Source organism: Panulirus ornatus, chromosome 68, assembly GCF_036320965.1.
Source record: "Panulirus ornatus isolate Po-2019 chromosome 68, ASM3632096v1, whole genome shotgun sequence".
Classification (NCBI taxonomy): Eukaryota; Metazoa; Arthropoda; class Malacostraca; order Decapoda; family Palinuridae; genus Panulirus; species Panulirus ornatus.
Genome location: NC_092291.1, coordinates 9,497,828 through 9,569,916, shown reverse-complemented (window position 1 = coordinate 9,569,916; position 72,089 = coordinate 9,497,828). Strand labels below are relative to the sequence as shown.

At 41.1% G+C, this 72,089-nt stretch overlaps 3 protein-coding genes across 4 annotated transcripts in view; 1 reads left to right on the top strand and 2 right to left on the bottom strand.

The window, feature by feature from the left end:
• The first annotated feature begins 19,532 nt into the window (after positions 1-19,532).
• Positions 19,533-29,129, top strand: LOC139747330 (oligoribonuclease, mitochondrial). The gene is made up of 5 exons (XM_071659516.1): positions 19,533-19,691; positions 24,443-24,604; positions 26,116-26,209; positions 27,111-27,237; positions 28,201-29,129. The coding sequence occupies exons 1-5, from the start codon at positions 19,545-19,547 to the stop codon at positions 28,319-28,321; spliced, it is 651 nt and encodes a 216-aa protein (XP_071515617.1). The 5' UTR covers positions 19,533-19,544; the 3' UTR covers positions 28,322-29,129.
• Positions 29,130-30,122: 993 nt separating this feature from the next.
• LOC139747329 (calcium-activated chloride channel regulator 2-like) lies at positions 30,123-65,508 on the bottom strand. Of its 2 annotated transcripts, none has more exons than XM_071659513.1 (14): positions 61,921-62,220; positions 58,715-59,003; positions 55,689-55,845; positions 55,324-55,435; positions 54,717-54,832; positions 52,070-52,175; positions 48,619-48,852; positions 46,695-47,006; positions 45,344-45,544; positions 41,487-41,657; positions 41,222-41,324; positions 39,258-39,410; positions 37,452-37,670; positions 30,123-34,198 (listed from the first exon to the last, which is right to left on the bottom strand). In XM_071659513.1, exons 1-14 carry the CDS (start codon positions 62,098-62,100, stop codon positions 33,351-33,353), a joined length of 3,201 nt encoding a protein of 1,066 aa, XP_071515614.1. In that variant the 5' UTR covers positions 62,101-62,220; the 3' UTR covers positions 30,123-33,350. The 2 variants fall into 2 exon arrangements, with proteins under 2 accessions (XP_071515614.1, XP_071515615.1); XM_071659514.1 differs by lacking the exon at positions 61,921-62,220 and adding an exon at positions 65,394-65,508 and having other exon boundaries at positions 32,100-34,198.
• A 2,056-nt stretch (positions 65,509-67,564) lies between these two features.
• The window catches only part of Scsalpha1 (Succinyl-coenzyme A synthetase alpha subunit 1), a 21,657-nt gene continuing 17,132 nt past the window's right edge, over positions 67,565-72,089 (bottom strand). Inside the window, exons 6-7 of the mRNA XM_071659787.1 lie at positions 70,486-70,620; positions 67,565-68,311 (exon numbers count right to left, since the gene is read on the bottom strand). Of these exons, the coding sequence (XP_071515888.1) occupies positions 68,225-68,311; positions 70,486-70,620 (222 nt within the window). The 3' untranslated portion in view covers positions 67,565-68,224. The remainder of the gene's footprint in view (positions 68,312-70,485; positions 70,621-72,089) is intronic.

Below are 72,089 nucleotides of genomic sequence, written 5' to 3'. Positions count from 1 at the left end.
TGGGGAAGACAGTGTTATGTGAGGATGGTACCATATGTATGATAACAGGGCAAGATGAGTACGATGTTAAGGGAAATGATGATAATGACCCAGGATGATACGCATTAGGTCCCTTGACGTCAAAATGATAAAGATATGATTACTTTAAGATAAGGATGATAAATGGGAAATAAAGGGTTTTGATAGGGGAAGGAAAAACCGAAATATGAATAAATCCCCTTAATGAATAAAATCCCTTAAAAGGAAGAAAATGCATTTGTGAAGTCCCGAAATTGAATAAATCCCGCAAAAAGGAAAACGAAATGAAATCTTCAAAAATTAAAAACCCGGGAAGGGGTAAAGAAGCCCAAATTTTAATAAATATTATTTTAAAAAGAACCAAATTTTAAGGGATTATAAAAAAGCCCAAAAGGGGGTAAAAAAGAACCAAATTTTAAGGGATATAAAAAGAACAAATAGGGATATGAAAAGAAAAACCAAATAGGTAAAAAAAAGAACGGGGATTTTAAAAAGCCCAAATAAAAAAATAAAAGCCCGGGGAATTTTAAAAAGCCCAAAATAGGGGAATTAAAACCCAAAGAAGAAATCCCTTTTAATAAAAAAAAAACCCTTAATAGAAGGGAAGAAGGAAATTTTAAAAATCCAAAAAAAAAAAAAAATAAAATCGGGTTTTTTTAAGTAAGAAGCCCAAAAAAGAAATTTCCCCGTCAAAAGGGAAAACCCGTCATAGTAAAAAATTCCCGTCATTTTTAAGTAGGTCCGCCCTTTTAAGAAAAGGTTCCTGCATAGAATGAACCCCCCTTCATTTAAAAATATTTCAAATTAATTGGAAGCCCCAAAATTTTTTAAAGAGAAGCCCCTTGAAATATTAAGTAGAAGTACCGTAATATGTAAGTAAAAAGTATCTGTCATATTTTAAGTAGAAGTACCTGTAATAGGGTAAGTAGAATACCTGTCATTTTGAAAGTAGAAGTATCTGTCATATGTAAGTAGAAGTACCTGTAATATGTAAGTAGAAGTACCTGTCATATGTAAGTAGAAGTATCTGTCATATGTAAGAAGTATCTGTCATATATAAGTAGAAATACCTGTCATATGTAAGTAGAAGTATCTGTCATGTGTAAGTAGAAGTATCTGTCATATGTAAGTAGAAGTATCTGTCATGTGTAAGTAGAAGTATCTGTCGTAAGTAGACGCCTCTGTTATAAGTAGAGGTATCTGTCCAGTAGAGATATCATATGTATGTCACTTTTTTCCTCTGTTTTTTGTAACTTTAGGAGCTGGCTACTTTTATAAGTTATATCACTTTTATAAGAAACTTTTTTGTTGGTAAGACTCCGTTACTTTCGTAATCCCACGTTACTTTGGTGAGGCTCCGTTAGTCTCGTCATCCCACGTTACTTTGGTAAGGCTCCGTTACTCTCGTAATCCCGCGTTGCTCTCGTAGATACCACAGCCTGGGTCACACTGGCTTGGGGTGAGGTTATCACAGTTGATGACGTATAAGGTCACAGCTGGTCCCCGACCCAGAAAGGTCCCCATCTTTGCCTTTAAAGTTTCACCTTACCTTATCTACGTAATATTTCTAATATTCTCCTCCTCCTCCTCCTCCCTTCACCATCCCCCCACATTCTACCTGAATGGCATCGAGTCACAGATGAACCTCTTTTGTGTAACATTAAATCCTTTCTGACAACAGTACTTGGTCCACATTCGGGGGTCACGCACGCTCTGCGTTGCTCTGTGAGATACGAGACGTGAAAGTGAGGGAGTTAGTGACATGCTTATTGATGAAACATATTATTTCCCTCTATGGCCGTTTGAGGAAAAGCTATAGAGGAATTGTACTAAAGGTTGAAAGACATCGATTGATCGAATATCCTTCTGTTCTCCATCCGAGAAGTGCACGTGTTGTATATTTCTAATGTGTTTATATTTCATGATTCATATAATTCTCCTTTACGAATCCGATGACCTTCAGAAAACAAAAGAGGGGGAATGATAAGGGTTTCAGATTCCATAACTCCCGCTGTGATGATACTCAAGCTAGCCATCCAGACATTGTCAGCAGGACTCCTCCACCACCTCTCCCTTCCCCGGCCTCGTTCCCTCGTTACAAGGTCGTTAAGCCCTTTAGTGGTGATGGACGACTGGACCTAATGAGCTGGGGGAAATATTGCCAAAGTTGGTATAGTTCATGGGAAGTGTAGGGGGACGGGATGGGTCTTGGGATGGCATGGGATGGGATAGAATGGCGTCGTCCCTCTCCTTGGACAGTCTTTTTTCTTTTCCCAACCTTGACTCGTCTTGCCTTTCTTTCTCTTTTTTCTTCCCCCACGATCTCCCTCACTACTGGTCCCCTGCCTCAACCTCACGACGCTGGACCCGCCGGGTAGCTGCTGACTCTCCCTTTTCTTCTCTCTCTCTCTCTCTCTCTCTCTCTCTCTCTCTCTCTCTCTCTCTCTCTCTCTCTCTCTCTCTCTCTCTCTCTCTCTTCTCCATCAGTCATCTCCTCCTTCTCTTTCTCCTCCCTCGTCTCCTTCGATCAACCCCACACATTATCCTCAGCACGACTGCCTTTATACAGTCAGGTCGAGGTCTGTCTTCCGAGCCTTTTAAGACTTCACTGCGGAGAAGATCAGTCGACCAGACCCCCTCATTATTTGTCCTGAGCTTACATGACCGTACTGGCCCGGTAGCTAAGATGGATCAAGAGATCAGTGGACATAGATCCGTGAATAGACGAAGATGACGGGTGAAGGACATAGATCTGTGAATAGACGAAGATGACGGGTGAAGGACATAGATCCGTGAATAGAAGAAGAAGATGGGTGAAGGTAGACTATAAGGTGATGGGAATCTACAATTCTGCGTCATTGAGGAACGGATGGCTCAGGGGACGACGACACGTGTACACGAAATGACGACAGAGGGAGGGACTCACCTGGCAGACGGTGGGGTCAGGAACCAGCAGACGGAAGACGCACCTGCCGCTGCTCCCGCGGTCCGGCGCGGGGTAGGAAGGGCTGAGGAAGTTGCTGATCCTGGCACTGCCCACCATGTCACACCGGTACACTGTAAGGTACACGTAAGATACAGGTGAAACACCACCATGCTACCCTGGTACACTGTAAGGTACACCACATTCAATAGACCACAGAAAACCTGTTGAGTGGTAGGGTGACTTGAGAGAACCTATCAGCCAGCAAGACTTACGAGTCCATAGGCAAATAATTGTAAGCTCGGAGGGAGCAGGTGTGTGTGTGTGTGTGTGTGTGTGTGTGTGTGTGTGTGTGTGTGAATCTGGGAAATAATTTGACGTACAAGGAAGCTGAGAGGTAAGGGATTACTATAGTCTGTGTAGAATGGCCGCTATCACCTCCTATCTGTTAATGTAGAAGCATCATGTGAGGCGTGGTGGGGGTACTAAGATATACGTCTCACCTCCTGTGTTGGGTTGGGTGGCTCCAGCCAGACCGGGGGTGTGCGACGCGGGTGATCGAACTGGTGCCGCCGACGTCGCTGGACGCCTCTCGCCTGGCTTGTCGGACCCGGGAGCTGCTCCTGACGACGGCCTTGAGTTCTCAGAGTCCCCGAGAATTGCGCCGATGGGTGTCGTCGGATACCCGGGCCCCCAGCGCCCTGGCTGATGACTTGGGTATCGGAGTCCTGGCCTGTGAAAGCCGGTGTACTGAGGGTACATGTTGGCGGCGGGAGGCTCGCTGGAGTAACTCCTGGTTGGTAGTGATAGGGTACCTGGGTAGGCGGTGGGTGGTGCAGGATACCTGGCGGTCTGGATGTTACCCCTTGGTGGGTAGGACGTCAGCGCTGGATCGCTGAGCGGAGGAGGTTCCATCGGTACTACAGGCCTTGCAGTACCCCAGGCTGGCCGCCCTAATATATTGCTCCAGGGATAAGCTTCTCCTGGGTATGGCGGACTACTGTTACCGGGAACACGGCCTCCATTGACGGCAGAAGGAGGGTATCCTGGGTAAAATGGTCGTGAACCACCAGCAGGCACTTCAGCGGGTGCTAACACCAGGTCCTCTGATGAGTCTGAACCGACTAGTGGAGGCCGTATGTTGGAGGGAGACGGTGAGCCGCCAGGGGCGCTGGTGGCTCCGCCTGGCTTAGGATATGGCCGCAGGACATCGTAAATATTGATTGGCCCAGGTCTACGACTTGCTAGCGCCGTGGTGGTGGATACAACAGATGGTGGCCGATTCATGAAGGATGGCAGGTGTGGAGGCCGAGATGGTCCTCCAGATGAAGGCTGAGGCACAGTTACCACCGGTGTTGGGAATGGATGCTCAGTAGTCTGTTCGATAGGTGTCTGGCGAGGCTCTGACGTGGTGTTGGTGGTAAGTAGTGGTGTTGGTGTCAGAAACGTCCCAGTGGCCGACGCCACCGAGGGTGTGGTGGGGACGAGTGGCGTGGCCTCAGTTGCTGACGGGGATAAACTAGCAGTCGAGATCAGGTTTTTCATGCTAGTGACGAGGATCTGGTTTCCTGTTTCATCGTCGACACTCACAGTTTCCTCACTGTTGTTCCTCGGCAAAGTAGAGGATCCAAGCGGAACTACGGGTTGAGGGTCGGGTTCTATAAACGGTGTCAGAAGGTCTTGCATTTTTTCCACGTCTTGAAGAGGATCGATCGCCTCTTCCCCTGTCCAACCATATCTTTGTCTGAGTGTGTGAAGAGCCTCAGCCAGGAGACTCAAGGCTGCCGCCCTCACCTCCTCAAGCCTGGCTGACCCCGATCCCAAAGCCGTCGCTGTTCGATCTCTCATCCCTAGACCTTCAGTCACCTTGTGCATCTGATTCACGATGGCTGACACAATTGCCGTGTCTCCACCGCCTGGGGTCGCGAGGTCCTGCCAGCCGAGCCCAGGAACCGTGGGAGGTTGGTTAACGTGCATCACTCCCGGAGACGGTGACGTTGTCACAACATTCCAGTCAGACTCCGTGGTTGCCAGCACGGAGGCACTGATGGAGCTTGTGTTGTCCACGCTGACTTGATCTGGTGGCTCAGGGAAGGACGATGGAGCATCAGCGATTGACGACGAGGGTCCCCCTACTACAGGAGTTGTGTACAACTGTAATGTCGATCTTCCAGTGACTGGCCTCTGGCCTCGTCGAGATGCCTGCTGGTAGCTTGTCGCTCCAGGGGACTGGGTGGAATAGCCTGTTGCTGGCCCATATTTCACCTTGGTTGAAAATTTGTGCATGGTGAGGCCTGGGACATGACTGGTCTTGTCATCATGGATTGTGCTGTTCATCATCATAAAAACTAGCTTCTGCAACTGCAGGACTTGCGTTGCTAACTTACTGACGCCGCCGTGCAGCACTGGTGGGTAGGCTGGGTCTGTGGACGTGGCGGGGCTGAGGGGCGTCGCGCTCCATTTCACGTGACCCTCAATTGTGGCCTCGTGACCTCCCTCGTCCTGAGGGTGAGAAAGTGACCCATACTGTCCCTCGTCTTTTGACTGATAGACGGAATACGTCGGAGTTGTCGCGAGTGCTGTCTGCTTGTAGTCGCTGACAGACCCCGGCTGGATGGTAAACATAGAGAAGGTGGTCAGGTCGCCTGTACTTGGTCGAGGATCCTGGGCGTTGCTGGGAGTGCTGGAAGCCAGGTACGACTCACCAGCTCCCAGCCCAACTAGGGCCTCGTCCTGGAACCCTCCTAGATCGTCAGCATCTTCCGCTGACGAGGGAGAGTGTGGCATCTGTTCAAGGTCTGGAGAACCTGCTGGAGCATCCTCATGTGAGGCTGTGATGTTCTGATTGAACGTCGGTCGTGCCAGAGGTCGGACAGACGTAAGACGCGTGTTCGGCTCTCCAGTGGTGTAAAACGTCGGCTGCTGCGACTGCTGGAGGAGAGGCACCCTTGTGCGCTGACTGGCGAGGAGGTCCTCGGATGTCACAAGTGCCGTTGTTGTCACCGTCACTGTCGCAGTTTCCGTAGCAGTGACTACAGAGGCTCCGGTGGGGGCAGCAGGGTGCCTCGTGGGGAAGTAATTCGTCTGGAGAAACGCATCAGCCTGGAACTGGGTCGCAGACGTCATGTCGGAGGCGTCGTGCGACATATAGACCGGGTCTGGAGCACGGACGATAGCACCGGCACCCTCGTCAGTCCAGACTGGCCAGGCCAAGAGCCCGGGCCTCTCAGTTGGTCTTCGAGTCGAAAAGAATAAGGTGGGTTCAGTCTGCCGCCAGGAGAGGGCAGCACTAGTGGACCACTGATAAGGAAGGGACACAGAAGGCTGGGTTACCGAGGATTGTAAACCATCGTCCTCTTCCTCAAAGTCTCTGGTGTTGTTCTGGGCCGAGAGGAAGGCCAGGACGTGACTGAGGCTCAGGTCTCCTTGAGTCGCCCTCATGAGCTGCCGTAAGAGCATTCGAAGTTGATTGTTCCGGCTCACGAGGGACTGGTTGAATGTTGGGTGTGAGGAGGACAAACTGTCCAGGAAGGTCATCTCTGAGACTAAACTGTTGATAGAGCTTTCTATGGTGTCCATTGCGATCTCGGGAGTTTCTATCGATGTCGCTGGTGTCGGGGTAGTTGATGTATGGTCCAGCGTACCACTAGACCACTCAGGGTAAGGGTCATATGGAGCTGAGGTGGACGATGGTGTTACCGAGGTGTTGGCTGTGGCAGCGAGGTCCTCCTGGAGTTGTTCCTTGCGCCATCCCTCCGGCAGGTGTGCTGGGATGGTTGTGGTCGAGGCTGAGGGGAGAACGGGCTCTTGTAATGACGGATTTAAGGCGTTGTGGTTAAGACCGTCGACTGGTGGTGTTGTGATGGGTCCAGCAGGGGACTGTGTTGACAGTGTGTCTTCCTTACTTCCATCCTCCCGCAAGGATGGATCAGATTTACTGTGATACAGACCTGAGGACGACGGTGCGGTGTGTGAGGCCGCAGGTCTTGCTTCAACTGGTGAGCTCGTTATCAACGGGACAGAAAGCCCCACCACAGTCGTCCAAGGGGCGCTGGTAGGGTCGTGCGTCAGAGTAAATCCTACATTCCCAGCTTCCTGGAGTTCCTCCCTTCCAGGGTTGCCCTCGGGCTGGCTGCCCCAGATGGACCACAAGGGCTTGTTGGCCACGCTAGTCGTCCCTGCGGTCTGTGTCGCACTTGGCCTCCGGTGCCTGATGGTCGAGACAGTAGAGGTCGTAAGCACATAGTGGTGCGGGTAGCCGGGTGCAGCGACCACAGTCTGAACGTCGAGTTGAGGTGCGTCTGGAGGATGGACGCTCGCGGAGATTTCCTCAGGAATTGTTCTCGAGGATGTACCGTGAGCATCCGACGGATGTTTGTAGGTGTTGATGTTGCGTGAAGATAAGATGTTCACATACAGATCTGGCCTCATCTCTGGGACGTACTTTGAAGAATAAGTAGTCGAGGTGGAGGGCCCTTCCTGTGGCCACCTTAAAACAGGAGTTCCATAAGAAGGGAAAGGAATGTGGATTCCACTTTCCTGTGTCCTCATCTCGGAGTCCACGCCTTGCGGTGTCGTCCTGCTGGAGCTTGCTATGAGATTCACATCACTTGTTTCTTGAGTGTCGAGACGGTCGAGCACCGTCTTCTGTGGTGGAGACTGGTGGTGTTCGAGGCCGGGGTCTACCCGCTCGTTCTCTGGTGTGCTACCTGCGGTGCTGAGGGACAAGAGGAGGTCAGCACAGTAGCCTGACTGTGTCGGGTACGCCTTCACCCATGTGTTGGTCGGGCGAACATCGACGCCTTCGATGTTTTCCCGTGTGACCGGTGAGGGCGACGTCGCATCTGGCGGCGTATTTGCTAAAGTTTGATGTGAGAGATACGCGTCAGGTGTAGACGTTACATACATGTCGGGTCTTCTTGGTAGATGCGTAGATGCTGATGGTCTGGTGTTGACAGTACCATACACAGAATAAACCCCCACGTCAGGATCTGGGTAACTTGGGCGACCTGACGTGGTGATCTGGTTGATGTACGAGGGAGAATTGGTACCGTGGAACTCAGAATTGTGACTGCCGGATGGTCTTTGGCTTAGATTTTCGGGACCTGGCATCGAACCCATGCTCTCAAGAATGCCTACACTGCCCGAGGAGACCCGGGTGTCCAAGGTCGTGCGGACCTGAGAGGTCGGGTCTCCTGGGAGGTAGGTGATGGTGGGTTGGAGATCAGCGCCGGCCTCCTGGGGTCGGCTGCTGGGTGACGTGAGCCAGGATGTCGTATGGACTGTCGCTGGCGTCTTGTGGACCACGACCTGCGCCTCGTCAACATCCTTCGTCAGGGTGACGGCTACGAGGTTGCCGTATGCAGACGACTGGGCCTTAAGCTGTGTATGTTGGGGCTTCATGGAGAGGAACTCTTGGTCGCCTGGCAGCCAGGTGACGGTGCGTGTGACTGTAGTGACGGATGGGGTCAGGTGGGGACGTGGTTGGGAGACGACGAACTTCTGAGGGTTTACATTAGTTGGTTGGTTTGGTTGCGTTGGCTGCACCTTCACGATGTTGATCAGGTAATTCAGAATCTCGACGTCCGATGTATTCCGCTGGAGGACGTCCTGAGCGGCGGTCATGAGGAGGGACTGTAGCTCCTGCACTCGGGAGTCGACGGGGGTGGGCGATGCGCCGGCGGAGGGGCTGAGGTCCGACGTCGCCGGAGGATCTCCCGAAGGCGAGGATGTACCAGCAGACTGGAAGGTGCTCCTGTATGGTACAGACGGACTGGAAACTGAGTGCGACGTCAACGGCCAAGTGCCACTGGAGAGTGCTGTAGGACTGGTTCCGCTGGGATGTCGTTTGGAAGGAACAGGACCCTCAAGAAGGGGTCCTCTGGTTGTGTTTATGCCGCTGGCCTTAAGGTCTGAATGCCAGGGGGGAGCAGCGACGCTACTGATCGTCTGGTGTCCTTGAGGCCTGGCTGAGAAGGTGGGCGTCTGGGCTAACGGTGGTGAGGACGTGGTAGGACTGTTCGAGTTTGCGATGGACTCCCACGAGTATTGGACGCTGGATGTCGTGAAGTGCGGGTCTGCTGCAGGAGAGGACGGCGGCTTCAGGGGACCGTCATACCAGACCTGAGGCGACCACGTGTGAATAAGGCTCCACCGTGTAGCTTGTGGTGGTGGTGCTGGGGTCGTGGCTGGTGGTGCTGGGGTCGTGGCTGCTGGTGCTGGGGTCGTGGCCGGTGGTGCTGGGGTCGTAACGGGAGGTATGAGGCCGCTGAAGTCAGCGTTACCCTCTGTGATGGATAACGCTTGTGATGCGACAACCGACGTTGCCACGTCTGATATTCTGTTGTTCGTGATTTGTTCCCGATGCGGAGTCCAGTTGTCGAAGGAAGGCTCCCGTTGGTCGTGACTGTAAAGTGTAGGAGCACTGTTTTCTCCTGACGGAGTGGTGCGTGTCTTGTGTCCTACAGGCGTTGGGATGGCCTTGGTATCGAGGGCGGTTGAGGTTGACGCCCCCGCGGTGGTCTGTGCTGCAGGTGGTCTCCTGTCGAGGGCAGGCGGGGTGTCCTGCAGAAGGGTGATGACACTAGCCAAGTAGTCGTCCAGCCTAGGAGGCTGTGGAGGACGACGACGCTTGTCCTGAGTAGTGACGGGAGGCCGGACAAAAGGTCGTCGAGTCTTGGGCATGAAGTATAGAGGATCGTCATGTGTGCTGGCGTCTGCACTGGGTGTTGTCACTAGGTGCTCCGTCCTGCTCGGGGTTGTGAGGTTGTCGACCACCATCTGGGCGGGTCTTGTGGTCGCATCATGCGGGGACGGAGAATCATCGTCGTGTTGTGTTAAAGACGAGCCGCTTCCCGTCCTAGATGTCGTCGTTTGGAGGTGACCAGGAAACGGCCGTCGTGCACCAGCAGAAGCGGGCGGAACTGGAGCGTTCACGGAACCTGGCGACTGTATCTTGCTGCTAGGTGAAGCTGCTGTCGTGTGAGGCTGCACGTGTGAACCCGAGAGAGATGACGAGGGCGAACCTTCATCCATAGATTCGCTGCTGACGTGTCCTTGTATCGTCGATGGCTCGGTGGCTGCTGGTCTGATGGTGAGAGGGTAGGTGGAGCGTTTGTCTGGACTCACCAGGTTCCATCTACTTGTATAATGTGTTGGTTGTGTTATGTGGGTGAAGGGTGTGTTGACCGTAGCTGGGGTTGTCAGAGGTCGAGCTGTGACGGGTCTGCGCCCGGCTGGCGCCGCTGACGACGGAGTGAAAGGTCTTCGTGGGGTTGTCCTGATGTACAGAGGGTTGCTGGGGTCTTCCCAAGGCACGTTGGTTGTGTCACCCGAGGGCACAGAACTGGCTGCAGCTGTCAGTCGTGTGGTGGTGGTGGTGGCAGTAGCGCCTTCGGTCCTCGTGGGAGGTGTCGCTGGTTGTGTGGCGGGTGTTTCCACGTCCTGAGGAGTGTTGCCTGGTGCTGCTGGTTCAGGCGTAATGTTTGGTCCCGGCGACGGTTTGACGTCCAGGTCATCACCTGGGTCATTCCAGGGGGTATTGCCGCTAAAGAACGGCGTGATCGAGATGCCGTCAACTCTGGTAGTGTCTGGTCGTGTGGCTGTCTCGGAGGTGGAAGAGGTAGGACGTGGTCGGGAGACGGGATGCCTCGTGGTCGTCCTGGTATTTGGGAGTCTTTCTGGTCTGGGCCATAAATACGCTGCTGGGGGTCTGTCTGAGGTTGTGGTCGTGCCTGGGACGACTGGCGACGGTCTGGTGATCGTCAAGAACGGCGGATGTGTAGACGAGGAACTCCCCTGCTGAGGAGGTGGGTCGTGGCTGGGCAGGAAACCCTCCACCCCGGCCTGTGTGACACCGTAGGTCAGGTGTGAAGGCTTTGTGGACAGCAAGTGGTTGAGTATCTCCACGTCGCCTTTGGACACCGTGGGGTGAGAGGGCGAGGCAGCCGCTGTGGTAGTCATCGTTCTCTGTGTCGACGTCGCCGGTGGCACATTGCTGGAGGTGGCTGCAGATTCCGCCAACTTCAGCAGGCTGTCGAACATGTGCAGGTCCTCCCCCAGCAGTTCGGGGAAGGCGGCGTGAGGTCGGCTCGTTGGCCGCGTGGCGGCGCCCTGGCGCTCCGTGGCGGCTTCCTGGATGGTGGCCCAGGTGATGATCCCGTAGCGCGAGTACCCTGGTCCCTCGGTGTTGGGCAGGATCGGTCCCGCGGCTCTGACACTGAAGGGACTCGAGGTATGATCTTCGCCCGTCGTCAGCGATGGCTCGCTGGCTGGGGTAGTGGTGACCGGGGGCCCCACCAGCTCTGCCGTGTCAGTCTCTAAGTTTGTCGTTCTGTGTTCCGTAGCGCTCGTTTCTGTCATTGTTCCTTGTCCCGTGGCGTTTGCCAGGGTTCCTGAGACATAAGGTTTGAGAATGTCATCCCTGGCCTCCAGGGGAGTCGTGGTTATTCCTCCTGGCACTGCCGCACGGCTGTGGGCCTGACTGTCATCATCAACATCTGGGGTAAACTCGATCCTGCCATCCAGTACGGAATATTGTCCTTTCGCGTGACTGTATGTTTGTTTATGGTCTAAATCCGGCTCAACCCACGAACGCAGCTGATCTTCAGAGGCTGGAGCACTTGTTGTGTCACCCGTTCTGTATTCATCCTCATTTTCTTCATTCGCGTCTTTCACTTTTTTGAAGTTAGATTTAGAGCTGATATCTATATCATTAATATCTAGAAGTCTCGATTTTAATCTAGATATCTTGGTCACTTTCTTATCCTCCTCACTGTTTTCCCTAAGACTGTTTTCCCCCTCTCCCATAAACAACTGGGGATTAAGTTTAGAGGACTTACGGTCACTGGCTGCTTCATTTGTGTTTAGCATAGTTTCTCCTGCCTGTAATGCCATTTTCTCAAACGCCTTTACGTTTTCTTTAACACGTCTTTGCCGATGAAGAATTACTGCATCTGGAAAAGCGAGAAAAAGAAAATAAAGAAATCAAGAGATTGGAAATTCATAGATGAATCTCTTTATCTTACTCTATTTACATTACATGTAACAATACAGGGCATCAGAATGATAGATTTCAGCTGTTACACTTTGTTTGATTATCTCTTTTTGCCGGCAGCCATTAAATCCAACAACAGAATAAATCATTGGTGTCGAATTTTTATCAGCATCCTTGAGCTGTTCATAGCATTTACCCCATGATCAAATAGTTTCTTATTCATCCTTGAGCTTTCTTATAACTAGCCTGGGTATCTGGTACACCTCAAATTTAATGCTGTATACAAGTTATGAAAGATGATTTATACAGAACTCACTACGTCCTCCATACACAGGAAAACATAGTTTCTTTGAACAATTCGTTTGGCCCCTCATGATTATATTCAAGGTCACATGGTGCACCATCTCGCTCAAAAACTGATCTGTAGTCAGCATTAACAAATGCAAATGATATGGCTGGTAAAGCCAGCGAATCGACGACTCGCTTACAAACACGGTTAAACATTAATCATTTACAAATGCGTTTGCTGTCGACTGATCACATCTACATTTACATAGGAAATAACATTACGTGCCGTTTAAGGAAAAAAAAATATCAGATAACGCAAATGGCGTATATATAAGCTATCATACATGGGTATTCACCCCCATGCCAACACTTCTCCAGCCGATCTGACACGCCCTTCGTGAGAGCATTTCAGTTTCATTTGACAGTGTCGGTCGGTCGCGAGGGGTGATATTTAAATCTAAATATACGGGTCCGTTACGAACACCTGCAACCAAAATATTTTGTGTCAATAATACCCACAACTGTGAGTCTTTAATGGCGCCTCTCTGTCTTCATCACGTCTAACGGTCACCCGTTCGCTATAATTAAACTGTTTGATAACGAACACAGTCCCCCCTCCCTCTCCCCCGCAATTGCCACACAACACTATCTTTTTTTATATATATAGTTTTTGTCTATTTTTCCTGTCAGGAAAGCGATGGCTCTAAACTAACTGTTATAGCTGGGTGCTTACAAATGACACCCCCATTCCCCTGAGCTGGTACCGTTTGTTACACGTTAAATTGATCTTATAAACGAATAGTTTGAGTGCGCCAGTAACTTGGATAACCATAGAGACTGCATTAATAGCTGCAGTGACTCCGTATAGAGACACTGGGTGCGTTAGTAAAACTACGAAGGATTACAGAGGCAGTTTGGGTGCTTTAGTAGGGCTGTGAATGGGAAGTACTTGGTGCGTTACTGATAGCTGTATATATATATATATATATATATATATATATATATATATATATATATATATATATATATATATATATATGTGTGTGTGTGTGTGTGTGTGTGTGTGTGTGTGTTCAAATAAGAGGAGAGTCATGGTACATATATACGGGGCAACACGAGTATTAAACGCTTTCCCCTGTAACACACACACACACACACACACACACACACACACACACTGACCTAGCTAAGCGCCAGTGACCTGACCAACGAGCTAAATATCCCACGCTCTACAAGCTGAGCACCCTTCTAACGCTCAAACGACCACGGTAAAGTTAACTGTCAGTAACCCCGTGAGATCTCGAGCGCGTAGCGTTTCAAATAACTTCCCGTGACATCGTGAGGTGGAGTTGGAGATTATGTCACTAAGCGCTGAAATAACAGCTATGTTTTACCGATACTAAAACCCTACCATTATCACGGTCAGTTTCCAGGTTAATGGGATTTTGCTTCATTAACTCCTTGAAATAGCTGCAATAGAATTAATTGGGTTTTACATAAATGCAGCCAAATCGTATCACACAGCCTTGGTCTAGTCTACCCTGTCTCCACACACTTCTACATAACCGTAAGTTAATCTTGATAATGTCTTTTTTTTTTTTCATTTTCAATAAGCCATGTTCTTGATTTCTCCTTTGCATTTCACATATTCATATCCAGTAACTTATTTACCCTATTCTTCAAAGCCTCATATTTTTACCCTTTGCCTTCCACCCAATGTTAATTGCTTTGAAGAAGCAAATATTATTTTGTCCCGTGACTGGGCTGGGCACACATCATGCCGTGGAAAATGGTGGCTTTAAATTGATCCACGGCCATTTCCTGCTTCGGGAGGAAACCATTACCATGTCATTATTTTCAGTCGTCAGCAAAGAAGCTGCATAATAAGGGGGAGAAAAAATAGTGCATCTTCAACCTTAAAGACGCTAGTGCCAGAAAATTAATCAGTGTTGTTTATATATTGAAGATTTAGCTTAAAACAGTCTGGCATTTAGTGGTGACACATATTACGGAAAACATTATAGGAGTAAAGGAGGTGCGTCAGTGTGTGCCGTATATAGGCAGCGAGCAAACGTTCTGGTCAGCGACCAATCTCCTCTGGCGGTACCGATGCGTGAAGTAGCGGTAGAACGTCATCCGGGAACTTTAATGACCCTCCTCCTCCTCCTCCTTCTCCGTAGTACTTTACACTCATGCCACAGCATGTCGCGCAATATCTCAAAGTGAACTGTCAAAACAATACAAAAAAAAGAATAAAGTCTCCCACGCTGGAGTATTAATACTGTAATTCATTTGTCTGCCAATACCTTACTACCCGTTGGCCTATCTTGCGGTCATCACAATCAGTAGTGCAATGTGTGTAAGCTGGATCGCATTTATTAACAACATTTCCAGCGAATATCAGCAAATGTCTCAGAAACTTGGTGTGAGACTCTCTCTCTCTCTCTCTCTCTCTCTCTCTCTCTCTCTCTCTCTCTCTCTCTCTCTCTCTTGATTACAAGAAGAGTATTATGTGTAGCGTCGCATTCCGTTTGTGATCGTCACTTTGGTTTAGTGATATTAAATAATCATTTCGTATCATTAGGTCCTTGCCTAGGTCGCACTTGAGTGTCGTTTTTGTCGTCGCTTGAATGAGTTTTTATGTGTGATACTTATGAGTATCTTCTGCCGATTTTCAAGTGTTCTTAAGAGCACGACACGTCTCTCAACGTTCACCAACTGTCGAAAGTTACATAACGCTTCTAAACTCCGTTAAGAACACTTCGTCAATTAACACAAATACGCGATGGAAAGAATCAACAATCCATGAGGTTTTTATGACTACGTTTAATCCTAAAAGCATCTTGCCTGCTTCGTGCGTTCATCTGTATGTCAAACTATGTATTTACCAGCTTTGAAACGTTGTGTAAATCGCTGTGGAAAACAGTAACCCGAACTGAAGGGTGTGAGGGCTAGGCTAATAGGTTACCTCCCATCTCGCCGTGACTTAAACCACAAGATTACAAATTGTTATGATGCCAAATTAACTGTGGCTTACCCAGCCTCTGTAACGTGTGTTGACTGCGAAACTAGCTGTGAGCCAGTGTCTGTAGCCATGTGCAAGCCAGCTATTTCTGGATGAGAAAATTAGCTTGGCCGTTAATGACCTAGAATTTACAGTCGATTAAATAAATATATTTTTACGCGGTTTTTATGTTTCTAATCGTATATCGCGTTCTTTAGAATCTGTTCTTAAGTAAACAGCCATCATATTGGCTTACCAGTTTATGGGATTATACATTTTGTCACCTTGAGCACCTTTTTGTTGTATTAATAATCATCTTTCGAATTTCATAACTCAGTTTTTTCACTTTTTTAACCTCATCTTATATGCCTTCACTCCTGCAGCTAATACAGCGACCCTAACTTCATCTAACCGTTATATCTGTATGAACCATCGTTCAAAAAACTCTAGTAATTACCCTTTCTGACTCCTAGAACTCAATCATTTCACTCCTTTAACACTAACCTATCACTGGCATAATTCAATTCCATCACTAAATATAATCTCAATCCATCGTTGTCGCAAGATCAACCCGTCAGCGCCTTCTACGGGTCACTATATAGACCCTCCCCCGCCCCGCCTCGTAAACACACGCCCCGGTGGTATGTTGCCAGTTGGCCGCAATCTCCCGTGGTTCTGAAGCTTGTTAACGCCTTCAAATCGCTTTTTTTTTTCTGAGTGGTTCGTCGTCATGATTTCCCCACGGCCCTGTTAACGGTCTGGCGTTGTTGTCTTTCAACCCAGTTAACGGTTTATTGTCGTGTGTAATTTTGTTAATCCCGTGTCTTGTAGCGGGCTGATTTTCAGAGGCCCCACAAGTCGTCAATAGCCTTATATATTTTTTGTAGATAAAATCGAAATCTAATTCATAAAAGTTGCTGTATTATTTTTTTGTTGGATTTACAGTAACGGTTCCAACATCTAATGGTTATGGACCAGCACCCGATTCACACCAGAGTCAACATATGAAAGTCAAACTCGTAAATTATATTAGTGAATTAATATACTTGAATAGATTTAATGATCACCTCGGAAGCTGCGGTAAAATGTTCGAAAAAAGGGGGGCGCCCCGAGTGCAGAACTCTCTCCCCGCCCTGCACTAATGTTCTCCTGAGAGGCAATCTCAAATGACGCCTTTTGTTCCAAGTCCAGCCACCGCGTGTCCATGTCCATACCTCCGTCTGACTCGTAATTGTTAGTTCGACTGTCGTAACTGAGTGAAAAAATATTGGCAAGAAATAAATGTTACACTACAGTTTGTGGGAAAACTTTGAGATTTTTGTTGGGAAAAAATTGCATCAATAATTATCTCCGTTGCAGTCTTTGAGGAGCAGGCCGATAAACGCTCTTTCCTCACGAGCTGAAGATAAACGTCCCAGAAACCTAACGGTTTTAAAACATCAAGAAATTATCTCAAGATGATGAGTGGGCCAAATTGTTGAACGTTATAACTCTAACATTACTGAGACACAGGTGGTGGTGCACTGGATGTTTCTTCCACTTATAACGAAACCACGCCCATGGCCGCAAATTTTACTGGTCCTCGGTGATTTCTCACTTTCATTGGATATCTGCATCATTCATCTTATCACATAATTCTTTGATGAAGGCATGAGGTCTTTCTTATTTATTTTAGCACTGGTATGGATTTAATTGAAGGTGTTCTGTGATCTTGCATAGATCGCGTGGAAAAGGAACAAGAAATTTGTGCAGGACTCGGAATGTTAAGCCACGCAATGATAAGGTGAGCGAGGCTGTGTGCGTCTCATGGAAAACTGAATCTGTTCCATCTGTAGGGGATTATTGCAACATTATAAGATAAACGTCTCTGCATTTGTACTGCGAGCATACAAATAAATTCAAAGAGATGGAAGTCATCCCAGAATTGAAGAGATTAACCTTGATAACTGGACAGATGGCAAGATATTAATTACTCATGCCACCGTTGTTCCCAGCGGTAGACATAAAGTTGGATGGTTAGAACATTTCCAGACCTAAATTTGATGCCCATCGTATAAAAGAAGGACATGTAATACCTGATGATATCACGCAAATATGAAAAATTTAAGGGAATTACAATACTGCCGAACATTTCGATGAAATCAAAACTATGTTCAATTTCAGCCTCTCGCTGAGGTAGATTTAAATGATGCTGTTAGTTTTATGCTCGGTAGTTAAGGGTCTGAATTTAACATCTCAGATGTACGAGTTTCCATCCACCTTCGCGTCACTGATACTGACAACGAAGAATAAATCTAAAAAAAAAAAAAACAATTACGTTTATGACGTGTCCGCTGTTGAGCATTCTGAAATTGGAAAATTTGGTCACCGTCTGACACTATTTAAAGGTATTGAGAAAGTGTTTACATACCAGGACTGTTTTAACTTTAAATGGAACAAGAAGTTGTTATGATTGAGTGTGCCTATAAAAATGAAAGATGCTAATCAGTCAGGACCCATTACAAGCTGATTAACTTAACATGATAGTAGGATCAGTATGCCACGTCTCGCCATCGCCAGGTTCTGGACTTATCCTCAAACTCAGTTACGGTACCACAATTGCATCTAACTGAGGGACCTTAAATGTTGGTACGAGTTTCTGACTGAAGGCTCATGTCTATCTCATGTTACGTTTGTTTCTAATGGACCTTACCTTGATGGCTATGTTCCTGAGTGTGTCTGTGGGTGTTGTGGTGGTGGAAGGCGTGGGCGTGGAGGATCAAAACCCCCACCAGGACCCAGCTTGTTAACCAGGGACGACCCATCCTGACCTGGTAGATTGGTCGACGATTCACTCACTCATCACAACCAGTCACTAAACATGATCGTTATCTCCAGTTTCCTGGAAACTCATGGTTTCATGAGCACTGTTTCTTTATGTGTTCAACAGGTTATCCAAGTCAAAAAAAAAAAATCACGAATCGTCTTTGAGCATTGAGATCAGTTCCTGAACAGAATATATAGTTCCTGAGATATCAGCAGAGAAATAAGACTAGAATATCACACCTTCGTCTGAAAGAAATAGTATTTGCAGTGGATTATGATGCAGAGACTAAAGTCCAACGTGAGCAACAGACGGGGGTTGAGGAACTGTATCTGTGCAGTGTACAGCAACGAACACACGTGTACAGGCAGCGCGTGCGGCCTCCTCTGCCTGGATGGCCGAGATCTCCAGCGTCCACTTCGTATGAGATGAAGACTTATGTTGCCGGACTCACCTTTTTCTTCCAATAATTGCGGTGAAATTTGGGCTTCGTAATAAGATAGGATGTGAACTTCTAAGATAGGAGGATGTGATCATGTTCACTTCGTTTCCTTTCGCGAAACATGGCGTTCTTTCATGAAGTACCTTAAGCTCTTTTGTTGGTTCTTCCTATTGAGGCAAAAACTTTAATTTTGTTACACCTGGATTTTCCCGAAGTATCTCATAGATCCACATAACCAGGTACAAGAATTAATGTAACTTATCCTGATTAGCTGTGGTTTTATTGGTGGTCATAAGCGGATGGGATGATTAGTTGGGATGCATATATTTAGGTTCTTGAAACGGTTTTAGGATTCTCTTTTTTTGTGAATTTCACGTTTGTTGAATGTCGATTGGTTTTTCGACCTGTGAGTGACTAACAGTGAATTTTAATGGTATTGGAATAAGATAGTATTTAGGGTGTGGTTAGTTCCCCGTTGAGATGTCACTCAATATGAAATAATTGTAATACATTAAAAGAGATACTTAAGTTTATCTTGAAGGACTTGATATGGAAATTAGAGTTTAAGGTTACAGTAATGACAGTAAACCTTGGTTGATTCGGGTAACGTGTCATTTGGTTCACTCAGAATAAATTTCGGGATGGGTGGACACCACTCCCTCCCTGATCAAACACATCGTCATATAAATTTTGTAATTTCCTGTCTTTGATTGCATCAACTCTCATTACCTTAAGAAATGTGATCTGTCTTTCTTTCTTTTCTCTTTCATAAATGAATGCAAGCCTTCCAGTATGGCTGAATTCGAATTGAGGTCTTCTTGGTGTTTGATTTATTATGAAGCAATAAACAGGTGATATATATGCACACGGCAGCCATCTATTGTATGAAAGTAAATGTATTTGTAAGTTCTTATAAGTCGGCACATTGTGATTATAAGTTTATTTGTGAATGTTTCTTTAGTTTTCGATTTGAGAGATTGTGATTGGTCGAGAAGATCTTAGGAACGAAGCGAGGGTTTTGATTGGCGAACCAAGAGCCGCGTAGCAGCGGTCCATGTGTTTCCGGATATTATGATTATGTTGATCTTAGCGGCGTCTTGGAGAAGTGTGTTGAGGCGACAACTAAAGTTCCTGTGGGCGAGCAATATGTCTACTGACAGTGAGGTTCCCGTCAAGGTGCCAAGACTGAGTGAACGATTAGTGTGGGTCGATCTCGAGGTACGTGATGTCTTCGTCGAGTAATAAATGAAACATAGATGCGGTTTGACTGAGTGAGGTCCATGTGTCTTATCACACGTGTCTTAAGAGTATATTTGTAATTTTGAGGTGAACTTGGGCTTTTAGTGACCGTAAATCGAACATCATCCACATACTAAGGGATGTTAACAGACCGTTGGCTACAGGCTGCCTTGTGCTGTGGTCGATGTGTATGGTTGTTGCCTTGTATGTCAACATTGAATCCAGAATATGAAAATGAAAGTTTGACGTTTAATTGAAACCTAACCATGGGTAGAATACTTATTTATTGAAGACTTTATGTGTGTGTGTGTGTGTGTGTGTGTATATATATATATATATATATATATATATATATATATATATATATATATATATATATATTTATACTATTCGCCATTTCCCGCATCAGCGAGGTAGCGTTGAGAACAGAGGACTGGGCCTTTGAGGGAATATCCTCACCTGGCCCCCTTCTCTGTTCCCTCTTTTGGAAAATTAAAGAAATACGTATCAGTGTATGATAGTCCCAGTTTAAGGGCACCTCTAAACTATGAATTTAAAAGAAATACTTATTGGTGAAGTGGTAGGTGCATGGTAAATGTGATTTAGAATAGGGGAGCACTGCTTTATCATCCACGGTGATACAAAGAAATGATAGTGGGGAGGGTTATGATGATGAGAGAAAATGTGTGGTTAAGATAAGGATAGCACTTCTTGAAACCAGCAGAATACATAAATGCTACACCCAGCTTCTCGTGGGAAAATAGATTTGGATTTTCCGTGTGTTTGAAAAGTTTGCATTTCATTTCTACGAGACTTGATTTAATTTCATTTTTGCCTCCAGCAATGCACAACCAATGTGCCAGAAGAAAGATGACCACAATACCTATAGTATGCTGCATTTCAATTATAGTACTGAAAATTACGATAAAAATCTTGGCTGCTAAGTGTAGTTTTTCACTTGTTTCTACCTCACACTTTCCATGGTCATCACAGCCCTCTTCACTTTGACTTATTTATTAGGAAAGAATAATGCTCCAAAATATGCTTCCCTGATCTGAGTCACTTCATTTAAGCTTGGAGGTAAGGGGAAATTTGGGTAAAAGACTGCAGAATCAACGTTGTCAGAAAGTTTAAGTGATGCATTCATAACTCTTGTACATTGAAATTTTGCAAATAGTATACAAACAGGAGGGATAGACAACTAACCAAAAACATTCACTGTGTGCTTCTTTGGATTCTTTTGATCTCTGTTCAGTTTGTATGTCATCATACAAAATAAATGATTTATTTTTTTTTATATATTGCTTTGTCGCTGTCTCCCGCGTTTGCGAGGTAGCGCAAGGAAACAGACAAAAGAAATGGCCCAACCCTTTCCCATACACATGTATATACATACACGTCCACACACGCAAATATACATACCTATACATCTCAATGTACACATATATATACACACACAGACATACACATATATACACATGTACATAATTCATACTGTCTGCCTTTATTTATTCCCATCGCCACCTCGCTACACATGGAATAACATCCCCCTCCCCCCTCATGTGTGCGAGGCAGCGCTAGGAAAAGTCAACAAAGGCCCCATTCATTCACACTCAGTCTCTAGCTGTCATGTAATAATGCCTGAAACCACAGCTCCCTTTCCACATCCAGGCCCCACAGAACTTTCCATGGTTTACCCCAGACACTTCACATGCCCTGATTCAACCCATTGACAGCACATCGACCCTGGTATACCACATCGATCCAGTTCACTCTATTCCTTGCCCGCCTTTCACCCTCCTGCACGTTCAGGCCCGATCACTCAAAATCTTCTTCACTCCATCTCTCCAATTTGGTCTCCCACTTCTCCTCGTTCCCTCCACCTCCGACACATATATCCTCTTGGTCAATCTTTCCTCACTCATTCTCTCCATGTGCCCAAACCATTTCAAAACACCCTCTTCTGCTCTCTCAACCACGCTCTTTTTATTTCCACACATCTCTCTTACCCTTACATTACTTACTCGATCAAACCACCTCACACCACATATTGTCCTCAAACATCTCATTTCCAGCAAATCCACCCTCCTGCGCACAACTCTATCCATAGCCCACGCCTCACAACCATACAACATTGTTGGAACCACTATTCCTTCAAACATAGCCATTTTTGCTTTCTGAGATAATGTTCTCGACTTCCAAACATTCTGCAAGGCTCCCAGGATTTTTGCCCCCTCCCCAACCCTATGATTCACATCTGCTTCCATGGTTCCATCCGCTGCCAGATCCACTCCCAGATATCTAAAACACTTTACTTCCTCCAGTTTTTCTCCATTCAAGCTTACCTCCCAGTTGACTTGACCCTCAACCCTACTGTACCTAATAACCTTGCTCGTATTCACATTTACTCTTAACTTTCTTCTTTCACACACTTTACCAAACTCAGTCACCAGCTTCTGCAGTTTCTCACATGAATCAGCCACCAGTGCTGTGTCATCAGCGAACAACAACTGACTCACTTCCCAAGCTCTCTCATCCCCAACAGACTGCATACTTGCCCCTCTTTCCAAAACTCTTGCATTCACCTCCCTAACAACCCCATCCATAAACAAAGTAAACAACCATGGAGACATCACACACCCCTGCCGCAAACCTACATTCACTGAGAACCAATCACTTTCCTCTCTTCCTACACGTACACATAAAATATTTTGTACTTGTGATATTATTGATATATGGAAGGAGTAGCCAGAAAATGTTCAGAGCAATACCCTTAAGATCTTCAAAATTAGGCATGAGCATCAGTTATCACTCTCCAGTATTGAATAATTCATTTAATCAGTCATCATAACATAGTGGTATATCATGTTAGCTCCTCAAACACTGATCTCTCCCTGGCCATGTTGTGGTATCATACTAACATTGATTAACCCATGTCTCCTACTGTGAGGAAGTAATTTAGAATTACTGTAACATTCCTCAATGTCAGGAATAATGTATACATGGTAAGTCGAGATGCTGGGGCTCATGTGTCCTTACTATTGTTTTTATAACAAAAAGTGAAGGGATGCATGTTGTTCATGATGGCATGCATGACATATTCATGTTCATTCTACCTTTTGACTTTCCTATAAAAATTTTGTTCAAGCTTATTAATCAAGCAAGGTATTTTTTCTGTTTCTCTGCCGGCATGTGCTGGGGGAAGTGGAGGGTGGGGAGAGAGCCTTTGTTTTTCAGTCCTATTCTTTTACTGCTTACAATTATTTTTTTCTTAAGCCAGACCACCTTTCTTAGAGCTTGGGTCTGTGTGGTCTTTGTATCTATGTAACTCATTACCATGTTTTTTGGTAAGTGTTTTAAGTATTGACTGCATCACCCGTGACATAAAAACCGTTGAATCAGATAATTCATGGGTTGACATAGATAACCCAAATACCTCTTTTGTTTCTCTCTCTCTCGCACACACACAGTAACCCTCAGTCAAACCCACCAATCCAGTAGCTCCTAAATACCTTATTTCAGTACTATACCTTTTTTAACTAAGTTTTCATCAGATATTGTTTGAATTACATCATGACAGAGTGTGGTTTGCTCAGATGTTTACTTACAGTATAATCCATCCATAATTGTTTTACTTTGGGAAAATCCAAAGTCAGGAATGTAACTTGCTTTATAACAGGATTTAGTGGTTCAGCTTGCAACAGACTTGTGACAGGTTGTCCAGAAACATAACTCTGTTGTAAGTTGAAGCCCTGCTGTATTTTTTTACTTTTTAGTGCCCCCACCCTACATTCTTTCCCAGTGCAGAGCGACATCGCAGCCCATACTGCTGTGAACAGGTTAACCTGGAGTTGCCTTGATGTAAATGTTAAAGTTTAAAAACATTCCCTTCAGAATTTTGAATTACATTTATTAAAATTGAAAACTGAAATTTTATTTTACCAAAGATAAAGTGTTGTATTCAGAATGTTTCCATACCATGTCAGCAATCTGTCATCAGTGCACTCCATTCCTGATGCAGAGATGTCTTTTAGAAGAGATGAATAGGTGTGTAAGTCAAGAGTTCATTTTTCCTACAGCAAGTAAGGATATCCTAGATTTCAAACATGGTGTGAGCTTTTAGGCCACATAATCGTAATGTTGTCATCTTCTTAGTTTCATAATCTGCTGTTAATAATTTTCTGATAGTTGTAAGATTTTTTTGTAATAAGTAATCAGTGCTGTCAGTGGATTGAACCAGGGCATGTGAAACGTCTGGGGTAAATCATGGAAAGTTTTGTGGGACCTGGATGTGGAAAGGGAGCTCCGGTTTCAGTGCATTACACATGACAGCTAGAGAATGAGTGTAAATAAATGTGGCCTTTGTTGTTTTTTTCTAGCGCTACATCACACGCGCCTGGGGTGGGGTGCTATTTCATGTCTGGCATGGTGGCAAAGGGAATGGATGAAGGCAGCAAGTGTGGATGTGTACATGTGTATATATGTATATGTCTGTGTATGTATATGTATGTATACACTGAAATGTGTTGGTACGTATATGTGGGTGAGTTGGGCCATTCTTTCGTCTGTTTCCTTGCGCTACCTCACTAATGCAGGAGACAGTGACTAAGTATAGTAAAATAAAAGGTAAATATAATAAGTAATTTTCATTGATTTTTATATAGTATTATGGTTGTCAAAAAATTATGGAAAGTTTAGTCTCTTGAAGATTATTTTTATTCTCTTTACAGATGACAGGATTGAATATAGAAAAGGAAGAAATAATGGAAGCAGCTGTTATAGTCACTGATAGTGAATTGAACATTGTAGCAGAGGGTCCTAACCTTATTTTAAAGGTTGATGACAAAGTATTAGACAGTATGAACAACTGGTGTAAGGAACATCATGGAAAGGTACACATATATTTTGCTATCACTTTAAAGCTGTTCACTTTTCGTTTTCCTTAGCATTTTGTATTATTCCATTATACAAGCCAGATATATTTTACAATTAGATTTGTTAATACAGGTATACCACCAAATTTCCGGCAACTGATGGTTCGGCACCTCCTTTAGTCGAACAAAATTATGTAAGGGAACTTGGAATTACCGTGGCCACCAGACTAATTTACTGGCGGCCACAGATGGTGTTGTGTGTCGGGTGCACTTATTTACATTCTTTACACTGCACTTGTTGGTGGTGATACTGCAATTCTGTGAGATTCTTAGCATATTTTGCTTAAATTTAACCCTAGTTATGGCTTCTAAGACATATGAGAGTGTCAGTCGTGGCATCATACATAAACACCAATCCATATTGATCCAAGATATAATAGAACTGTTGAGAAAATGGACTGTGGTGTTTTAGTGTGTAAGCTGTGTGATGTCTACACTATTGCTTCATCAACTGTGTATGAAATAAAGAAGCAAAGGGAGAAAATATTGAAATTCTTTGCAGACAACGATTCCAAGAAGCAAATGACGGTTGGAAAAAGTATAAAAGATGTTAAGAGTACTGAGCGCGATCAAGTGATGATGGAATGGTTTCGACAGTGTACAAGGAGTACAAGTACTAGTATTTCATATTTTTATTTAATTTACATTTAATATTTGCTTAATTTAAATTTCTAGCAGTCCATAGTATACTTTAGACACATGGGAGATGTATAATTAGTGGGTTAGAGGTGTGTTGATGAATTATTATTATGTGATCACAGTTGGTGCGGCCAAATGTTTAATCTGGCAAGACTTTGGAACCAAGAGTGCCAGAAAATCGGTGGTGTACCTGTATTGAATAAATGTAGTACAAGCAAACTTCAGCATACATATTTTAGTTAAGTTTTAAACCAATTGATTTTTTGATGTTTTGCTCTCTCATAGCTTTTAGTGTTGTAATTAGTTTTCTAGCACATGTTAGCATTCTCCCAGCTTCATTCTTTGTGTGGAGTCATACCACATTTTGAACTGTGCTTATATGTATTTTTCATTGCATTCATATTACCAATATTGATATATTTGTCATGCCTCTCAAGAAGACAATGCAAAAGCACAAACATGTTATGATAATCCACATTTTTGAACACCACAGAAAAGGCAACTAAGTGATTGAAAATGGCAGCATGCCTTTGTGTGGGGACAGTGGCTGATAGTGACTTGACTCAAAGAAAAGCTTTTCAGTGATATGTTATTTGAAGATTGAGAAGACTGAGAAGGTACAAGGATGTAGTAAACTATGTTTTGAGTTATCATGGCCCGAAAATTCTGAAGGGTGCTTACATTGGATAGAAAGACGTGGTACAGAGTGATATGGGGGAGGAACTTGCTGTAAGTGTGATGAGCTGGAGCATAGGAAGCAGTCATGTAGTTGTTTAGGGGGCTTAACTGTAGATGAGAGACTTCAAAACATTATACCTACTTGCCAACAGTCTGGGCTGACAGAAGGATGTCGGAAGAGTACTACCTCTCTCTCTGCGGCAGAGGACCAGTTACTGCAGTTTGTTACACAACACACAGAAAAGGGTATGTGTAATCACAAGAAGCAGTTTCTAGTCTAAATATTTATTATGTGGAAATGGCTCAGATCAGAAGCAGGTAAGCTTCAGTGTTTAAGGCTGGCACTAAGATTAGTATGATGGCTAGAATATGAGTATCACTATGATGTAGATGATGATGGGTAATTGTCTGTAACGAAACATGATAGTGTGGATATCAATTCAGCACATCTGAGTAATAATGCAGCCAAAATATGGATATGGAATGAGTCACAGAGTTAAAGAATTCAGACTGGAAATGAACTTGATAACATGATTGGTGAAATGGTACACATTCTAAACTTGTATACCCAAAACTGTGATAGGCAAGGGACCTCTTTGTTGAGTTTGTGGTTGATCATTCAGGGGGGATATATAAGTGTACACAAGGAGATTTATATTCACTGTCCAGACTGTCAATACTTGAACCATCTTTAACCATGTTTTTTGTAAAGCAGTCCTAACAACCATAGGGTAACAGACTGAGTTACTTAGAGTATCCAAAGAATGCATACATATGAATAGGTTCTTTAATATACAGTGTTCCTGTTAGTACAAGTAGCTGGAAACTAATTGATGTATTCTGTTGGCAGAATGTCCTAGAACTTCAGAGGCAAAATGTCAGACCCAGATGTTAGGTCGTGAATGTGTCAAGATGTTTATTGTCCAAAACATTTAAATTTTCAGTGCACCTATGAACTTCAAATGTAGGAATTAGGTATTAAATAAAAGCAAACTCTGATATTTATCAAAAGATTATATCTTAACATATGATTTTCATTTGACAATATATTTCTTAATATTTTATTTTAAAGTAAGTTTTTCTTTATTCACTACTGTATACCTGTTTAAGAGCCCTTTCTTTCTTCAAGTTTTTCATGTTTATACAGGGAAGGCTCCATTAGCTGGTAACTCTGTGCATGCAGATAAAAAGTTCCTGGATAAGTTTATGCCCAAGCTGATGAAGCACCTACACTACCGCATTGTTGATGTTTCTACTATCAAGGAACTGTGCAGGTGAGGCAGTCTGAGACGAATGCAATTGCATCATAAATCATATGCATATCTCTTATTATTTATTCTGTACCCAAGTCCATAGGATGGATCAGGTGGAGACAGACATGCACCTTTTTTGGGAATTCATTTTGTAAACCAGGGGTTGTTTAACCTCAGGCTGGCAAGGATGCCCAGAATCCAGAAATTTACATCCTGCTTTGTAATTGTTTGAAGACATTCTTCTTTACCAATGGTAATTATAGGAGGGATTATTTACAGAAATCCTGTTTTAATCTTTTTTTTTTTTCCTAAATCATCAGTTTTCTGGACACCACTCACTTCTCCAACATTGTAAACACTGATTCAGCATACTACAAGAACCTTCATGCTTAAGATGCAACTTCCACACTGAACACTTGCTCCTCAGTTTTCTTCTTACCAGACAAAGTTATCAACCACACTTCTAGACCTGTGGTCCTTCCCATTGAACGTGGCTATTTCCTAAGCAATAGGAGAGCTTCATAGAAGGGGATCTTAGGGCAGGAAGAGGAAGGTAAAGTATAAGTATTACATACAAAATGACATTTAAAAAACAGATAACCACACTAGAAAGATTATGTGCAATGAAGGAAAAAGTGAAATCAGAGCACTGCTCAATTCTAAGGATTTCAGAGTAGAGATCTGCCTGTACTGTACTGCAGAACGTAGCTAGTGGTGGAGGCAATGAGGCAGCTGGCTTTCAAGAGTTGAAACCATGTACCTGAAGAAATAAAAAACCAGCATGGCATTGGAAAGCTGATAATGTGTATTCTTTTGAGCACTTCATCCACCTCAAGTAATTGGGAATGGAATGTAAACTCTAAGAGACTTAATTTGGAAGAATATAATGTCAAAATAGGAGAATAGTCTTTTAAGTTTTATTGATCCTGCATTGAAGGAATTCATGAAATGGTCATCTAATTCAAGCATACTTTTCCCCCACAGGCGTTGGTATCCAGAGGAGTTTGTTGCATCTCCAACAAAGAAGTTATCTCATAGAGCTCTAGATGACATCAAGGAAAGCATTGAGGAGCTTAAATACTATAAGTCAACTATATTCAAGTGAATCTGTAAGATAATGTGCAACAATCATGTGGAGGCCATTGATATTTAATGCTTTTGAAAATGGTTTTTATTCTCTTACTCTTACACTCAGCCATTTAAATGGATTAAATAATAATTTGAATTACCTGTTCCTCAATAGGTAAGTAAAAAAATTTAAATGCACTCTAGTTGGATGTCTTCTTAGCAAAATTAACCCTCTATTACAGTTGCTTGTTTTGTTGACTAGCCTTTTTTTTTTTTTTTTCTTTTTTTTTTTTTTTCCTACCTCGCCACTATTGATATTTCACTTGATGTGCAGAATGGATGGGGTGTTTGCCACCACTTCTCTCACTTGTGTATATTCTCAACTTTAATGTGTGCTAAAGGAAATTGTTTTGCATGCTATTACTGCATTTTAAATTATTTACTTTGTACACTTCACAGTGAGTCAAGTGAGATAGATATTTCAGCTAACACTTCCACCATCCATATAAAACACTGCTTACAGTCAGTCACTCCCTCAACTTCCTTATCTGAAATAGCGTTGCTTTCACTTGTTCATTCACAACGGCTATGTGTCCCTTTTGCAGTTTACCTCTTTCTTTTACCTTGTCATAATATTTACCTTTATCCAGAAGTCAACAAGACAAAGGGCTAAAAACTAGGGTTTGCCAAACAGTATTCTTGGGGTCATGTAGCCATCAAGACTTTTCCACACTTGTCAAAACACTTTTGCTCTAATGCCAGAGTCAGCAAATTTTCTGTTAAATAATGCCGTGAAAGTGCTCTTAAGCATAATTTTTTTTGCTCTGTTTCCTGGTTATAGCAAATACCTAAGATATCTTACTGTTGAATGGAGTTGTATGAATCTTACAAAAATTAGAATATGTCTTTTCTCATATTCCCGAATATAAAAATCTAGTGTGTACCATTGCCCATTCTCAGTCCTTGTTCATCATTTACAAGTGTTTTAATAATGATGTTGGCCAGTTAGACAATGTGAGAGAAAAAATGGGCCTAGATCAGGAGCATAACCATCATTTAAGTTATAGTGCAAGGTAACAACAATATGAATTTTTTTAGTTATCCAAGAGTAACAGTGTACCTGAACCTTTCTATATGTTTTGTGATAATTTATTACATTTTTTCTTCTGTGTGAAAATTTTGTTGAGAAATTTCTCACATGACTTTAACCATTCTTTATCCCATTACATTCTATGATAAAACAGGGTCCAGTTTAGTGATTTTGTTAGCTAGTGATTTTCAAGAATGCATATGCAAGAAAATAGTGATTAATTGTACAGACTTTCAACTTTATTTGAATGTTTCAGTACATGTTCTATGCCAAGATTATGGTCAACATCAACCATTTTAAAGATATTAGAGGCTGACAAATATGTCGAGCAACCATAGTTTAGTATTGATCTACATAATAATGAATGTCATATAATTTCAACATGGGTTTCTTAGGATTGGTGAGACTGAACCCTTTAAGTTTCTAGCTTCTTTTTCACTTTAACTGTGGATGGGATCTAGACAACACTATTTTCCATTATAGGGCCAAGGCATGTACAGCATGTTTAAAATTCTTGAACTGGCCACCTCTACCTCAATACAAAATATACCCATTAATGCTTGTAGTGGCATGCTATGCATTACTACTGGACACTAAAGCCAGATTTTTTTGATTGGTAATGTCAGGGATGCCTGTACAAAATCTGTGCACTGATATGTAGTAATTTATGAAACTAACACTCATACCAAATAGATTAGCAGTGAAACATCATACATTTAAGAGCACATGTGAATAATTATATACCAGATTTAGTTTATCACTTTAGAAAATTATATTTAATAAGATATTTTTTAAGACAATTGAGAATATTCAACACACACAGGGTACATTGTATATTAGGACTACCACAGTTAAATGTCCGAGTCTTACATCAGTTTGCTGTCAAAAATTATGCCTTGATGTCACTTTCACATAAAATGACATTTCACTATAAACGTGGAACTGATGATATTTAAGTTGATCTTAGAGAAAGTACAGTGATAGTTTTCTGTTCAGAGAATTTAAAATTGGTTTTATCTGCTCGGTCGATAATCTTTGCAGCTTGGTGTCATACAACATCTTCAGGATATAATGATGTACCAATAAGTAACTTTATCATCAGAAGGGTTAAGTTAGTATCTCATGGATTGATATATATAACACAAATGACATCAATGAAGCAAACAAAACACACCCCTACAGTACATGTTTCTTCAAAACTAAATAAGTAATGGTAACAATTATGAAGACAATATTTACCAATGGGAAGCAAAATGTTTGTCAGTTTACACTTGTAATATGATGCTTTTAATAATGATAGTTTTACCTTAGACATTTTTGTATTAGTATTGTCTGATGATAGGATACAATTTCTTAGCTGATCTTATGACTGTAACTGACTTATGAAACATTAAGTAGTAGTAGTCAGTAGGAACATTAGGTAAGGAGCCTCTGCAGAACTTCACTAGACTTGCCCTCTGCCTGTTAAGGGTGAGGCACCAGAGGCTAAGAAGCAGTAATGGAGCTCACTAGTTACAAAGACTATTTTCGTGGCCACCCACTTCAGGGAGTTCCAAAAGGGAACAGACATTCGAGACATGGACAGACAGCATAGGAATTTTGTTTACAAGATTTTCTCAACATGAAAGAAGACCCCCATATTCATACATATCGCAAGTTAACAAAATAAGGTTGGCAATGTGGATAAGGCCATCTAACTTCATAAAAGCATTTTCAACAAAAATATTCATGTAGAGTGAATAAACATCCTGTCTCTGGGTACCAGGTAGATAGTGTTCATTGTACACACAAAACACAACTATCGATTATAAAAAAATTTTGCTATTTGCTTTACAGTACCGAGGAATTGGAAACATAACTGCATGATATACAAAAGTGTGTGGAGGTACTTGTTCATTTGAACACAAAATACTGGCATCCATAGCATTTAGTTATAAACACTTACTTCATGCCCCAATAGTCCCTTATATCTTCTATGGAGCTCCCACAGCACTCGAGTAGTTGTTCACACCTATCAGGTGGGACCATAGACCACCAATTGTGGTGACGTGTGTCTATGTAGGAAGAGTGCATGACAACTGAGCACTGTGTTCATTTATACTCATTCTGGTAGTTTCATTTTGGACATAAAGGACCTCAAGGTATGTAGAATTAGTATTTACAGTATTTGTAGGGATGGTTGATATCCACAGCACAGATGGGAAAATGGTGACACATCTATGGAATGCAACAATCACCACTGGAAAGAAAATAAAAACGGCGAGTACTTTCGTTTATTACACCCTCAGAGAATGTAATAAACGAAAGTAGTTTTTATTTTCTCTTTCCAGTGGTGATTGTCGCTAGTCTAGGGAATGTGGTTTCAGATGGGTGTTTGATGGGGTAATGTTGTTCAAGATAAAGTTAGGGCAGTTGACCAGTGTCTGTTTGGTCATTTTTGTGTGTATATGTTCTGTCATTGTTGTTGTGGAATTGGTATAAGCTGTTGAAAAGTGAGGACAGGATAAGGTTTTTGTTTCTATTCAGGGATTGGTGGTTAGTTATGTAGTGGTTTGCGTGTCAGCAAAGAATCGAGTGCCAAACATGCTGAGGTGGGATTGTACTAGCAGGATCTTTGTTTCAGGTTGATCAAGTTTGACATTGTATAATGTGATGTGGTTCTTTTTTTTAGATTCCTGGTAATGCCTCTGTGAAGGTGAAAGCCTGATTGAAACATAATGGATAATTTTGGACAGCTGGTGTTTGAAAACCTACCTAATGGGAGAAAAATACTGAGCATTAATCATAAAAGATAAAAATTAATAACTCTGATTTTATGTGCGATGCTGTTTCCTGTGGGGTGGGGTAGCACCAGGAATGGATGAAGGCAAAATAGTATGAATATGCATATCTCTATGTGTATGTATGTATATGTGCATATATGGGTTTATTTTAATTTTCCAAAAGAAGGAAAAGAGAAGGGGGGGCCAAGTAAGGATATTCCTCAAAGAATCAGTCCTCAGTTCTTGATGCTACCTCACCAATGCGGGAAATGGCAAATATTATGAAAAAAAAGTCTTTCTTCATCTGGGAGTGGGGGGTCAGAAATCCTCCTTGCCAGTTTGTACTTTTCCAAGAGAAGGAACAGAGCAGGGGCCTAAAAGAGGATTTTCCATCTAAGACTCAGTCCTTTGTCCTTGATGCAACCTCACTAACAGAGGAAATGGCGAATATTTATAAAAGAAAAAAAATTATTAGCATACTTAATTGCCATTTCTAGTGTCAGCGAGGTAGTGCCAGGAAACAAAGAAAGACCTGTCAACTCGTATACATTATATGTGGGGATAAGGGAGAAAGAATACTTCTCACGTATTCCCTGTGTGGCGGAGAAGATGACTAAAAGGAGTGGGAGGGTGGAAATGCTCCCCTCCAGGTTTTCCTTTTCTAAAAGAAGGAATACTGAAGGGGGCCAAGTGAGGATATTCCCTGTTTTTCAAACTAACTAGTTAACATGGGAAATAGGGAAAAAATATATATTGGCAGAAAAACAGATAGATATCCAACATATGAACATTGGTTCAGCATATCACAAGACCCCTCCTACCCAAGATGCAAATTCTACACAAGTACTAAACCCTTAGCAATACTCCACAACTGTCCTGTGCACACTCTATAAAGAAAGACACAGCAACACCACTGTGCTAGATCTGTGGTCCTGGATAGGTTCCTAAGTTCTGCAGGAACCCCAAAGAAGGGGATCCTGGGGCAGGAAGGTAAGGTATGTTTACAAACTAAAGCCACTTCTTGATGCTGAAATTTGAGTGTTTGCAACCAACTATCATGGCAGGCAACCAGAAAATTTCAACTTCAGGGTAACTAAAATAAGCAGTAATCACATCATGAAACAATACAACTGTGATCAGAACTTAAATTTCCTTAAAAATTATAACATAACTGAGCAAAAAAAATACCACACACACACACACACACACTAAATTTAAACCTGTGTATTGATTCTTAAGTTCCTGGGTTGGGGATGCCTACTGCCACATTCATCATTGGCACTTCCCTCATAACCATAATTGTCATGAGACCCACGATGACTGATAGCACTGTATTCTGGAGGTCCATAATTAGGAGGATTTGAAGCTGGGGGAAGACCAACTTGGTTGATAGGCATTGTTTGGCACATGTTAATTGTGCTTGAAGTTGATCTCTGGCTGGTATTATCTTCTGCGTTCGTTTGAAGGTTATCATTCCGTCTTTGGTGATGCTGTGAGCTAAAGCCACCATCATCATCATCATCATCTTCCTGCTTCTTTCTCAGAGCATTCTTTTTGGCATCTAAGTTTGGTTTTGCATAAAGGTCACTTAAGTTACGGATTGGTTTCGAGATACTTGAGCTATTGCGAATAACATCATTTCTCCCAGCAGACCGAGGAGGGGGACTGTTATACACTTTGTCATCATTTTTTCCCAGTATACATCTGCATGTGAGTATCTGCCAGAGCCACAAGTCATCTAGGTGATCACAGTTTAGGCACAGGTACACAATGATAATTATGATAATGATTCCAAGAAGTGACCCAATAACAATCCCTGCAATAGCACCGTCTGAGAGTCTTGATCCTGAAGAACAAAAAACAAACCCACGAACTTCATTGGAAACTTTGCTTACAAGACCAAGAGTACTAACAGTTGTTACTGTGAAGGTGTACATGATATCACAGTCAGGCAAAGTACAGGTGATCTCCACCACTGAGCCAGCCTCTGTACCTGTCTTGTTGACATAATCTTTTAAGTTGCTGTCTCCAGCTGTCCAGTACTGTACTTCGTAACTTTCAGCTATAAAGGAAACAGATATGCATTAGTTAAAAATTGCACCCCATCATTCATGATTTTCAAGAAATCTAAAAGCAAATACCTGCTGAGGGTCTGGAAGAGGTTAGCATCTTCACAAGTACATTTAACTAAATATGGATAATGATATATATATATATATATATATATATATATATATATATATATATATATATATATATCGAGGATGTAAGGCATGTGTACCTGTAGGAAGAGAGGAAAGTGATTGGTTCTCAGTGAATGTAGGTTTGCGGCAGGGGTGTGTGATGTCTCCATGGTTGTTTAATTTGTTTATGGATGGGGTTGTTAGGGAGGTAAATGCAAGAGTCCTGGAAAGAGGGGCAAGTATGAAGTCTGTTGGGGATGAGAGAGCTTGGGAAGTGAGTCAGTTGTTGTTCGCTGATGATACAGCGCTGGTGGCTGATTCATGTGAGAAACTGCAGAAGCTGGTGACTGAGTTTGGTAAAGTGTGTGGAAGAAGAAAGTTAAGAGTAAATGTGAATAAGAGCAAGGTTATTAGGTACAGTAGGGTTGAGGGTCAAGTCAATTGGGAGGTGAGTTTGAATGGAGAAAAACTGGAGGAAGTGAGGTGTTTTAGATATCTGGGAGTGGATCTGTCAGCGGATGGAACTATGGAAGCGGAAGTGGATCATAGGGTGGGGGAGGGGGCGAAAATTTTGGGAGCCTTGAAAAATGTGTGGAAGTCGAGAACAGTATCTCGGAAAGCAAAAATGGGTATGTTTGAAGGAATAGTGGTTCCAACAATGTTGTATGGTTGCGAGGCGTGGGCTATGGATAGAGTTGTGCGCAGGAGGATGGATGTGCTGGAAATGAGATGTTTGAGGACAATGTGTGGTGTGAGGTGGTTTGATCGAGTAAGTAACGTAAGGGTAAGAGAGATGTGTGGAAATAAAAAGAGCGTGGTTGAGAGAGCAGAAGAGGGTGTTTTGAAATGGTTTGGTCACATGGAGAGAATGAGTGAGGAAAGATTGACCAAGAGGATATATGTGTCGGAGGTGGAGGGAACGAGGAGAAGAGGGAGACCAAATTGGAGGTGGAAAGATGGAGTGAAAAAGATTTTGTGTGATCGGGGCCTGAACATGCAGGAGGGTGTAAGGAGGGCAAGGAATAGAGTGAATTGGAGCGATGTGGTATACAGGGGTTGACGTGCTGTCAGTGGAGTGAATCAGGGCATGTGAAGCGTCTGGGGTAAACCATGGAAAGGTGTGTAGGTATGTATATTTGCGTGTGTGGACGTGTGTATGTACATGTGTATGGGGGGGGGGGGTTGGGCCATTTCTTTCGTCTGTTTCCTTGCGCTACCTCGCAAACGCGGGAGACAGCGACAAAGTAAAAAAAAAAAAAAAAAAAAAATATATATATATATATATATACATATATTGACCAAGAGGATATATGTGTCAGAGGTGGATGGAACGAGAAGTGGGAGACCATATTGAAGGTAAAAAAGATTTTGAGTGATTGGGGCCTGAACATGCAGGAGGGTGAAAGGCGTGCAAGGAATAGAGTGAATTGGAACGATGTGGTATACTGAGGTCGACGTGCTGTCAGTGGATTGAACCAGGGCATGTGAAGCGTCTGGGGTAAACCATGGAAAGTTCTGTGGGGCCTGGATGTGGAAAGGGAGTTGTGGTTTCGGTGCATTATTACATAACAGCTAGAGACTGAGTGTGAACAAATGGGGCCTTTGTTGTCTTTTCCTAGCGCTACCTCGCACACATGAGGGGGGAGGGGGTTGTTATTCCATGTGTGGCGGGGTGGCGATGGGAATAAATAAAGGCAGACTATGAATTATGTACATGTGTATACATGTATATGTATGTGTGTATATATATATATGTGTACGTTGAGATGTATAGGTGTGTATATTTGCATGTGTGGACGTGTATGTATATACATGTGTATGTGGGTAGGCTGGGCTATTCTTTCATCTGTTTCCTTGCGCTACCTCGCTAACGCAGGAGACAGCAACAAAGCATAATAAATAAATAATTTATTTTATTATACTTTGTCGCTGTCTCCCGCATTAGCAAGGTAAAGCAAGGAAACAGACGAAAGAATGGCCCAACCCACCTACATACACAGACATATACATATATACACATGTACATATTCATACTTGCTGCCTTCATCCATTTCCATCGCCACCCCACCGCACATGAAATGGCACCCCCCTCCCCTCGTGCAAGGTAGCGCTAGGAAAAGACAACAAAGGCCACATCCGTTCACACTCACTCTCTAGCTGTCATGTGTAATGCACCGAAACCACAGCTCCCTTTTCACATCTAGACCCCACAAAACTTTCCATGGTTATATTTCTTATAAATAATCGGTTTTCCGCATCAGTGAGGTACTCCCAGGAAGCAGATGAAGAATGGCCCATCCACTCATATACAAATATATATATATACATACACTGAGACAGATATATACATATATAAACATGTACATACTCATACTTGCTTGCCTTCATCCAATCCTGTCGCTACTCCCCATCCCATAGGAAACAGCATCACTACCTTCTGCTTCAGTGAGGTAGTGCAAGTAAAAGAGGCCACCCTCGTTCATACTCAGTCTCTAACTATCATGTGTAATACACCAAAACCACAGCTCCCTTTCCACATCCAGGCCTCAAAGACCTTTCCATGGTTTACCCCAGACACTTCACATGCCCTGATTTGGTCCATTGACAGCATATCGACCTAAGTATAACGCATCATTCCAATTCACATACTGCCCACATTTCTCATGCATGTAGAAGATGGCAACTAAGAGGGTTGAAAATGGTACCCTCCTTTATTACTAAAAGAAGGAAGAAAGAGAATCAAATAAGCCTCTATCCAAAGCCATGTCACACAAACTGTTCTGTTTTTCCTGAACATTTTACACGCCTTGGTTTAGTACAGTGATAGCACGTCACCCCATGTTTACCACATTACTCTAATTTGCTCTATTCCATGTGCCTCACCCTCCACAATTTTCTAGCCCCATTACCTCAAGCCTCTCACTCCTCCCTTACATCTCTGTTTTCCCCTCCTCCCTCCACCTGTGAAATATATTCCCTTAGTCAGTCTCTCATTATTCATCCTCTCCATATGTCCAGACAGTTTCAGCACATTCACTTCAGTTCTCTCACTCATACTTTACTTACAACACATCTCTTTTGCCATTATTGCTTATACAATCAACCCTACTCTTACACAAATATACTACTGACCTGTTCCTTGGTCCAGCTGATCACCTGGTGCTGTGAATGAGAGTGTCACTTCATGACCAAGTTGTGACAATTTGAGATCTGTGATCTGACTGGGTGGCAGAGTATTTGGTTGATCTCCAAGTAAGCGGCCCCTGAGGTCTGATGAGAACACTGAGAAGGCTCCTGGATTCTCCAATAAATTATCAGCAAGGTTTAACTGACTTCCACAACAAGCAAAATCTGAAAATAATCAAATACGTATAAATCTTTTTAAGTAATTCATTATGAAGTTTTAAAGTAATTTCGCAAAGGAAAATCAACTTCAGCCTAGCTCTAAGGAACTATGCTTTTCTAAAAGAAAGTATGTTACTTGGCAATGATTACCTGCTCAACAATATATATTTTGTCAAAAGTCATCTTCAACTAATAACTATAGCTGTTTTAAGGTTAAAAACTTAAAAAGTTGTGATCAGGTCACCCCTCACTCTTCTCTCTTCCAAGGTAGGAGGTGTATACAAGACAACAATATAACACAAAACATAAGCATGTCTAACCTATGAAGCTGAGATGGTATGTGGTAAGATGCAGTCAGTATTGACCCATGGGGTTAACGAGGCAAAATGTGGTACAGCTGAGTAATGATTTCAGGACCTGTGGGGTTGTGTGTGGGTATGTAACACCAAGGACTGATTGACAGAGCTGATGGTTATGCATCCATGATATGATGCAGAATTGAACTGGAGGACTGATGAATATACGTGGCAAAAGTATTAATCAGTGTAATCAAAGAGGTTGTATTAGGGAGGAATCAGGGACTGACCTGCATGTCTGATGAGGTATGCAAAAGGACACAAAGTACAACAAAGACATATGGGCTAAAAGTGGTGGTATATGGTCAGGGAAAATACTGACAGCTGAAGAATATGTAGCAAGGAACAGATTGACCTGAGGGGTTGATGAGGTTGTTTGCAGTCAAAAGCTAAAAATTTTTATAGCCTGCTACAGGATGGACAATTACAGAAAGGTAACACTGACAGCACCTAGCTGTAACTCAAAAACATGTATACTTAGGAGATAATGGGATTATCACTTGGCACAATCCTACAGTAACTTTTAATATTATATTAACACAATACAGGATGAAGTAGAAATGAGGGTGAGGCATATATTACAATGAACACTAAGATAGCTACAGATACAATGACTTGCTTGTGCTGTATAGGGAGATATTACACTCATGGGGCCTCATTTCTTCTTCCCCTTGTCACCTCCACTTTTGACACATATATCCTCTTTATCAACCCCTCCTTACTCATTCTTTACATATATCCAAACAATTTCAGCACACACTCATCAGCTTTCTCAGCCATCATCTTCAACAATCACCTCTTTTTATTTTTTTTATGGTCAGGTTCATCAGCATGAATAATCAATCAACTTTCATTTTACCCACATCAGTTTGGAGCTCACTTCCTTACTCTTTCACACATTCCCACAACTTAAGCAGAAGTGATAACCCTCACACAACCCCTGACTTTACCCCTAAGACCTTTGTTCCACTGAAAGCTAGAATATTCCTCAAATATGCTACCTATCTCTCCTTTCTTCTTATCTTAGTTAATCTAACCTCACCATGGAGTCTGGAGTTGCAGGTGCCCTGTTATAGTTATTTGTGTTGAACAACTCAGAGTGGAATGCCTTTGGTGGCTGGGAATACATGGGGGAAGGTCCAAGGGCCCATAACAATAACATGGAGATTATAGGTATTTGTGTGGCAGGAAATATTACTAACACTGTACGGTTGATCAAGCTGTGCATGGGACTGACCTGTGGGGTTGACAGGAGCAGTACGAGTGGCATGCCTAACAAGACGAGCTGTACCATTGTTATCTGTGGCTGTCACCATGATACTGACATCCCCTGGTGGACTGAGGCCTACCATGTTGGCTGAGTAAACTCCATCATTACCAGTTATGTCACCTGGAAAGAAAACAAAATTATATATATATATATATATATATATATATATATATATATATATATATATATATATATATACACACCAACAAATCTTATCAGTAATGTCACCAGTATATAACTTTTACCTAAGCTTTCTTATACAGTAAGACAATTTAACTGCATCACTTGGAATGAAGTGTTCAAAAAGCTTCAGTCAACCTCATAACACCCATAAAGGTTTTCTTTATCCCCTTCCCCAAGTATTCAAAGGCTCTGTATCCTCCCCAATGTTATTCTTATCCTTAAAGACATAAGATATACACAGCGAAAATGTAAACTCAGACTTGTAATACCCATGGAGGGGCTACTACTCCGATGCTGTCAGAAATAAGAATGCACATGGTTGCTTTAATTAAATTTATCTATCAATATCTCTGATGACCATTCCCTCTGGGAACTCTCATCCAGGGGTGACTATGGCAAAAGAGCCCCCTTACATGCCAACCCCACATACACCATTCCACACATTCTTCCTCATTTCTCTCCCTCCAGTATTCCTCCACTCTGTCACGAGTGGTCTTCCACTCACACCAATCCCTTTAATTGTACTATCATACAATCTCCTTGTAGACTCCCAGTCTTGCATTCTTTCCATATGCCCAAAACCTCTCAAAAGTATTATGTTTCACCCATTCTACCACTCAACAATTCATTCCCTTTGCATTCCTTGCCATGCCACATCTCTCATACACCCTTTCATTTCTATGTAAACTCAGACTTGTAATACCCATGGAGGGGCTACTACTCCGATGCTGTCAGAAATAAGAATGCACATGGTTGCTTTAATTAAATTTATCTATCAATATCTCTGATGACCATTCCCTCTGGGAACTCTCATCCAGGGGTGACTATGGCAAAAGAGCCCCCTTACATGCCAACCCCACATACACCATTCCACACATTCTTCCTCATTTCTCTCCCTCCAGTATTCCTCCACTCTGTCACGCGTGGTCTTCCACTCACACTAATCCCTTTAATTGTACTATCATACAATCTCCTTGTAGACTCCCAGTCTTGCATTCTTTCCATATGCCCAAAACCTCTCAAAAGTATTATGTTTCACCCATTCTACCACTCAACAATTCATTCCCTTTGCATTCCTTGCCATGCCACATCTCTCATACACCCTTTCATTTCTATCTTCATTCCATGTAGTGACACCACATGCTCTTCTCAAATAGCTCATTTCCACAGCCTGGATTCTTGACCTCTGTGCCTCATTCCACGTCTATGTTTTGGCCACATAGGTTAAGCAACTGATGTCCTCAAAACTAGTATGTTTCTGCTTTCCGTATCCTACATTTCCAAATTCAAAACCCAAAAGACCCAACTATATTATAATATTAACTACCAATTCTTTATTCGTTTTACTTTTTACAGATCTACCTGTGAAAGCATCAAAGTAGTCAATATACCTTTGTCATGGGCTTTAGTCATAAACGTAAGTCCTCATCAAGGCCAATTCTTGAATAAAATTGGAGGAAACTTAAAGACAGGGCTAGAAAATGTGTGGACAAAATGCCAAACAAAATAGTAGGGTTGGAATATGTGCATGAAAAAAAATATGTCTACCCTGGTAACTGAATTTTAAGACAGTAAGGCCATCAATTCTGAAGAAAAGGACATAAGACGATTCCACACAACACTTCCAACACTCCTTGTCAGGGTAACAATACTTCCCTGGGTTACTACTATCTACATCCTACCACCTCACACATCACAAAGCCTTAAGTTTCAAGATACTGGACATTTTCTCTATAAGATTCACTAACCTCCAGCACCATTATCATGAAGCGTTAGTGTAATATTCTGCCCGTCTTTGTCTATTACAGCAGTCACATCAGCATACACTACGTGACTCCAAGCCTTTGTAACCTGTCACAATATATATCAAAACAGCTATAACTGAGCCACAATGCAATACACATTATGCCACACATCACAGCATATTGCAGAAGTTATTTCTGTCAAGAATGATATACCACACTAGGGTATTAACAAATACTAAGATGCAACAAATGAACTGTGTACTCTTACCATGGCAAACAGCATTGGAACAGAGCCTCCAGTGAACTGGATTTTACCAAGTGCTTGAGATGACCACACCAGTATTTCTAAGCTGTGATTTCTCTTTGGTGTTGCTAGCAGAGAGACTATCACAGGAGTTGTGACATAGTCCTTGGATATGATCACAGTATAGTTTGTATTCTGTCAAGTATACAGATTCATAAGTTTAGTGTCATATGATCAAAATACTCTCATGAAATTCACAAATCTTACCACTTGCAATGAAATATCTGTATTGCCACTGTAAATATCCTCTAATGCAAGTGTTCCTCTCCATGTGCCCAAACCATTTCAAAACACCCTCTTCTGCTCTCTCAACCACGCTCTTTTTATTTCCACACATCTCTCTTACCCTTACGTTACTTACTCGATCAAACCACCTCACACCAAACATTGTCCTCAAACACCTCATTTCCAGCACATCCATCCTCCTGCGCACAACTCTATCCATAACCCACGCCTCGCAACCATACAACATTGTTGAAACCACTATTCCTTGAAACATACCCATTTTTGCTTTCCAAGATAATGTTCTCGACTTCCACACATTCTTCAAGGCTCCCAGGATTTTCGCCCCCTCCCCCACCCTATGATCCACTTCCACTTCCATGGTTCCATCCGCTGCCAGATCCACTCCCAGATATCTAAAACACTTTACTTCCTCCAGTTTTGCTCCATTCAAACTTACCTCCCAATTGACTTGACCCTCAACCCTACTGTACCTAATAACCTTGCTCTTATTCACATTTACTCTTAACTTTCTTCTTTCACACACTTTACCAAACTCAGTCACCAGCTTCTGCAGTTTCTCACATGAATCAGCCACCAGCGCTGTATCATCAGCGAACAACAACTGACTTACTTCCCAAGCTCTCTCATCCCCAACAGACTTCATACTTGCCCCTCTTTCCAAAACTCTTGCATTCACCTCCCTAACAACCCCATCCATAAACAAATTAAACAATCATGGAGACATCACACACCCCTGCCGCAAACCTACGTTCACTGAGAACCAATCACTCTCCTCTCTTCCTACACGTACACATGTCTTACATCCTCGATAAAAACTTTTCACTGCTTCTAACAACTTGCCTCCCACACCATATATTCTTAATACCTTCCACAAAGCATCTCTATCAAATGCCCTCTCCAGATCCATAAATGCTACATACAAATCCATTTGCTTTTCTAAGTATTTCTCACATACATTCTTCAAAGCAAACACCTGATCCACACATCCTCTACCACTTCTGAAACCACACTGCTCTTCCCCAATCTGATGCTCTGTACATGCCTTCACCCTCTCAATCAATACCCTCCCATATAATTTACCAGGAACACTCAACAAACTTATACCTCTGTAATTTGAGCACTCACTCTTATCCCCTTTGCCTTTGTACAATGGCACTATGCACGCATTCCGCCAATCCTCAGGCACCTCACCATAAGTCATACATACATTAAATAACCTTACCAACCAGTCGATAATACAGTCACCCCCTTTTTTAATAAATTCCACTGCAATACCATCCAAACCTGCTGCCTTGCTGGCTTTCATCTTCCGCAAAGCTTTTACTACCTCTTCTCTGTTTACCAAATCATTTTCCCTAACCCTCTCACTTTGCACACCACCTCGACCAAAACACCCTATATCAGCCACTCTATCATCAAACACATTCAACAAACCTTCAAAATACTCACTCCATCTCCTTCTCACATCACCACTACTTGTTATCACCTCCCCACATATATATATATATATAAAACTCAGACATTTATCCCTGGGGGTAGGGGAGAAAGAACACTTCCCACGTATTCCCTGCATGTAGTAGAAGACAACTAAAAGGGGAGGGAGCAGGGGCTGGAAATCCTCCCCTTTCGTTTTTAATTTTCAAGAAGGAACAGAAAAGGGGGCCAAGTGAGGATTTCCCTCAAAGGCTCAGTCCTCTGTTCTTAATGCTACCTCGCTAATGCAGGAAATGGCGAATAGTATGAAAAAAAAAAAAAAAGACATAACACTAATCTTCTGAGGCCAGTGACACTTACAGAAGCATGTTAGTTTCACAGCAGACCACTATTTCATAATTTACAACAAAATTTCATGGCTTTTGACTCCTCTAAGTCATGTGCCATATGACTTACAAACAATTAGAATGGGCTGACATCTTGCACCATAAAATCTTAATTTTCCACTTGAATTTGGAGCCAATAGTTCCTATACTCACTAGAAATATTTATAGATGCAAAATTTCAAGTCCAACTCTATGCAGTCCACTCAAGCCTAATTTAACAATAGAGTATCACAGTAAGAAGATGTGGCATATTTCCTTGCAGGTCCACTGTTAACCCTCAGGGTATATACAAGCTTTGTGGGTCTTGGATATTGGTGAGAGCAAACTGTTACATCTGCACATATCAGGAAACCATAGAGTTATTCTAAATATATTATAGGAGGCAAACCCAATCTCCAAGGACAGCAGAGGGAAGTGAGAGCAAAGGATGACATGCTAAGTACTTGATGGGTTTAAGTGGCAATATGGAAAGATTTAACTGTCTTGCATTACACCACAGTTTAAATGTCTATGACATTTAATGGTTCATAATACTTTTCTAATATTTCAATTTCTACTTCATTTTGACCACCTGTAGGAGACAACTTTTTAAATCCTGGTGTGTCCTAAAAGGGTTAAAACTTGAAACCATTCAAACCATAACCTGCTCCTGGTTTTAAAACTGATACAGATGTATGAATTAACTAATATGATGTGTTATAGTATTTTTTTTTTTTTTTTTTCATACTATTCGCTATTTCCCGCGATAGCGAGGTAGCGTTAAGAACAGAGGACTGGGCCTTTGAGGGAATATCCTCACCTGGACCTCTTCTCTGTTACTTCTTTTGGAAAAAGAAAAAAAAAAAAAAAAAAAAAAAAAAAACGAGAGGGGAGGATTTCCAGCCCCCCGCTCCCTTCCCTTTTAGTCGCCTTCTACGACACGCAGGGAATACGTGGGAAGTATTCTTTCTCCCCTATCCCTATCAGTAATTATTTTTTTTTATACTCATATGAATTAATGTATCCCTGGAGATAGGGAAGAAAGAATACTTCCCACGTATTCCCTGCATCTTGAAGAAGGCTACTAAAAGGGGAGGGAGCAGGGGGCTGGAAATCCTCCCCTCTCGTTTTAAAATTTCCAAAAGGGACAAAAAAGGGGGTCCAGTGAGGATATTCCCTCAAGGTTCAGTCCTCTGTTCTTAATGCTACCTTGCTAATGCGGGAAATGGAGAATAGTATGAAAAAAATATGAATTAACTATGAAGATGGTGTTACAAGACTCTATCTGCCAGAGGTTACACTGCGAGTAAAAAGTCACCTTTGGTGATGCTGTATTACTGGAAGTACTTGTCAAAGAACTTGTCACTTTAATTTGAAGGAGTCCATATTATCTTGCTAATGGATGTAGTACAGTCTTAAGTTGCAGAAGCCCTGGAGAAAGGTCTTGGTTAACACCAGGAATCCTTCTTAGAGAGAGATCTTGGGTAATTATAAACGACTGAAAATTAATGATCAACTGTGATATTCTTTAAGTATTTCTCCTGATTTATACTTTATACATGCTTTGTTGCTGATGCAGTGACAAGCCACATCATGGAGTGACATCAAATATCTCAGAGTCAGGCCTGAAATGGCAGGACGAAGACTTTCGAGTCCACCTAAACTAACTGGAATTAAATTTGGCTGATTGCTTTGAATTTAACTTCAAATATTAAATACTGAACTCAACAAAACTGAATGTTACTCATTCTTTTAACTGCATTTTGTAATAATTACCTGTAGGAAGTCGGATGTGAAAATTTGGCTTGTTTTTTCTTTATTCTTAAGTACCAGGCTAGGGACTGTAATTTGCATATCATCTGGCGTTTCAAAGAGGCTGTAAAGAACTTCAATGAAAAAGTCTGCCTCATATTTGGTGCTGTTCTCAACAGGCAATATTAGACTGCAAGTATGTTTACTGCATATATCGCTTGCTACCTGAAACAAAAATGTCACATCAGAATGCAATAGACTTTACAAATAATATGAAGCATTACCATTTCCATATATTATCTACTTATTAAACCTACATTCAATTCCTCTTTCCTACCATTCATCTGAATAATATAAGCTATCTCACTCCAAGCCTGACTATCCATGCACAAATGTAAATGCTCCTCACAGCTCTGTTCTACTTTATTGTTCATATTCCCTTCCTCTCCTTTGTTTCATTTTATTCATATATTGTTATAGTGATCCTTTCCACCAACACCTATACACCTAATTTTTCCATGTGCTATAAAACATATTCAGCAAGGCTTTTGTATGTATTGACACTCTCCTTGTTGGCTGGTATTCCAGGTCATGTAATGTTGGGGGTATTTTTCCTCTACTTTTAACAGCAACTACTTCTGTTTCATACCTTTACCTGAAATCTAATTCTCAGTCTATCTTCTTTCATACTTGTATCTGAAATCCTAACTCAGTCTATCTTCTTATACCGGATCTTCTATACCCATCTGTTACCTTTAACTCTGCTACCATTTACTTAGAGTGGATCAAAAGCATAAAATAATATAAAGGAACCAGAATGCAAAATAACCACAACATTACATGACCTGGAATATCAGCCAACAAGGAGAGAGTGTCATTAATACACACAAAAGCCTCCAGAATATGTACATGTGTATGTATATATGTGTATGTATATGTTTGATATGTACGTATATCTATGTGTATGGGCATTTATGTATATACGTATGTGTGTATAAGAGTGGATGGGGCGTTTTCTGCCTTTCCTGGCGCTACCTCGTTGATATGGGAAACAGCAATCAAATATAATACATGAAAAATAAATAATACATTATTACTTTAGGAGCAATAGACACATGGATCAGGTGTTTGCTTTCAAGATGTGTGAGAAATACTTAAAGAATGATCAAGATTTTTGTGCATCATCTATGGATCTACAGAAATCATATGAGAAGAATGACACAGAGGCTGTATGGAAGGCTGTTAAGAATACATGGTGTGGGAGGCAAGCTACCAAAACCAGTGAGGAATTTCTATCATGAGAGTAAGGCATGTGTATGTTTGTGTGTATATTTTTTTACCCAAAAATCTTAAGATCACAGTAGATGCAACTTACTTTCTCATATATTTTCTTTCCAACATGACGTAAGTGTCCTGTAAGGGTTTCATAATTATTTACAGCTTGATAATGAGCAACATCATCTCCTATGAAAAAACTGTCACATTTATTAGCAACAGTGAGAACAGAAGTGGTGGGTACTATATTAGCAAGTTCCTCATAAATATCAGAGGAGACATTTTCGTATGAAGGGTAGAGGATAGGCCATACTGGGTTGCCTTCTGCTTCATCCACTAAATGCTCGTGAAACAAGTACTTTTTCAGATTCTCTGTTACGAGCACCAGTTCACCACTGAGACCACTTAGAAGCTGTTGGAGAAACGAAATATATCCATTATTCACATAAACTAAACCTACAGCAGCTGGCAAGAGCACATGAAACTGTTTAATCATTATTATTGACATTTCAGACATCCAGAAAATTTTGTTAGGTTTGGTTTGGTTGAAACTTTTTCTGGTGGCTTTTGATGTGAGCAATTCCAACCTTCATTTCTATTGCAAATCACAACTTTTTGTGCTTTTCCCCACCCAAACCCTGATTTCCACTTGGGGTCCCCTGGTCCCCCATTAGCATTAGATATAGGGGTGATATATCAAAAGGTAGTAATTTGCAGTAGACATGAAAGTCAGAATTGTGGAAAAAAACATCACAAAAACATAATTTCAAGTAACAAAGAGGTGGATGTCCAAAACGGTAATTTTATTGTTTATAAGTTAACATGGACTGGGCTGGAACCATCATAATACAGTATCCTGAAAACTGAAGAGTAGTGCCATATCCTTAACATGAGAAAAGGGTTCTTGTGAATAACAAGGCAAAGAAATTTATTTTGCTTTTAGTATAATTTTTTTTGTCAAAAGGACCCAAGGACCACAATTGTGCAATTAAGCAAATGAATTATATAAAGGAACTTTTAATTTTCCATTTCACTTTTCTTCTCTGATCATTAAACCCTTGGTTGTCAATAACCACTATTGCAGAATTTGCACCGAGAGAAAAGTGTTGTTAATATATGGTTTTTAATGTGCAATGAAAGTGGCATTCAGTTCCAGATGGGTGTTCAAATGATGTGCAGCTGGCCATAATGAAAATGAAGGCTTGATACTGTTTGCTAGAGCCAAGGTTGACCATAGTCCTGCCACCTAGTATAAATTAAAAGTGCTTCCAAGGAGATCAGTGGCTTCAGATCACTATGAACCACCATGTCCCTATGCTCTACAGAAATTACTTATTTTCCTGCAGAAGATACATGATTAATGGTTAATTTTCTTATTTTACTTTCTTAAATAAAAGTTTAAAGTTTAATCATAAAAGGAGGAAAGTATAAAGTGTAATGAACACAAATAAAATCTAGGAAGACGTGATGTTTTGATTACCCATAATAAAGATATTAGATACATAACAATTTAATAAATTATCATTAAAGAATGCCAAGATTATATACTGTGTTAGAAACACGTAGGCAAAGCTCTGATCTGTACAAAATAGAAAAATAAAAACCCAATCCACCACCCTAAACAATATATGTCAAGTGTAAGTGTGTAATTGGGCACTGTATGACTTCTGCTTTGAAAATATAATTACCATTTTTTGTAATTGTCATTCTTAGCTAGTGTCACATGCATTTAGGTGGTGCTGCATAATGGCACACTTCAAACAATACACAAATGTGCCTTGAGTTATATTTCCTTATTGTATCTTCCTTGTTGCCAGTGTTATGACTTGATCTCACTATTTTTTCAACTCCAAATTTCTCATTCATTCTTCTTGGGTATCAGATACATAGAGACTACTTACTTCTGTCATATAATAGTACAGATTTCACATGTCTTGGCAAAAGAATATGGGTAATAGTGAGTACTGGTAATCATTAATGACATCAGCAGTTAATTCAACAATATTAACATTCAGAAGTATTACTTGCACTCCCTTTTCGATTGCTAACTTAAGATTCTTCTCCTTCTTTGATACTTCAGAGGATTCAACAGCATCTGCCAATATCTCTCGGTTGTCATCATTAGCCAGGGTTAATGGACCACAAGACTTGAAAACGGCATCAGCAAAAACTACAACGCCCACCGAAATCTCAGATGATGCTTCTACTATGATGAACTGCTTCAAAGAGTCCTGCAGGAACTCCCATCTGCCTTTGACCTATAATTTACAAATAATAATGATAATCACCACTACTAATAATAATAAAAACAATGATAATAATAATATAATTATAAATAATGATGATGATGGGAGCACTGAAGACTGTGTGGAAAGAGAGGTCTTTGTCTGGGAAGGCAAAAATGGGTATGTTTGAAGGTTCCAACAAAGTTATACGGATGTGAGGCATGGGCTATAAATTAGGAAGAGTGGATATGTTGGAAATTAAATGTTTAAGGGTGATACATGGTGTGAGGTGATTTGATAGAGTAAGAAATATAAGGGTGAGAGAGAAGTGTGGTTCAGAGAGCAGAAAAGGGTGTGCTAGAATAGTATGGACATATGGAGAGAATGAGAGTAGTTAACAAAGAGGATGGATGTGTCAGATGTGGATGGAACAAGAAGGGGTATACCAACCTGGAGATCGAAGGATAAAGTGAAACAGATTTCAGGTGATTAAGGCCTGAAAATCCAGGAGGGTGAGAGGCATGCACAGGATAAAGTGAATTGGAATGATGTAGTACACATGTTGATGTGCTATCAATGAACTGAACCAGAGCATGTGAAGCAGATAGGGTAAACAATGGAAAGGTCAGTGGGCCCGGTTGCGGATAAGAAGCTGTGGTTTTAGTGAATTTACACGACACCTAAATAATGGATGTGAACAAGTGTAGCCTTTCTTAGTTTGTTCCTAGCACAACCTCACTAATGCAGGAAACAGCAATCAAGTATGATACAAAATAATAATAATAATGTGGACAAAGCAAGAAAAAATCCAAAACTCATCCATGAAATAATGAGAAATGTACTTTTAATCAAAGAGCAGCTAATTAGGCTTAGCCCCAACACCAATAACATGAAATGGGAAGGTCTTAGAATACACTGAAAAACTGAGAAGAGATTATAACAGAATACTGAAAGGTCTTGACTTATACAAGGTTCATGGTCATGATAATATTTCATCAAATGTGCCAAAGACATGAAGGGATACACTTAGGAACTCTAGTCGCTGGAGACAGCAAAGTTCAGAAGGAGGGTGCAAAGAGCAAACATCAAACCTATGTTTAAGAAAGGAGACTAATAAGAAATGTTGGATTACAAATTGATCTTCCTTCAAGGCACTAGAAAGTATAATCAGAAAGCTAATGGATGGCTTTCTGCACAGGAGATATTACTTAAGTGAGAGATAACATAGTTTCAGAGAAAGGTCATGTGAAATGTACCATTAAGATTTCTATGAAAGAGTTAGCTCTTTTTCAGATAAACTAGTAGATGTGAACACTCTGTACCCTCATCTTCTAGCTTCTGTGGAAAGCCAAGAAAAAGTGAATTACTGGCAACTGTGAATGAGATTACCAGACAATTTCATCAGCTTGATTACAGATACAGTATAAATCCTCACCCCATCATTTTCCTTTTAGAATACATCCCAATCTGTCAGCACTAACCAATAACATCCTGAAATTATATCATGCCAGCAACTTCTATCCTGCCAGGGAAACAGATGAACAAATCTGTGTGTAGGGGTCATTTGTCATTCGTCTGGCAACATCCTTGGCATGTCTACAAACAGGACCTCCCTTTTCATAGTGTAAAAGAGAGGGCTGGGTGGATTCTTTGTAAACGGACTGCTTTTTTTATAACTGGACTGCCAAAGGGCATTTGACACCATACTAGAGGGTAGGAAAATTAAGATGGGTCACTAGGCAGGAATAAAGTGGAGACTCCTTCAATGATTATCTCGGTGAAAAGGAATGAAGGAAATCTATCAAAGAATCCTAACTGAAATTAGCAGAGGTCACCAATAGCACTGTAGGGCTCTGTTCTTAAACTCTTACTCTTCTTGACCTGTTTGAATGACTCCTCACGAGGTATGGACTCTTCCAGATGATGCAAAGGTCATACGAGAAGTACAATAAATAGCAAGGAAGATAGCATCAACTCACATGGGGTCTAGACAGACTGCAAAGCTGTTCTAATACAGAGTTGATGAAAACTGACTATACAGCAAAAAAAAAGAAGGGACACATTAGAAGAAGGCCTAAATTAAAATACTATCTAACAAGAAATACGCTGCAAGAATTTGTGTGAGGGGAATTTCAAAGTTGACATCATGTCTAACGTGCCACCAGAGTCACACATACGGAGAATTCAAGTACAGAGAATAGAAAATATTCAGCAAGCTGTTCACATCTTACATAAAGTCAAAACTAGATGATGCTTCTAAAGTCTGATCACCACACCTACATTAGTACAAAGTGCTAATAGAGAAGGTCCCTAGGAGGGCAACAAAGATAGTACCAAAATTAAGATGGAGGAATTACAGGGAAAGGAAAGAGGCCTAAAATTTACCAAACATGGAAGAAAAAGGAGTGATCTGATTATGACCTTTAAATTTCTAAACCTGACTGAAGAAATACACAGTAAACAGTTTTACGTAAGATGTAGGGATAGTGCACCCAGAGTACATGACATGAAACCAAGCAAGGAACTTGGTGGGTAAATAGAATAAACTGACTGAGAACATGCTAAATGTAGACAGCATACAGAAGAAAAAATAGTCATACAATAGATAATGTTCAAGAGATGGGGCCGCACAGGTGTAAAATTACCTTCATGAACAGTACAAATACGTGGTTACACACAAATGTGGAAATCTTTTCCCATACTGTACAAATAAGTTACTGTGGAATTACACACACCCATCCCAGTCTCTAGCCAGGTAATTTCTCCTTTTCCCACAATTTCTGTACTTACTTTTATGTATGGTCCATTCTAGCTTATCATTACCTGTTTTTTTTTATAAATTTCAATCCACGTGCTTCTGAATTTACACATTGGAGGAGTGAAATCTTCCCACAGTCTCTTGTGCCCAGCCCATGACTCTGCATCAAGATATACTTTTGAATTATGATTTCTATACAGTAAAATAATTGCAAGGATTCTTGTTAACATTTAAAGACAAAATATTTCCTGTTTTACGATACCATTGACTTTCTTTTTGTGGTACAGTATAAGTTCACATAACACCCTTGCATATCTTGACTTCTCTCTTTTTTATTTCCTTTCTTGTATGTGCTAAATGATTCCTTCAATAATTTCAATAACTCATTATGATGACCATCTACTGCCACAGAGCAACAGAGAACTTCTATGTCACTCCTCTGGCAAGCATTCTTCCCTTGTCCCACAGATGGCTCCCCCATAAAGAACTCACCTCCCCCATGGTGACACTACAGTCCAGCAGGAAGATCAGTGTTTCCCTGGGTTGGGATGCCCTCACAACATTGAATGTCAAGTTCTGCTCAGCATTCACTGGCCTCCTGAGGGAATAAAGCCAGACATATTAAAAAATAAAAAAATCAGTATTCTGTAAATGAATTTTCTACAGCTTACAATGATATTCATTTTATCAATATAATCAAATTACTAATTTGATATATGTTTGTAGTGAAAGTCATTATCAGCTTTTCTTTTTCTTCCAAATGAAAAAATGTAACAAGTATTGCAGAGGATAATGCCCCATAATAAGCTGGCTTGGATGTAATGAAACTTAGAAAAGACCTCCTTGTCTTTACAACTTGTCTTCAGTACTGAAATACTGGAATTTCTCCTATCTTCCATTGAAAGTAATGACTGCCTTGTCTTCATTGCTCAAAGAATTCCTTCATTCATGTCTTCTGTATATTGGCGTCTTCACTCACCACAATATGATTCAACCCTCTGTTGTTTTAACCTACACAACTACCCTCCCTTTGTTTTTCTTTTTGCTTTTTTAGCCTAAACACCCCAGACCTTTTCCCATCTTCAAAACCATGACACCCATCCTTCCCCCATCTTAATTCAGCAATTCGCCCTTTCCTGTCATCTCAACCTAGGAACATATTCTTCCTGTCAGCCAAATCTGGGCACCTATCATTCCCTATCATCTCAACCTGGCATCTACCCTTCCTTTTCTTCTCAGCCTCAACATCTACCCTTCTCCCGTCTTCTCAACCTAGGCATCCAACTTTCCCATCTTCACTTGTATACATCTACCCTGCCCCTTTTGTTTTAACTTTTAGAATTCATTTTCCTGTCATCTTAATCAAGGCACCCACCTTATCTCCGTCTTCTTAACCCCTGACTTTTTTACACAGCCGCCCATCCTTCCCCTTTTTTCTCAACCAAAGCACCAACCCTTACCCTGTTTTCACAAACAATGAAACTACTTTGTCTTCACTCTATACACAAACCTTCAATTGTTTTCACCCTTCTCAGGCACTGGCCTTTAACCCACTTAATAATACACATACCTTCCTGTTTAATGTTCTACCAATTCATCAACCTACCTATATGTCCATATATGCAGGACATTCATAAGTACTACAAGCAATAATAAAACTAATGTTGAAAATTTTTATACCAATACTATTCATTTTTTTTCAAATCACATCACGAATTAGCCTGCACAGGTGCCACAAGCTGTACAGATATTAAATATATAAAAAGTACAATGCCCAGTCAGGACCTCAGGTTATAAAGCCTTGTGATGCTCTGGGTGTGTGTGCGTGTGTGTGTGTGTCTATGTGCTGAAAGTGCAGTGCAACTGAACAGAAAGTGCCAGTGTCTTCTTCATGGTAGTTACATCGTGGGCATAAAGGGTCTTGGGATATGATCAAATGGTGCTTGTAGTGTTGTAGAGATGGGCGATGTGCAGAGAACTCATGTCTGTCTGGGGAGAGTGTGGTTTCTGGTGGTTGTATGTCTGGTGGGATGATTAAGAAAGTGAGATAAGAGGCCGATTGAGAAGATGGAACATGAGACAGGAGTAAGAGGTAACTTCTTTAATGGACAGATTATCTTAGTGCAAGAGAACAAGGGCAAATGTCAGAGGAGCCTTATCCTGATGGGTTGTGGTGACCAGTGGAGTGCCACAGGGTTCTCTTCTAGGACCATTACTTTTCCTGATGTATGTAATGACTTACCTGAAGTAATGGAAAAAATCTGTTTTCAAATGACACAAAGGTCATGGGGTTAGTGAAAAACAAGGAGTGTATCAACTTACAAAGGGAACTAAACAGACTCCAGAGTTGGTCTGATACATGAATGATGAAGCTCAACCCAAGAAATGAGGACAGGATAAAATGAAAGAAGGCCTCAATATGATTATTACCTAGCAGGAAATGAGCTTCAGGAGTTTGTAAGTGAGTAGGATTTGGGAGTTGACATCATCCCTAACTTTTCACTAGAGTCCTAAAGTTAGAACAGTTGAGGAAACAAACTGCCTGCCTGCTTCTAAATTTTAGAATAGCTTTCAAGTCTGTGGATAAGGAAATATTCAGCAAGCTGTTAATTGTCTAAACACAGCCAAAACTAGAATATGCTTCTCAAGCTTGGTCACTATACCTTAAAAAAGAAATGAAAAGAGCTAAAAGAAAAGGTCAAGGGGAGTGCAACACAGACATTACCAAAATTACGAAAGCTCAAGTACAGGCAAATAACTGGAGCCTTAAATTGTCCCACCTTGAAAGAGGGAAGAGTTAGGGGTGATTTTAAAACAGATCATTGATGCAGACAGACTACAATTCTTTGAGAGATATAAGTCAAGAGCAACCATACAATGCAGCATGATATGAAGCTAGAAACTTGTTAAAAAAAGATGCAAATAAGTACTTATATAGCATAACAGTGGAGGAGAAATGGAATAAAATGAATGAGAATAAGGTTAATGCAGATAGCATTCATAAATTCAAGTTGCATGACAGCAAAGAATGTTCAAGATATGGGGCCCCATGAGAGGAAAATTCCTTCCAAATATAGTACAAATAGGTAATTATGAGTAATTACATATTTACATACAAAAGCAGAGAAAATGAACTTACTGCTCCATGTCAGGGTGTTGGTTGATGACATCTAAGGTGCTTTTTTTGTCACACAGTAGATTGTGCTTGGTTGGCGCTCCTTTATTGTGGTCACTGGAATTGCAAAACTTCACCACCTGCATTATGTTAAAAAGGTCATCACGATGTAGGTCAACATTCACCAGAATATGATATTCCATTATTTACAACAAAAACGTTTCTCAAAATCAAGAGTTTTGCCTTAAAATAGTTGTTGCTACAATTTGTGCTCCACTAACATAAAGAACAGTCACCATCAATCCTTTCATACAAGGTAGACATGGCTTACTGTGCTGAAGAAGGGGGAGTGTAGACAGGACCGACTCAGATGAAGAAAGGGATTGATAAACAAATGGGGAAGATGGACATGCATGACTTACTGTGCTCAGAAAGGGGAGGGGAAGAGAGGATTTACTGTGCTGAAAAAAGGGACAGGTACAAAGGATTTACTTTGCCGAGGAAAGGGATGGGTAAACAGGACTTACTCTGCTGAAGCAAGGAATGGGTAGGCAGGACTTAATGTGATGGGAAGAGAGACAGTTAGACAGAAAATATTGTCCTCAAGAAGGGAAAGGTAGATGGGACTTACTGTGCTGAGGAAGGGAACGGACATGAGCGATGAGGTGACAGTACTGTTACTGTCCATCTCATCTGGGGTGAAGGAGCAGTTCTCTTCCCTACTGATGTCTTTACAATCATCACTGGCAGAACAAAATAATACTCACATGTGTTATCTTGCAAAATATAATATTGAAAGTTATACACATTAACATAGAAGTGGCACATTTTTCACCAGACAATGTTCTTATCATTATGCTTAAGCCTATGTCAGAGATCCAACCAAATGTATGGACAAATACAATCAAATATATAAATGGTAATTCATTATCATCTGTTTGATATCTACACCTCTCTTTCTGTCTCGTTAATACCATTAATACTAATATCTCTAACCCCATGTCTCCAGATATCTCCCCATTGCTGCAGTAGTTGGGTTCAAAGGCCATGTGGTTGACACGGTAAGCCGATGGAAAGACGGCATCATGAAGGTGACCATATTCCTCAAACACTCCCCACCGGAATTTGGCCCATTCGTGCACCAGTAATTTGTCTGAAGGTAAGTGATTTGGGTTAATTTCAATAATCTTTCCCATCTCCAATGCCCTCTCAGGTTAAACTTCTTAAAACAATCCTTTATTTTTTTTTCTCTCTTTCATATATACAGAAGGGTGACAGGCATGTAAGGAATAGAGTGAATTGGAATGATGTGGTAAACTAGAGTTGACATGCTGTCAATAGACTGAAGCACGGCATGTGAAGCATCTGGGGTAAACCATAGAAAGGTCTGTGGGGCCTGGATGTGGATAGGGAGCTGTGATTTCGGTGCATTACACATGACAGCTAGAGACTGAGTGTGAATGAATGCGGCCTTTTTGTCTGTTTTCCTGGCACTACCTCACTGAAGCGGGGATAATGATGCTGCTTCCTTAGGGGTGGGGTAGCGACAGGAATGGATGAAGGCAAGCAAGTATGAATATGTACATGCGTATCTATGTATATGTCTGTGTATGTGTATGTATATGTTATGTATATATATGTGCGTGAATGGGAATTTATGTATATGTGTATATGAGTGGATGGGCCTTTGTCTGTTTCCTGGAACTACCTCGCTGATGGGAAACATCAATAAATAATAATAAACAAAATAAATAAACAAACAGACGAAAGAAATGGCCCAACCCACCCACATACACATGTATAAACATACAAGTCCACACACGCACATATACATACCTATACATCTCAACGTATACATATATATACACACACAGACATATACATACATACACATGTACATAATTCATACTGTCTGCCCTTATTCAATCCAGTCACCACCCCGCCACACATGAAATGAAAAACCCCCTCCCCTGCATGTGCGCGAGGCAGCGCTAGGAAAAGACAACAAAGGCCACATTCGTTCACACTCAGTCTCTTGCTGTCATGTATAATGCACCGAAACCACAGCTCCCTTCCCACATCCAGGCCCCACAAAACTTTCCATGGTTTACCCCAGACGCTTCACATGCCCTGGTTCAATCCATTGACAGCACACCGACCCCAGTATACCACATCGTTCCAATTCACTCTATTCCTTGCACGCCTTTCACCCTCCTGCATGTTCAAGCCCCAATCACTCAAAATCTTTTTCACACCATCTTTCCACCTCCAATTTGGTCTCCTACTACTCCTTGTTCCCTCCACCTCTGACACATATATCCACTTTGTCAATCTTTCCTCACTCATTCTCTCCATGTGACTAAACCATTTCAAAACACCCTCTTCTGCTCTTTCAACCACCCTCTTTTTACTACCACACATCTCTCTTACCCTTTCATTACTTACTAGATCAAACCACCTCACACCACATATTGTCCTCAAATATCTCATTTCCAGTACATACACCCTCCTCCGCATAACTCTATCTATAGCCAACACCTCGCTACCATATAACATTGTTGGAACCACTATCCTTCAAACATACCCATTTTTGCTTTCCAAGATAATGTTCTCAACTTCTACACATTTTTCAACACTTCCGGAACCTTCGCTCTCTCCCCCACCCTATGATTCACTTCCGCTTCCATGGTTCCATCCGCTGCCAAATCCACTCCCAGATATCTAAAACCCTTCACTTCCTCCAGTTTTTCTCCATTCAAACTTACCTCCCAATTGACTAGTCCCTCAACCCTACTGTACCTAATAACCTTGCTCTCATTCACATTTACTCTCAGTATATACTTTTTTTCAAACACATTCACCATATCCTGCATTAGTGAGGTAGCGTTAAGAACAGGGGACTGAGCCTTCGAGGAAATATCCTCAATAGGCCCCCTTCTCTGTTCCTTCTATTGGAAAGTTAAAAATGGGAGGGGAGGACTTCCACCACCCCGCTCCCTCCCCTTTTAGTCGCCTTCTACAACATGCAGGGAATGAATTGGAAGTATTCTTTCTCCCCCATATAAGGTTAGTCAAGATAACTAAGGCAACAGTCATGTTACTGTCCAATTTTGAAATAGAAAAAGCCTGAATACTACCCTGAGATATTTAATACCTTAATAGCTAATTTTTATTTGTTTCTAAAATATTATCACATTTATATATACTTCTTATTTATTAGGTACCTGTTGCCCCTGCATATTAGATACTAAATTACATTTCTTGATAATATTCTTCACTGTCCCTTTTTCCAGTTTTTAAACCTATGCAAAAATATACCCGAATCTATTTTTTCATAGGATGGCCCTTTTCTATGGAAGCTCATTATGCATGCTTCCCTCAGTGCTGAACATGAATCCTGGGTCTATTGTACCTTGATCAATTAGCAATGCCTTTAGCCATTTCATGTGAAGGGGTAAAAAGATACAAAATTCCCTGACTTTTCCCTTATCAATGAACTCAGATAATACTGACCTGAATCAATGTACCTTTACTTAAATGACAATACATAAATGATTATAGGCACAATTTGAAATGTATCATTACACAAAGGTCAACTCAATTTACACCTATTCAAACTGCATATAAATGAAAGAAAATTCACAATGTCCATACAACCCCGCTGCCAAAAACAAAAAATCTTTAAATTTTTCAAATTTCTTAGCACTTAATTTACTACATATGGAGTCATTCTAAGCTTTCACTAAAATCTCACATTTCCCTGACCACTTTCAAATCCTGTTTCTTTAACAAAAAAAATCCCATGCTTAATACCCCTGGGAACTCTATGACCCAGTTTATATAATAATTAAAGTTTAATCCTATTTGCACTATGTATACAATTAGTACTCATTTGTAAAGATTAAATTTTTTTGAGTGGATACATAAACAAATGAGCTTTTAGCCCTCTGATAAGACAGCATTGCTCGTTTTCAATCCTCACTCAAGGCATCCATTCCTTTTCCCTTGGTAAATGCCCATACCTTGAGACCCCAGACTGGAGTCATTGAGAAACGTATCTGACATATATATGAAGTCGCCTGGCTGACCACAACCCCGGGGCTGCTGAGTCCAGGGATTGTCCCCAAACACTGGGTGACGAGGCCCCAGCCGGATGTGGGCGTTGTCCCAGTTCAGCCCCAGGTCGCTGGCGTTAACGTGGACTTCACCGCAGTCCTTCCACGCGGCAGGAACCACGATGAACACCTCACCGAAGTACAGCTTGTTGTCCGTGGCGTCAAACAAGAGAGAGGAAGCGTTCACCATCACATCCTATAAAGAAATTGGAAAGTCATGCAAATGTAACATGTACCTGAAAGCGTATCAATATCTCACGTGTTTACGCTTTCAACAATATCCATTTTCCTTTTCTATTAGTGACAGTGCGTCTTAGGGTTTCATCACAGTGATAAATTAGTCTCGATAGTCATCTCATGAATTCATGATGAGGTGCTGAATCATACATTAACTCATCTACTGGTAATCCGCCTACAGGTTTATTAATCAGTAAGTAATCACTTCAAAATGGCAAAAACTCTCAAACAATCCCACTCGGTCGGTACCAAACTACAAAATAAGTTTCACTTTTGGGAGATGAAAGTAGGGTAACCCTAGTTCGTTCATATACTTTCAGATTTAACTTTCTAAAAATAACTTTACTTAAAAATCAATAATAATGGGTAAGATAATCTTATAAATTCTATTGTAATTCTTTCTACAAAGATTTTCGCAATCTGACGCCAAAGGCAGAGAGATGACTTGCATTCCTTTTCGTCTGCACCCTGTACCTCTATACTAAAGAAGGAATTTCCCCCTTTCCTGGCTTAGCACTTTACTTAACAGATGTCATCACTGCAGAACTCGTTATTTTGGATCCAGTGAGAGAAATCGCAAATGCCAACAGTAACTGATCATGTTCTAATTTCGGCTCTTATTTGAACGATGGCTTGGCCTGGCCCTTAAAGGTCATTGCAAAAGCCTTCAGTGAGACCCACAAGTGTTTTACCGTCGCGGCGCGAAAATCGCACTTTCATATTCACGGGTTAAAAGGGTCACTGTTCATACAATCGGTTAACTGAAGTTCGTTTCAGCCCGATGTATGAATCATCGGAGAGATTTAAAGATTTTCACTACTGTAGCCCGTTATTTCGTTCACAGCTTTCATAACAGCCGTTTTGTTTTGATTTTCTAACCAGCGATATGCTTTGAGTAAACGTGGATATTCCACGTGAGCTGAATGTTTGGTGAATGGAATAAATAATCACTTACGGCCATTGGTGTGTAAATGAAATAAATAATCACTTACGGCCATTGGATGTCCATCAACTATGATAATGACTGAAGGAAACAAATGGATGCGTTTCCAGAGAATTCGCACATGAACTTTTTTGCTAGATCTGATAACTTAGCATTTGTTGGGTATCTTCGTTACAACACTCGAGTTCGCATTAACTTTTTGAGTTTCAATGCCTTCATAGCAATGACTACCAGCTATTTTTTCAGCCAATGTTTCATTTTCACGCGACAAAGACTTTTTACTATTTACTTCAGAATTTTACTTTTGAATATTGATTACTGTCTGTTTTACAATGTCATCTATTTATTATATAGATTAAACCAACTCCCCAATGAATGAAACAGTGTTCAAAACCGAAATCAGCATTCTACCTGTAGAAAAATTAATTTCTCTATAGCAAATCTTAATTTATGATATACACGATACATGACCTGCAAACAACTGGTTCAAACAAATAAGCAAAATTTAGCCTTTCGGATATTAATCATAATAAGACTAACTAAAAATGCCAATAATTATGAAACAAGCCACAGTTTTCGAGATTTTTGTATGGAAGATGTGCAAGACATTACTGTACTGCTGCGAACCCACGTCGCCTTTAATATTTGATGACGCTGCGTCACATTTCCGACGAGCTCGTGAATGCGTCAGCGACCGACCCATCAAGACAGCGTATATCAAAGAAACAAAAATCAACTAACTTTTAACTCGTATCCTTTCCATATCACGGTAGTCTCAACTTCAGTTTCATTAACAATGAGTAAATCTCGCCCGTGTATATCCTAAAGGATTTCAGTTACATTATATTCATCCTAGAGCACCCCTTTTCACCATGTCATTCCAAATGGGCACTAAATAATTTATTGTACAACCTAAAGTGTCTGTCTTACCCATTCTAAAAGATCTCAAGATGAATACTTCCTCTTGCTAACTGAACTCCAGCAAAATATGCGTATATGAAGTCTAAAAAAAAGTTCATCAACTAAATTAATACTTTTAAATGACATCAAATATTTACGTCTAAGGACAGAGACGGTAGTGGTGCTAGTGTGATACACGGCATCATCAAACGTAGAGTAATAAAATAGAGCAATAGCTACCATTTCTGACTTAACAAATCGCCCATGTTAATATCCTGGAGATGATCAATCACTGTCAAAGCAGGAGAAAGCGGTTATTGACGTTAATCTGCCATGTCCTGATAAGCTGATAAGTTTATCAAGGAGGTAGTGCAGCTGGGAATCCTTCAATGGCCATGTGCACATGTTGCAGATAGGAGCTACAGGATGTCATATCAGTGAATCATCGATAATAAGATTCAACTGACATGATATAAAGAAAAATCTTAGAAATATCGCCGGCTGGCATACCATTACGCACTGATCTGAGAACCTTAGGAGTCGAGAGGATACGTTCCAACTTCAGCAACCTTGCGTTTATCTGGTCCTCAGTAATGTGACATCCCTTCATTTTATAACCGCTCTTAGATATCGTATACGATACACAACACACAAAGCCACCTAAAAGCACCCATACATTCATAAGCATACACCCTACATGCGATACTACGGCTCATCCTAAAACGACCCAGGCTTGGACCGGTGAACACAAACATTCTTAAATACTCCAACCAATGCTGAAATCAGTGACGGACGGTGTCCTTAATGCCACTACCAACGATTTTTCCACAGCTGGGTCGCCCTGTTCTAACCTCATACCATCCCTCAATGGATATACTGCCCACGCGAGGTGATGGCAGTGGTATGCCATCGTACTAATACCGAGAATAGGTATTAGTACCTATGAAGTCTTTGAAGACGTTTGTTTATTTCTGACCATCGGATGGAAACAAGGGAAGGCAGGGGTCACGGAAGAACATTACCATCTCCTCACCTTGATGCTGTTGACGTAAGCAGCACACTGGGCCATGTCGAGGTCCTCCCTGATGGCCACAACCACCCCGGAGTAAGAGTTGCCGTCGACGGTGATGGACTGTTCCGTGGAGGCACTACAGAACACATAAGCAACCAACACCACCGCCACTCCCACAATAATCTCCTGCCTCCACGCCATGTCTGCCTCACTTTACACCCACACGGTGTATCAGTATATATCACAGGACACTATATTATTCTCAACTGCAGCTGTATGACTGCTCGCTTACCCAGACGGCGGCTAACTGCCCGCTTCAAACTGTAGCGTCTGCTGCCCGGCTATCAGCTGATAAGTAGTCAACGGTGATAGTGCTGATAACAGCATAACAGTGTCCATAACCCTGCTACACTTGACGTACACCACTTGGTAATCTATAATAAACAATATGAGAACACCAGGGTATTATAAAAGAAAATTTGATAAGTCACAGGCTTCATGATACTTAAAATGTTCTGTTCGGGCATGGTACCCGAGGGTAAAAAAGGAACAGCCAAAGGAATGTACAACAACCAACAGTTCTTGGTCATGAGGGTACTAGTATTACACCCGTGTCATGACGTCACTGAGCAAGGCTGCGCCAGATCGTATTTACAACGTCCCAACTTGAGGGAAGCCAGGCCACCTGCCAGGAGAGAGCTCCAGCAAGCCCGGTAATACTACCAACATACTACACTAGTACAGACTGTGCCACCAGCTTACCGAGGCAGATGGCTTCAAACCTGAACAAAGTTCTCCTACGTTGAAGTTAATATACTGATGAGAACTGCACCAGCAGAAATGAATGAAAGGGGCTCGTTTTTCAGCATCATCCGATCTGCGATATCGGCCGATCGCGTTCCGCTGCATTTTATTGCTACTTCATCACACTTTGTTACCATCCTGATCTACGCCTTTCAGCGTGAAGCTAGTATTTGCTTTTGGCATGACAAAACTAGAATGTTCACAGAGTATCAACAAAAACATTTATAAATACATTACTTTCTTAACCCGATTTCAGACTCATGCTTGGCAGTCTCTCTCTCTCTCTCTCTACATATATATATATATATATATATATATATATATATATATATATATATATATATATATATATACATATAATTTTTTGGAAACTTTTTCACCGTTTTTCGCGTTTACATGGTAAAAGCAAAGAACAAAGAAAGGCTACATTCATTTCCTCATCCATTCTCTACCTGCCATAGGTAAGTGCACCGAGAGCAGAGACCCCTATTCATGACCAGGCCTCACAAACCTTTCCGTGGTTTCTCCGGCTACTTCATATGCCCCGGTTAATTCCATTAACAGCACGTCGCCCCATGTACACATGTAAAGTTCGCAATGGATCCTACGAGGTACAGGTCTCACTTAACACCTTTTTTCCATACTTCGAGAGAGTGATAATACAAAAGGAGCGGATTTCCAGCCCCCCACCCCCAAAACCACCCCTCCTAACCTTCATAAACCCTAAGCTATTCTGCGGCCCAATGAGCATGAAGGTACGATCCTTGAGCAAAACAGGACGACAGTTGCTCGTCATACTTTGTGCATATGGGGTTAAACAGTCACAGATCACCATCATTTGACTCTTGTCATTTAAAAACCAAAGTATGCGGAAAATGTATTGTGTATCTGGGGTGAGAAGGTCCAGGTTACTTGATCATTTGATAGCATCCCTGTATATCATTGAACACCTTATCTCGAGTCCATTATTTCCTTCAAAGTTCTAATCTAAGGTTCAAAGGCCCCAGTTTTAGTCACATCGCATAAAGTTTATAAGTACATTAGTTTTACAATGTTTACTTTTTCAACTTTCATCTATCATCATATACGAATTGCTTTTGAGCGTCATTTCTATTGTCATTAAGGAATCTTTTATTATTGTATCTTGTTGCATTTATATGGCCTGACTTTCCTTTCCTTACCAGGCCATTTTGTACCAAAAATTTGGGTAGATAAATTCTAGCATCATTAGAGTACCAATGCAGACTTGCCTTTCTTGGAGTATCCATTACGGCCAAATGTGAATTGATTGCATTGGATCGTGGTTGTAATAGTCTTGTACTTATCATGATCAGTAATACAAGGGAAAAAAAAGGTTCTGGCCATTTCAGTCTCTGGTGCAGAGGGCTAATTTGGCGGGAGAACAGCACATTGGCCGTCACCTACTTAACCATGGTAGCTGGTCTCGTGAGATGCCCGGATATATCTCTTTTTTTTCCCAGTGTCTTATCATCAGGGCTTGGCAGTGTTTTTTGGCCATAGTGATAAGATTAAACCAACCGTGGTAGAGGATGAGGTACCGAGGGAACCAGCAAAGGGATGCCTGGTTTTAACCTGATATTACCTAGATTTCAGTATAACCAAGTCTATATAAACATTATTCACCCATTTATCAAAAGTTTTGCAGAAACATGAAAATTTAGGTCCAGTAATTCTGATCTTTGTTTTATATAGTTTGTTCTAGTTCCCTGAATATCAAACTGCAATACCACATTGGAATGAGCAGATGGTATGTGAGTTTCCTTTTTATAAATCTTTTTGTATATGAGAGTATATCTTATTGGCCCCCAACTCCTACCCTCATATTTCTTTAATAAAGGCTGTCATTCTTATTGATATCTGCAGCACTCACAATTTAATTCACCTTCTTCCTTATGTAAGAACTTATTTAGGGAGAACATGTAGGGATCTTTTTTGGGAGAAATATATTCTCTCATGTCCTTCCAAGCTTAATACTCAACTCTATTTCATTGCAACATTTAACTTCAAAGAATTGGTGTGTGATAATGTAACAATCACTCCTTAATATTTTATCTGTCCTCACTAACCTCTCTCCATCTAATACGGGCATTTCGGGCACTTCTCCCACAGAAACTCATCTATATACATATATACACAAAGGCCACATTCACTCACGTTTATTCTTTGTCATGTGCAATGCATCAAAACCATAACCCCTAACAACAACCAAGCTCCATGGTATCCACTGGCTGTTTTACACACACACATATATATATATATATATATTTTTCTTCATACATATTCACCATTTCCCGCATTAGCGAGGTAACCTTAAGAAAAGAGGACTGAGCCTTAGAAGGAAATCCTCACTTGGCCCCTTCTCTGTTCCTTCTTTTGGAAAAGTAAAAACTGGGAGGGGAGGATTTCCAGCCCCCCACTTCCTCCCCTTTTAGCCGCCTTTTATGACATGCAGGGAATACGTGGGAAGTATTCTTTCTCCCCTGTCCCAGGGATGATATATACATATTTCATCTATACTTGCTGAAACTAAGATGAACATTCAGTGTTAAAAGTACCTTTCATTTTAAGAACCATTAAGTCAGCTGTCTTTCCAAACACAAATACATAGTATGCCATTGCTTAAACAATTCCTATTCAGATTTTTTACAAGATCCTCTGCCAAGTCTTACCTTCACATGCTGAATATGACATATATCAGCAATTATGTAGCAAGAAATCTGTATCTTATCAGCAAGATGTTGATAAGACATGGAGGTATCGTCCTGTAAAGATGTCCACTGTCATTGTTAGGAATGTACTGGATCCACTTGGCTCCTCATCCCTGTTGTTTCAATGACATAACTGATATTAGAAATTCAAATTAAAGAAATCCATTCTAAAGAACAGATTGACTAAACAAATGTTATACTAAACCACAAATTAGCTAAACAAGTATCTTTTTATTGCTTGGCTTTATCAACAGCTACAATTTTTTTTGTTTCCCAAAAGAAACGGTGAATCACCAAGACAGAATCTCCTAATCATGCCCGACACCAAGACAGAACCCCCTAATCACCAGGAAAGGCCCCTTAATACTGGAGAGAACCCATAGACCCTTGACACCAAGGAGGATTCCTAGACCCTTATCACTAGAGAGGGTTCCCAGACCCCTGACACTGGGCATGAACACCAGGAATTTAATTCAAATGAACTACAGTATGTCTGTATACACAGTGGTAGAAAGTATAAGCTGCAATACTCTGAAAAATAGTGTGATGAGATGATGTGGGTGAGGATGGAAAATTATCAACAATGGACACAAAAGGTGGAAGGGAGTTTAACTTCATATAAGTAACCATGAACACACAAGTTTTGTTTGATGTGAAAGGACAAGAAATTGGCATGCTAACTCATAAATTCTTGCACACACAATGAAATTTACAATAATGTGTGTTGAGGGGAAGATCTCTCTCACCTCAATGGACATGTACTTAATCCATTATATGTAGCCCAAGGTGCCTAACCTGACCATATTGTCATTCTTTCCCTGACAGTACATGTTAAATGGTTCACTCATTAACTGCTTTCAACAAAGGTCTACTTTCTACGTAATAACCTCAAATAGTTTCCCTTATATTCCATTTTTATCTTTATGTTCTACAATCCAGTCCTATTCACTGTCGTAACCTTTTTAAATGATATAAACTGGAGATGGAGAAATAGCTCTCATGTTATGTATAGCATGAGATGAAGAAGATAAGATTTATTAACCTTCAACTCTGGTCAAAATATCTGAGGAAGTTTGAGTGATTATGTAAAGAATGGTAGGAGCAGTAGAAAGTAGTAGTAGGTAGGAACATTTAGGTAGGAGCATTAGGTAGAAACATTAGGCAGAAGTAGTAGATAGGTGCATTGGGTAAAAGTAGTCAGGAGTCTCTGCAAACACTGTGCTAGAGTTGCCCTCTACCTGTGGCCTATTTAAAGGAAGGCACTAAAGGATAATAAGTGGCACTGGAATGAACTAGTTATGGAGAGACAACTGCTGTGACTACCCCCTTGAAGTCCATATTCATGCTTGCTTGCCTTCATTCATTCCCAATGCCACCCTGCCCTACAGGAAACAGCACAAATGCATGATGGAAAAGAAAAAATTATTTACATTCTCTTCTCCCCTCATTTGACTGCTTTTCTTTTTGTTCCCTATAATCCATTACATAATACCAAAAATTCTCAATTGATCTTTCATCTTCGTTACCTGCTCTTCTTTTCTTCTACTTTTTTATCCTACACCATTCTAATGCTGCCCACAAAATAAACTTGAAAATAATCACATCACAAAGTACATTCCAAACTAACTTGATTTCTCCTGCTTTAATAATTCCTGAGTATAATTCTACTATATACAATAACTTATTCAGTACATCAAAATCCAAGTGATTTTGTCACTTTCTTAATCTAAAGCATTTTCCTAAACCATGTTTAATAGGTAACTCTTCATTTCAAAAGCTTTTCTTTCTTCACTTTTAAGAGTTCACAATTTATGTGCAACATGTTACTCTACAGAAAAACATCTCGTACTACTCAATCCTATCCCGATTTTATAAGGTCTTTACACTTAAACTTACATACAAGTACATTTCATCATAAACAATCTTACCTTCTCAGTGCATGTACTGGTATCTCATTTAATCCACTTAATAGTTTTCCTAATACCCTACGTGCTTTTCTGAATTCTTTACCTCATTATTTTCTTTACCTTTTTCAAGGACCTGTCAAACATCTTCAGTACTCTTCTAAAAAGGTATACAAAAAGAGGAAATTACTTAAATCTATATGAATGGGATAAAAGGAAAAGAATGCATCACATGAACATGTACTTTACTTCTTGATTATTTATAACAAAGAATACAGTACAGTTCCCAAAATAAATCTGACATATTTACAAATTTTCCATAAATGGTAGCAGCATATGGATACCATTGATTTCGCGGACATAGCAAATGTACAGATAATAAGGTAAATTGAGAAAAATAAGTTGTTATCCATATACCAATATATTAAAAAATAATTCATATGACTGCACAACACCTAAAAATTCAAGATAAACCTAAATGCATTGTACTGCAGTAAATTATCTTAAATATTCGCAACACAACATTTCATCAAACATCATTATCCAAATGAAGCAGCCAAATTTGTGAAAAAAAAAATCTGATAGTTTTTGACATGGAAGTAGAGAGTGATCCCCAAAAGAATGAAAGTTCCTAACGATTTTTGTTACATCATCTTAATGGCAAAAAAGCAACCCATTCAAACCTAGTTCCTTTAATTACCAAAATTCTGAAACTGCACGATTAGCAACTTTAGTACTTATGTGTGAAGCACATGTTTTATCTAAGTACTTTTTGGTTTGCCTTATAAAAACTGGGAACTCTGCAACAAACTATGTTAATTTCATGAGGTCAGGCCCATATCTTGAACCCAATTCAGCTATTCATAAACCCATGTCTTCATATGCTTCTTATTTAGTTACTAATCCCAATCGTTTCATCTCTTCTAATAACATGTTCCCCATCTGTGCTGGACTCCTTGACACAATAACGCCAGCCTGCAAAGAGAACAAAAAAAAAAAACCTTAAATCCTAACTCAATTCCCATGAATGTGTGGTGTTTATACTGAAACAACCATACTTTCAATATAAATAAAGTGCAGAAGTATTTCTGCATTCTATAAAATTTCTTTCCAATCTATAATACATGCATCTAGAGCCCCCTGCCCACAACTGAAGCTGAGTGGTACTCGGACATATCTTGTAATGTCAATCAATACCTCCACATTTAGCAAAACTGGGTTTTAAGCCTCTCGGGATATGTATCTGAATCACAACAGACCAAACAAAAGACACAGCCTCTACCACGACTACAATAAAAAGCACATCTTTTAGGAGTAATTATCATCATTAAACTTAATCGCCGTTTCCCGCGTCAGCAAGGTAGCACCAGGAAACAGACGAAGAATGACCCATCAACTTATATACACACACACACACACACATATATATATATATATATATATATATATATATATATATATATATATATAAACACCCATACACACACACAGGAGTAAGCGCACACATATTTAACAACAGACATGAAATACAAAAGCCATAAGCCTGCTAACAGATGCCAACAACCTCTACATCCAAGTTTAACAGGTCAGGGCAAGAAAATGACAAATGACCTTTGACTTATTCTGTCAAGGCTTAGAAATGAGTTACTCAGGAAACTTAAAACCCACATTCTGAGCTTCACGATACAAGAGCTTTAATGAAGCATTGAAAGTCTACACACATGGCAGAAGTCACCTATTCAACCTAAACCACAGCCAGTTTTTCAGGTACCAAGAGGGTAATCAATCACAAAAAATTACAATAACACAAACATGAAATGAAAGTCTCCCAATCTCTGCTCAAAAATATGAAAACAAACCTCATAAATTCCTCAAACAATATAGGCAGCAAAACATGTGGCAATAAGAAGGCTGTGGATAGTGTGAATAACTGTCTTTCAATAAAGGCATAAACAAAGAATTCAATAAGATCAACTTAATCAAAAAGTTTGAAACTGTTTAAAAAAATGACTACTGGATTATAACAGACTGATCAAATTGTAAAATTTGTATATCTTGTTTCTTACATATGGCCACCTAAGTCTCTCATTTTAGGATCAGAAGTAATGCACAGGAATTACTTAAAAATATGAACATAACTGGCATGTCTTCTCTGACAGTTGGGGAGTGACAGAGTGAGTAAACTTTAATGCTTTGAGGTGGTTTGGGCATATGGAAAGAATGTAAGACAGCAAGTTTACATGGAGAGTGCATGAGGATATGATTAAAGGGTTTTGTGTGAGAGGAAGGCCACTTGTGATATGGGAAATAGAGTGGGAATGTAATGGAGGGAAAGAAATGGTGGAAGGATGCATAGAACAGTGTATGTAAGGGAAGCATATAAGGACAGGGATAAGTGGAGACTCTTTTGCTGTGGCCAGCCCCAAGATGGGTGTTCCTGGAGGGAATGGGCATGAGAGATAGGCAGACAGAGAGATAAGCAAACTATCTACCTATCTATCTGTATCTCTGATGCGTTCTCACCTGGAACTCCCTCATGGAGGTGGTCAGGACAACAGTCTCTCCATAATTAGTGAACTCCAGTGCCACCTCTTAACTTTTAGTGCCTCACCCTCAACAGGCCACTGGCAGAGGGCAACTCTACTGCAGAGTTTGCAAAGGCTACTACCTAATGCTCTAGCTGACTACTCCTACCTACCTACTACTACTATCTAATGTTTCTACCAAAGGCTCCAGCCCTAAATGTTCCTAATCACTGCTTCTATCTATTGCTCCTAACATTTTACCAAAAGGCAGGGCTAACACACAGTGCCCACCAAAAGAAAATCTAGAGTTAAGGTGAATGAACTATGCGACTTAAGTGTTGTCAAATGTTATGTATTACAAAAAGAGATTGTATGTTTGTGGACAGAATGCCAGTAGTCCATGTGTGGATGAGGCAGAAAGAAAAGACAGCTACCTGAGTCAGAGGAGTGCAAGTTAAGTTAACAACCACTAAAGTGCTGGCTCACTACACAGCTGTCACTAACCCTTCTGATACCCAGGTGGGTAGTAATGGTAATATACCTCCCTGGTGTACAAAAGGTACATAACATCTGATGAACATGGCTAAAGTAGACAACTAATAAAAATTACAGGTTTTAACTTACACACTCAAGTGCTTTAATCTTATCAACAGCTCCACCCTTGCCTCCAGAAATGATGGCACCAGCATGTCCCATACGACGACCTGGAGGTGCTGTCAGGCCAGCAATAAATGACACTACAGGTTTGGCATCTACACCCTGAAAAAGTTATTTACTTATTGTAGTAAATACAAAATATGACCTTAGGAGGCACTTACAAACATAATAAGACCACTTACTATGAAGTTCACAAGGGTTTACCTGAATTAAGGGGGAGGAAAAGAGTAAGGAAGCGCTGTATGTAAATGGTACTAAAAAAATATTACAACTTTAAGTGTTAGAAGGTGTTTCTGCATAATCAATCCTCCTTTAAAGAGGGAAAACAAATTTCAGTTATTACATGTCTTTATGCATCAAGACAGTTGTATAAAACAATAAACAAAATCTTTTCCCAATGTTGCAAAGTCATGCAATAAACATTTGTATCCACTTTTACAACAAAAACATTCTAGAAATGGTTATTCCAATACAAAAATAAAGGATGGGGGGAAAATGCAACTGTTGGAAACATGATATGAATTTTTGTAAATGTATAAAGCCTCCCAGTTCATGAACACACCCTCATCTTGATGTCAGAGTTCTACATTGAATAAAACCTCACTAATACAACCACATCTTCAGTTTTCACTTTATATATATTTCATCTTCTAACAACTTGCCTCCCACACCATATATTCTTAATACCTTCCACAGAGCATCTCTATCAACTCTATCATATGCCTTCTCCAGATCCATAAATGCTACATACAAATCCATTTGCTTTTCTAAGTATTTCTCACATACATTCTTCAAAGCAAACACCTGATCCACACATCCTCTACCACTTCTGAAACCACACTGCTCTTCCCCAATCTGATGCTCTGTACATGCCTTCACCCTCTTAATCAATACCCTCCCATATAATTTACCAGGAATACTCAACAAACTTATACCTCTGTAATTTGAGCACTCACTCTTATCCCCTTTGCCTTTGTACAATGGCACTATGCACGCATTCCGCCAATCCTCGGGCACCTCACCGTGAGTCAATCATACATTAAATAACCTTACCAACCAGTCAACAATACAGTCACCCCCTTTTTTAATAAATTCCACTGCAATACCATCCAAACCTGCTGCCTTGCCGGCTTTCATCTTCCGCAAAGCTTTTACTACCTCTTCTCTGTTTACCAAATCATTTTCCCTAACCCTCTCACTTTGCACACCACCTCGACCAAAACACCCTATATCTGCCACTCTATCATCAAACACATTCAACAAACCTTCAAAATACTCACTCCATCTCCTTCTCACATCACCACTACTTGTTATCACCTCCCCATTTGCGCCCTTCACTGAAGTTCCCATTTGCTCCCTTGTCTTACGCACTTTATTTACCTCCTTCCAGGTGAAAAGTTTTTATCGAGGATGTAAGGCATGTGAACGTGTAGGAAGAGAGGAAAGTGATTGGTTCTCAGTGAATGTAGGTTTGCGGCAGGGGTGTGTGATGTCTCCATGGTTGTTTAATTTGTTTATGGATGGGGTTGTTAGGGAGGTGAATGCAAGAGTTTTGGAAAGAGGGGCAAGTA

Excerpts from the sequence above, each read along its gene's own strand:
- LOC139747330 (XM_071659516.1), top strand. The coding sequence starts at position 19,545 with ATGATTATGTTGATCTTAGCGGCGTCTTGGAGAAGTGTGTTGAGGCGA. Across the intron at positions 26,210-27,110 it reads TACACAACACACAGAAAAGG|GGAAGGCTCCATTAGCTGGT; the intron begins GTATGTGTAATC and ends ATGTTTATACAG. Across the intron at positions 27,238-28,200 it reads ACTATCAAGGAACTGTGCAG|GCGTTGGTATCCAGAGGAGT; the intron begins GTGAGGCAGTCT and ends TTTCCCCCACAG.
- LOC139747329 (XM_071659513.1), bottom strand. The coding sequence starts at position 62,100 with ATGGCGTGGAGGCAGGAGATTATTGTGGGAGTGGCGGTGGTGTTGGTT. Across the intron at positions 54,833-55,323 it reads CCGTTCCCTTCCTCAGCACA|GTGGTGAAGTTTTGCAATTC; the intron begins GTAAGTCCCATC and ends AACATAATGCAG. Across the intron at positions 48,853-52,069 it reads GTAGTGTCACCATGGGGGAG|GTCAAAGGCAGATGGGAGTT; the intron begins GTGAGTTCTTTA and ends TGTAAATTATAG.